The sequence below is a fragment of the Nicotiana tomentosiformis genome, chromosome 11 (assembly GCF_000390325.3).
Source record: "Nicotiana tomentosiformis chromosome 11, ASM39032v3, whole genome shotgun sequence".
NCBI lineage: Eukaryota > Viridiplantae > Streptophyta > Magnoliopsida > Solanales > Solanaceae > Nicotiana > Nicotiana tomentosiformis.
Genome location: NC_090822.1, coordinates 82,957,373 through 83,029,461, shown reverse-complemented (window position 1 = coordinate 83,029,461; position 72,089 = coordinate 82,957,373). Strand labels below are relative to the sequence as shown.

Below are 72,089 nucleotides of genomic sequence, written 5' to 3'. Positions count from 1 at the left end.
TTGGTTTCGACTTCAGCTGAATTCCGATATGGTTACTGTTTTGACAGGAAGCAGAAAATACCAAGGGTTCCAGAACACCAGATCATTGTCGCTACAACTTGGTGGGCATTTTCCATTTAATACTGACATCTGTTGAGTGAAAATTTATATAGCGCACACTTTGCACATCTTACTGGTCCAATAATGTTCTTCCGATTTGATGATGTTTCTATGCCATCCAATACCTGTTTCCCCTCTCCTTTAACGTTTTATCCAGTTGCTCATAAAACATGTGAAAAAGAGATTTAAATGAAACTGATAATACGGCTATGTTGTCTGATTAATTGTGCTTTCAATATCAACTATGCCCGTTTGAATTCTCTAAGCACCTGCGGGGCGGGGTGGATGGACGCGGGGCGGTGCGGGTTGAAATATTTTAGCTTTCCGTAAAAATATGGTTATATAATTCTTCCACTAAGCCGCTAAGCATGCTCAATCTACCTTATCCCTTTTCAGCTTTACCATATTATATTCGGTATTTATTCCCTCATCTTAAAATTGATATATTACAAAAAGAAGTTGCTATATTTTGTTGGGTGAAAATCATTTTCCATCCCGAAGTTTGCCTTAAAAACAACATTAGTCATCTCTCAATCTACCTTATCCTTTTTTCAGCTTTACCATATTATATTCGGTATTTATTCCCTCATCTTAAAATTGATATATTACAAAAAGAAGTTGCTATATTTTGTTGGGTGAAAATCATTTTCCATCCCGAAGTTTGCCTTAAAAACAACATTAGTCATCTCTCAATCTACCTTATCCCTTTTCAGCTTTACCATATTATATTCGGTATTTATTCCCTCATCTTAAAATTGATATATTACAAAAAGAAGTTGCTATATTTTGTTGGGTGAAAATCATTTTCCATCCCGAAGTTTGCCTTAAAAACAACATTAGTCATCTCTCAATCTACCTTATCCCTTTTCAGCTTTACCATATTATATTCGGTATTTATTCCCTCATCTTAAAATTGATATATTACAAAAAGAAGTTGCTATATTTTGTTGGGTGAAAATCATTTTCCATCCCGAAGTTTGCCTTAAAAACAACATTAGTCATCTCTCAATCTACCTTATCCTTTTTTCAGCTTTACCATATTATATTCGGTATTTATTCCCTCATCTTAAAATTGATATATTACAAAAAGAAGTTGCTATATTTTGTTGGGTGAAAATCATTTTCCATCCCGAAGTTTGCCTTAAAAACAACATTAGTCATCTCTCAATCTACCTTATCCCTTTTCAGCTTTACCATATTATATTCGGTATTTATTCCCTCATCTTAAAATTGATATATTACAAAAAGAAGTTGCTATATTTTGTTGGGTGAAAATCATTTTCCATCCCGAAGTTTGCCTTAAAAACAACATTAGTCATCTCTCAATCTACCTTATCCCTTTTCAGCTTTACCATATTATATTCGGTATTTATTCCCTCATCTTAAAATTGATATATTACAAAAAGAAGTTGCTATATTTTGTTGGGTGAAAATCATTTTCCATCCCGAAGTTTGCCTTAAAAACAACATTAGTCATCTCTCAATCTACCTTATCCTTTTTCAGCTTTACCATATTATATTCGGTATTTATTCCCTCATCTTAAAATTGATATATTACAAAAAGAAGTTGCTATATTTTGTTGGGTGAAAATCATTTTCCATCCCGAAGTTTGCCTTAAAAACAACATTAGTCATCTCTCAATCTACCTTATCCCTTTTCAGCTTTACCATATTATATTCGGTATTTATTCCCTCATCTTAAAATTGATATATTACAAAAAGAAGTTGCTATATTTTGTTGGGTGAAAATCATTTTCCATCCCGAAGTTTGCCTTAAAAACAACATTAGTCATCTCTCAATCTACCTTATCCCTTTTCAGCTTTACCATATTATATTCGGTATTTATTCCCTCATCTTAAAATTGATATATTACAAAAAGAAGTTGCTATATTTTGTTGGGTGAAAATCATTTTCCATCCCGAAGTTTGCCTTAAAAACAACATTAGTCATCTCTCAATCTACCTTATCCTTTTTTCAGCTTTACCATATTATATTCGGTATTTATTCACTCATCTTAAAATTGATATATTACAAAAAGAAGTTGCTATATTTTGTTGGGTGAAAATCATTTTCCATCCCGAAGTTTGCCTTAAAAACAACATTAGTCATCTCTCAATCTACCTTATCCCTTTTCAGCTTTACCATATTATATTCGGTATTTATTCCCTCATCTTAAAATTGATATATTACAAAAAGAAGTTGCTATATTTTGTTGGGTGAAAATCATTTTCCATCCCGAAGTTTGCCTTAAAAACAACATTAGTCATCTCTCAATCTACCTTATCCCTTTTCAGCTTTACCATATTATATTCGGTATTTATTCCCTCATCTTAAAATTGATATATTACAAAAAGAAGTTGCTATATTTTGTTGGGTGAAAATCATTTTCCATCCCGAAGTTTGCCTTAAAAACAACATTAGTCATCTCTCAATCTACCTTATCCTTTTTCAGCTTTACCATATTATATTCGGTATTTATTCCCTCATCTTAAAATTGATATATTACAAAAAGAAGTTGCTATATTTTGTTGGGTGAAAATCATTTTCCATCCCGAAGTTTGCCTTAAAAACAACATTAGTCATCTCTCAATCTACCTTATCCCTTTTCAGCTTTACCATATTATATTCGGTATTTATTCCCTCATCTTAAAATTGATATATTACAAAAAGAAGTTGCTATATTTTGTTGGGTGAAAATCATTTTCCATCCCGAAGTTTGCCTTAAAAACAACATTAGTCATCTCTCAATCTACCTTATCCCTTTTCAGCTTTACCATATTATATTCGGTATTTATTCCCTCATCTTAAAATTGATATATTACAAAAAGAAGTTGCTATATTTTGTTGGGTGAAAATCATTTTCCATCCCGAAGTTTGCCTTAAAAACAACATTAGTCATCTCTCAATCTACCTTATCCCTTTTCAGCTTTACCATATTATATTCGGTATTTATTCCCTCATCTTAAAATTGATATATTACAAAAAGAAGTTGCTATATTTTGTTGGGTGTAAATCATTTTCCATCCCGAAGTTTGCCTTAAAAACAACATTAGTCATCTCCCCCCCCCTAACATCAATATCCATGACCGGCAACTTTGAAATATTTGACCCCTTTCTCTAACATAAATTTATATATAAAAATTTATTAAAATCGCAATGTTAGTTGCATCATAAATTTATTAAGGTTCAGACCTACTATTTGTTGCGATTTTAATAAATTTTTATATATAAATTTATGTTATGCATTAAAAATATTGGATTGAAATGAACCCAATGATTAAACTCTACATTCGTCCTTGGTTATAAGACTAGAATAAAAAATAATAATAATAATAATAATAATAATGAAGATTATTGTAAAAAAGTTTCATCTATTCTGTTAGCTTTATAAAAGAGACAGAAATGGAGTAAAAAAATCAATAAAGATGAAGTATCACAAACGGCAGAGAACTCTCTTAATAACAAGGGAAGATGACTAATTTTTAAAGTTAGGGAGGAGGGAGGTTGATTTTTAAGGCAACTTCGGGAGGGAAAATGATTTTCACCCATATTTTATTTGCATTTTCAAAAAAGTTTATGCATTTAGAATTTTAGATCATCAGTATTAATACAAAACCAATATTCGCTTAATTGAGTTAGCTTTAATTATCCAGAAACTGATCCTAGGAAGATTTAAAATGGTCAGTAAAGGTAATAGCAAAACGTTTTACTCCTTTAATTTTTTTGAGTTTGCTTTCTTTCTAACAATGCTTTTGATTCTTGCTTTTAATAGCCTAAAATAAAGAAAACAACTAGCTCTATTAATACAAGTTAACAGAAAAACGTTGGAAAAAAAATACTACTCATTAAAGGTTTTTTTTTAAAAAAGAAATTTTTTTACTATGCGAGTGAGTTAATGCGGGCGGGGCGGGTTGAAAATATAAAAATTTGTTATGTGGTGCGGGTTGAAGCCTTTGCGGGTTAAGGCAAAACCCGCCCCGCCCCGCCCCATTGCCATTTCTACCCGAATACACATATCTCAAATGATATGAAAGTTGGTTCTCTTTAAACTCGAACATGTTCGTATTTAAATCCCATAGTCGTCAATCTGCTCATCAATAATACTCTCCTAATGAAGAAGCATATGACTTGTTCTATTGGCTCTATCCTTGAGATTTGGGTGTTCAATCTTGCTATATCTCTACCAAAGTCTGATATACTAGCAACATTGTAATTCCATATATTTACTCAACAATCCCAAGAAAGCTATGCTAGGGAAAAAACATTGTTTGATTATCCATTGCTGCATGGGGAATGTAGGAGTAGTATTTCCCCCAATCATCTATAGTAACATATATAGCAGCAGTAATATAAGACAAAAGGCCTCAAGTAGGAGTAATAATTAAATACTACAGTATAGTACTGGACATGGCTTTTGGATTTATTGAAAGCCTGCTCTCTTATTGACTTACCCTAACAGGTTTTTGCATCATTCCATTATGCAGGAATTTTCATCATTCCCTTCTTAAACACTCCCAATCCCAATCCCAAAGAAACTCTTCTCTTTGCTATGCATTTCAAACTTATTTTTAATACTTCAAACTTACAATGTAAAATATTTTTTACTATTTTAACATACATGCAAATTACAACGATCATAAGAATTTATAAGTAATTATCCTATAAGTGAATTGATTAATATTCTTTGCATATTTTGTACAAGCCAAATATAAAAACCTGTTTGGCCTTTATTACCCTTGAATATGGTCAATAAGATAGAGTTGAGATGAGCTTTATTACTCTCTCTTGCTTTGATCTCAGTGGTCCAGATTTTATGCATAGGAGTCTCTCTGCTTTTTGACCTATTTTCTTTGTACAGTTCTCTTTTTATCTAGCTTTACTTGCAAAATTGACATTTGTTTTTACTTTTGGCAGTTCACAGGGCAAAGTCAACTTAACATGAAACATTGGTTGATTTTTCTTTACCAATAACAGCCCTATAGTGGCATCATTTCAAGTCTTTCAAGTTCAACTTGACTTCATTATTAAAGCAAAAAATAAAAAAAAAATCGAAAAAGCTTCAATATATATAAAGTTAACACGGATATGCTCCGTTTTTTTCCCGAGAAAACATTACCTTTAAACTATGAAAGACATTTGTTGAGATGAGCGTAATTTGTTTTGACGATTAACAAATATTTTGGAAGAACCAGGTTATTTGACGTCTGTTGATCAGAAGTTAAAGACTGTTTTTTAGTGCAAGTTGATTTGAGCTAGAAAAAATGACTCTTGTTAATAAATAAATTTTCGTGGGAATTTGAGGGAATTTGTGTTCAAAATGAATTGATTAATTATGAAAATACTTGCATGGAAAGGAAGATGCCTAAAGGAGTCTTTAAAGGAAAAAAATAAAATCTTTTTAGGATTTATTTCCTTAAGAGGTGGCCAATTTGTTTTAGGTATCGAAGCTAAAATTAGAAAAGAATTCGGTCAGCCTCACTCCTATATAAAGCATCATATTGTTGTAGTTGAAGACACATGCTATTCGCACAGTTTCAAGAAACTACTCAAGGCAAATAGCAATTCAGAGCAAGAAATGCTTTCGAAGATTCAAGTTGTTCAATTGAAAAATATGTTCATGAAGATAAAGATGCTGAAGTTCTTTAGTTGGTTAGAGTTGTCAATTATTCTTTACTTTTAACACCTATTCTGTTTATTGAGAAGTATAACTCTAGGTAAATAATTTTTGAGAGTTTGCTTAATCGCTTTCTAAGCTAGAGTTAGTTTTGAAAAGGGTAGCCAAAGTTGAGTTGATTGTAGGGATTAAGATACTATAGTTAGTCCCTTTGGTTATTTAGTTGTAACCTAATCGCTCCTTGAAATTAGTGAAATTTGAGGCAAATCCTACAAGGATAGTGATGATTTTGTACTCCCTTGAGCAATAAGATTTTCCACATAGAATTGTTGTGTAGTTTAATTTTTACATTTCACTTTCTGCTTGAAATTACTTAGGTTAAAGAATCAAGTTCTTCAACAAGTGAAAATTAGGTAAGACACTATTCACCTCCTCTTCTGTGTCTAGGCGCATCCCAAAATAACAATATTCGAACTTAGTACATTTTAATTAACTCGTGATCATGAAAAAACATGGAGATTAGTGTATTATAAATAACAATGGATAAGATTAAGGTGACGGTAGCCATGAAACAAAAATAGGATCCTCCAAAATAACCACGTATTTTAAGCTAGCGTTTAGATATAAATTTAAAATTTGGAAAACTTTTTTTAAGTTGTGTTAAAAAATAATTTTTGAAAGTTAAAATTGTGTTTGGACATGTATTTAATTAGAAAAAAAGTTGAAGTTTTGTGAGTGGAAGAAAATTTTTTACCCAAAAACTGTCATAAACCAGATTTTGGGAACTTGAAAAAGAATTTCAATTTTTTTTTTCAAATTCTGATTATATTCCATGAGCAAACAATGTTTTTAAATTTTTTTGAAAAACAACTGCCAAAATCTGTGACCAAACGGGAGGTAAGCATTACCAAGTATTATCATTTTACTACAATGAGTCTAACTGAAGAACATATTGATTGTTTATGTCTTGCCAAATAAAGCTAGAGCAAATTAGGTACGTTTCAATAGCCAGTGACTTGTGAAGTTTCGTCCTAGTTTTGGTTTGAATAAATATATTTTCATCAATAGTGGGTGCAACTTCACAGAATGGACACAATTAAAACCAAAATAGAGACTTTTTGATTTTCTCTTAATACTTTTGGTGGATGCATTTTGACTAACTTTTCCAAATAGATATACTGTAGCCAACGTTTTTGGATACTCTGATCGAAGTGGGAAAGAACAAAAAGAACTTTCCTTTTCTGAATACATACACATCGAAGAAGTAAGAATAAAAGGTGCTCTTCGTCTCAACTTATTACATCTAGTATTTGTTCTATGCTACTATATGTGTTTTCAAATTAATTGTTCACTTCTTTAGTTAAGATTCAATTTGACTAAATAAATAAAACGATTACCATTTACCAACACTTTTCCCTTGTTCTTAAGAAACTATACATTTATTTGAATTTATTATTTTTATATACCAATAATATAAAAAAGTTTACACTATCGGGTAATTATAATATTGGTGGATATTACCAAAACTCCAACGAAAAATACACATACGTTGTGAGTAATTTTTGCACTCTCTTCCCCTACCTCCCCCACACTTCAAAAATCAAGACTTTTTCTTTCTACTTTTCTACAATTAATTGTTTATTGTTGTAATGCTTCTTCTATATTGATTATCTTATGTTTTGATATGCTCAATCAAGTTTTTTTGTTGTTTTGACTTGATATATATATATATATATATATATATATATATATATATAATTTAAAAATTATTTACACTTTCGTTAACTAATAGATTTTCACTTCTGCTTTAGTAAAATATTAAACGCATTTTTATTTCTTTCTAGAAAATATGCTAAAATAGAGAGTAGTTTGTCGGATGGAGATGATATTGTGGGTTGAGAAACAATAGTCCGAACAATATTTTAGAACTTTTGAAAATATTAAAACTTGTGTCAAAGTATAACTCAATTAAATATTTTAATGACCTAAACTTGTACTACCCTACGTATAATAATTAGATGTCAATTTACTTCCAAAAGATATTATTTCCTCCATTTCATTTTATATACTTCATTTGTCCTAATTTATGTAACATATTTTCCTTTTCAGTTGTAATATAAAGAAAAAAGTCATATTTGTTTCACTTTTTCTTTAGATATAATTTAACTTTAAATTTTTTATTTTACCATCAGAGATAATATATAATACTATATAACTTGTTTTAGACCATTATTTAAAAAATAATTCATTAAACTATATTTCCAATCAAACACTATCATATAAAAATAAAATTGAGATGATGGAATAATGATGTTTGACTGATACAAAATATAAATAAAAAGAAAGGCTTTTAACACATAACATAGATATAGCACAACATATTAAAAATACTCTTAATAGTTGTGGTGTTGATCATGTTAGGTCATCGTAATATTTATTGCCATATAAATTCTATTCGTGGGGTTTAGTGATGATGACGAAAATTGGCATATTAAGATTTTAGTGAGAGAAACAGTAAGAAAGTCAAAGTAGCAGTCGAGGAGTAGCTAGCTTAGCCCAGCAGTTGGTAGTATTTGTATATATGGTGTAATCATTTCAAGATAGAGAGAAGATAGTATCAGAAACGTACTTTCCCTTTGCAGAATTAGAGAGGAGAGACTGAATTTACAGAGGAATTTACCCTTTTCCTTTTCTCGTGATATCTCTGCCTCTACTCATAATTATACCTACACTACGTTGTTTCTTTAGACCTAGACACTGGAAACTAAAAGACAGCTCTTTCCAAAGGCCAAAGCAAATTATATTGAAGTTGCATAAGGAAAGAGTTTCTTTTTCTTTGCTTTAAGTTTTACAACTTCAGGTGAAAATTAAACTGTATGGTATGGATATATAGAGGAGTCTTATATATATAGAGGCGGTGGAAAGAATTAGCTAGGAATATATATATATATATAATGGGAAACTGTGAAAGGAATAATGGTGAAGTGAGGCAATATACGAGATCAAAAGTTCCTCGTTTGAGATGGACACCTCATCTTCATCAATGTTTTCTTCTTGCTATTCAAAAACTTGGAGGCCATGACAGTAAGCTCTTTCCTCTTCTTCTTCATCGAATATCCATGTAAAATTCTCAGATTTCTAGCAGGGTAATGTTTTTTTCTTCTTGTTAATTAATGCTTTTTTGATCTGTCTAATGTGTAGAAGCTACACCTAAGCTTCTTCTTCAGATGATGGATGTGAGAGGACTTACAATATCTCATGTCAAAAGTCATCTCCAGGTATTTATTCCAAGAATGAACATTCCTTTTTCCCCTTCTGTTTTCTAACTTATTAATTACTATGTGAATTCATCGTTTTTGTATATTTGTTCCCAACAGATGTACAGAAGCATGAAGAGTGATATCAACTGGCAAGGTATATATTCAAGACTCAGGACTTCTCTAATTATATATATACTATGTATTGTTTGTGGAGAAAAATTATTCCAGACTTGATGATCCCACATGCATTTATATATAGAAACTTGTATGTTTTTTTGTTGTTGACTATCAAGCAGGAGAAAGAAGCAAAAATCAACATGCAGGAAAATTACAGTCCCTAGAAGATGATCATTCTCATCATCAACAACAAGAAGTATGTGTTAAACAAGAAAAAGTTTTGACATATAATTCATGTTGTAGCCCCGCCATTAAAAGATCAGAATCTCCATTCCTTTACAATATTCCTTTTCTGCCCACTAAAAGGTGAGTTTTATTTGTAAGCTTTATTTATGCCTTCAGAGTTCTAGCTAATTAACAAACTCGCTCGATCTGTACGAATTTTTTATATATTTTTAACTAATACTACTACTTTTTATATAATTTCTATATATGTATTATTTCCAGTTTGACTCTGGAAATTCACGCTATGATATACATAAATTGAGATAAAGGAAGTAACAAAAAAGGATTTAAATTTCTGTGATAGACAACTCAACAAAATATTACTTAATAACCTGTTATAATAAATTAAACTACGTAAATATATTTATTCATATATCATTAAAATCCTTGTCTTTATATATGGAGTATTTGTTTAATGATGAACTACGAATGGAGACTACAAGTTGTAAATCAGAGAGTCTGCAATTATCCGTATAGTAGTGATGATTACATGCAGACTATTAATTATACTGAGAAAAGTGGGGTAAATAATGCTATTAAGAAAGGAATTACTGGTTTCAGATGGCAACAGATTTGTGATACACAAAGAGAAGCAGTAGTTCCCGTGTCACTCCATGTTTTTCAGAGTTCTAATCTTCTTACCAATGCTGTTCAAGAATCTGAAAATTTTAAGGTACATATTACCCTCCGCTCTCTCCCCCACTTTAACTGTATTTCAACCTATGTTTCTTGCCTTATATGTTTTAGCTTATTAATCTTTTTTGTTAGTACTATGAAGAATTATATTGTTCAAATGTCACCATCTCTTCTAAGAATTTAAGTTTTAAGAGAGAGCATACCTTTATATGTTTTATTGTATGCAAAATACATAAGTTACCCCTGAACTATAAATCAAATCTCTTCCAATCAAAAAAATTATCTTACACACTTAACCTTTTCAGAGTGTGTCTAATACATATTTTTGGCTACGTGGCTCGCGCTGCTTAACGAAAAGAAGTGCACGTAAAAGTTATAAATATTGTGTCAAAATAATATTTTTCTTTATTTTCCATTTTTATCAAATGAAAAACGCTGCCAAACTTAGCGTAAGTTGGTGATTATATATGGGTATATCCGGACAAATAAGATTACCAGGACAAATAAGATTAAGAATGAAGTTATTCAGGACAAGGTGAGTGTGACCCCCATAAAGGATAAGATGTGGGAAGCAAGACTTAGATGGTTTGCGCATGTGAAGTAGAGAGGCGTAGATGCACCAGCAAAAAGGTGTGAGAGGTTGGCCTTGGTGGTCTGAGAAAGGGTAGAGATAAACCAAAGAAGTATTGGGGACAGTCTATTAGACAATACATGACGATGCTTCAGTTCACCGAGAACATAACCATTGGTTGATAAGAGGGTGGGGAGGTCGAGAATTAAGGTAGAGGGTTAATAGATAGTCGACCGCTTTTCTTTTCAATACCAAAAGTATTAGGATAATCTTGTATTTTCTTATTTATAGATTTCTATTAATACTTTGTTGTTTCTTTTATTTTGATTTATTACTATGTTGTTGATGGGGAAAGCGAGGCTGGTTCGACCGCTTTGCTCTTTATTTTTTCTGTTGAAGTATGTACGTCGATATCATATTTATTAGTACTACTATGTGTTGGTCAGTTTTCGACATGAACAAACATGTTGAAGAGGAATTCAATGCTGCAGTCTAGTCTTTTTACCTAAACTTCTATATTTTATTTATAGCAAAAACTATGCTTTAATTTGATCATATTTTGGGTAAAGAAAATTTCTGATGTTGGACTTGAAATTCTCTCGACTAAAATCCCAAATGGATATTAATGCATTTTGGAGCATTGGAGTGGAAATTAATATGGAAATAAAATCAACAGTGACTTTATAACAGTGGGCCACCTCATTTAAGAAGAAATGAGTGAAACCTATATGGTACAACTGTACTTTTCTGCAAGGTTACATATCAAAATACAGATATTTTTGCCATTTAATGATACATAACCTAATTTTAGTAGAAACCTTTTGACTGTTAATTAATTACTATATCCTATCATAAGCTACACAAACACACTTTTATTTGCCCCTTTTATAGAAACTTAGGGTCCACCAAACTGTATAGAAAACCTGGATGTCTATCAGTTTCCACAGAATGCACACAATAAAAGATAACTAAATGACACAGCAGAGTTTTACGTGGAAAACTCCCAGCTCACGGGATTTAAAACTACGACCTACACTCGTAGGATTTAAACTTCACTAACCGAACAACTTTTAGATTACAACCTATTGTAACCTAGGAATTAAACTCTTATTCTCTCACTTACTTGTAATAACTCTATTACAAAGCTCACAACTCGACTAACTCTAGCCAAGATACAAACACAAGGTTTATGGTTTACAAATAGTTTCCTACACAATGCTTCTAGTTAAGCTAAGTAGGAATTACAAGTAAATCACTCTAACAAAGGTGCAACACAACTAAGGACATATAATAACACAATGCTGGAAACTGGTTCTTTGCCTGGAAGTCACTTGCAAGATGGCAACACACTTGAGAGGAAACTTGATTAATTCTCTGATATGCTTGTGTGTGTTTTTCCTTTGCTTCATGTTAATAATATCCAAGTGATGTCACTTGGACGATGCAAGCAAATATCCGGTACAAGGCATTCCCCATAAAGTGACTGCTGCACTATTCACATGGTTGCCTGTGTGCAGAGGAACAGTTGCATCGACTTTACAGCTGTGAGAAGTTGACTGGTACAGTCAGCTAGGGAACTAATATCAATTTGATCCCTTTGTCGTTTCTTTGACTCTAGCTGTTGGAACTTGTGCCCGATTTGAGATTTGTTGTGCTTTGCCACCTTGAGGATGTGTAACAGATTTCCGATCTGGTTCTTATCATAAAGTTTGTTAGATCATCAAAATATGAAAGGGCACACATAACTTATCACCCTTCTAACTCCATGAGCTAATATATATACTGTATAGGGGCATGAGATAAATCCTTCAGTTTTTCTTAGTACATTTCATTCTCATTTCATCATGATATCTACTCATTTTTAAGGGATTAATATTTAGAATTCAAAAGGTTACATATTTAATGAATTGCATTTTGAATATGTTGAACTCTTGAAAAGCTAAAATATTTCCTACAGAAAGTGTGGAAGAAAAAAAATAAGAAAAGAAAAGCCTAATCTTTAAATGTGGAAAACTAAAACCTCATAATATAATTTTTTAGGGTAATTTTTCGATGAAGGGTGTTCAATTGATCGCCCTTCACTCTATGTTAACATGTGCATTTTTCATAAATTTGATGGATAATTTTGTTACCGATCAGTTGTACATGCAAGAGGACGAGAACTGGAAATCATCAAAGAAGCGTAAATTTGAGAGGTTGAGAAAGATAAAGAATGGAGAAGAAGAAGAAGAAGATAGTTGTAGATTGTCATTGTCTCTCTCATTGCAACATCCTTGTGCTCAAAGAAGCAGTACTTCAGCTTCTACAAATGAGGCAATCTCAGACTGTAACCACTGGAATTCTTCCTCAGAAAAGCATAGTCTCAATCTTGACCTATCTATTGCCTTGTCGTGACTCGTGAGTAATACAAAATAAAATCTCTTAACTTGCAAATTGTACCCTTTTCATATTTTAGGTTCTTAATTATGCTCACTTTACTAGAATTATCTATTCTCTATGTTTGCTCTCCGCACAACAAGAAGATTGACCGGAGGCATATATAGGGAGTATTAGTAGTTTATAAGTATTAGCGACATCATTCTTTGATCTTAGTGTTGGTAATCTGTATTCAAAAATAGAAAATCATGTAAAATAAAAGAGAAATAGAAATGCATAGGAAGAATAAAATTAAATCTGAGCCCACTGAATTCACAGTGTGTCCTTAAGGAATTTAATCTTCTCACTGTTGCTCAAGGTATACGGATTAATTCCTCACAGGATAGAATGGAATAACTATTTTGTGATAGCGGCACTTCAAATCACAGAACTTCAGCGAACTCAACAAACGAAGCAAATCTTACTTGACACTTATGTTTATTGAGAAAATAATGCAACAATGTAGAAAAGAGGGGAGAAGATCCCATATTTTCCATATCTTAAAAATGATATCAAGCCTCTAAATTTATAGACAAAGGAAGGGTGAGATGGACAGATGCAATCCAAAAAATACCTTTTCCGTTTTTCATTCACACCCTTTAATGAAAAAACGCTAACACTTAGTTCATATTTTAGTAAAGTATCAAGTTATTCTTTATCTACTTCAAATTTCCGTACAAATTGAGCAGGATGATTCAATTTGAAACTCGAGTAGTATTTGGACAAAGGGGACTTATTTTGAAAAACTAGGAAGCCAACACATGGCCAAAAGGGGCAAGTACCATAGGAAAGGAAGAAAACATATGCACAAAGAAGTTTGGATATTAATTAATCTAAGAAAGAGAGAACGTTACCTCGAGAATAGAAAAGCTCTCATTAAAGCCTTTTAGGTAGATTTGCCCTCAAATACTTGCAATTAGTCAAAAACCAAAGATATATTTTCACATCAAACATCATTTCCAAATTATTGTCGAAGGCCCTACATGAATTATTAGACCTGGTTCTTGGGTATCCAATGGTCTTCTTTTCAAATTTCAACAATTTGGTGAATCATTTGGTCCATAGAATTCCCACAAGGTAGCAGTACTATCCCCACACTAGAAAGGGTTAATTTTATTTTTATAATCAATAAAGTACTCAAGTTTCAAAGATGGTGAAACTTTTGCAGTGTGAAATTAACCTACACTTTGGCCAAGTTAGACTTTTATCCTCATATAGACAAATCAACAACAATCCAGCTTAATCCCGTAAGTAGGATCCGGGAATGGTAGAATATACGTAGTTTTACTCCTACCCTGGAAGGATAGAAAGACTGTTTCCGATAGACCCTCGGCTAAAAAAATAATAGAAGAAGCATTGATAGCAAATAATATCAATACAAGGTATTAAAAAACAAAACCCAAGATAGCAAAAAGAAAGTATGAAAGAAGTACTAATAGTCGGTAATAACAATACAAGATATGAAATGATAGCAAACTAAGGGCGTTCGGAAGGCAAGTAACAACAGTACAAAATATGTGGTACTAGCAAACTAAGGATAAAAGGGATACCAAACCAACACTAATACTCTAGGACTAAGGAAGACATAAGGAAACACTCGACTACCTACTAACCTTCTACCCTAATTCTCAAGCTCCACACCCTCCTATCAAGGGTCATGTCCTCGATCGGATAGCTCCAGTTATGCCATGTCTCGCCTGACCACCTCTCCCCAAGACTTCTTTGGTCTATCTCTACCCTTCCTCTTACCCCCATTGTCAACCTCTCACACCTCATGACCGGGGCATTTGTACTTCTCCTTTTAACATGCCCAACCATCTTAGATAATAACTTTCTTTATGGAATAATTGCCCTTTATACACTTCTTTTTTTTCAACCCTTTATAAACTTCACATAAGCAAAAAAATGTACGTACTAGTTTGGTGTGAATTACACAAAAAGGGTGTAACTCGATGCAAATCACTAATTTCTACGTATGGTAACTTTCATCTAAACTTGTACTCTTAAGTAGAATGCTTTCTTTAGTGTTAATCAATTAGTTGCTAATATTGTATACAATTGCTATTTTATTGCTTTAATTCAATACCAAAATTTGGATTAACTGGAAGTATTGTCTCACATCAAGGTTGCGAGACAGCAAATTTTAATTAATTCTTTAAGTCCAATTACACTTATTAAACTTAATTCAGCCGACCGTTAGGCCGTTTTTTTTTTTTAGTTAATACCCTAAAATCCCCTTAAACTATCATATTTTTGTCGGTTTTCTATTTAAACTATTCGGTGTCCCCAAAATCTCCCTGAACTATATTGTCCTTTATATTAAAACATCCTCGTTGCTGACCTGGCATAACGCGTGCAAACACTCGCTTGAGAGCGCGTGGCAGCGGAAAAAAGCCATCAAAATGGCTCATGACATAAAAAATGCATAATTAGCCTAACCCTCACATTTATTTTTTTTACTAAAAATTCTCCTTATTTAAGTTATATCCACCTTTCTTCCTCATTTTTTCACCATTCTTCCTTTTTTTATTACCTTTCTTCCTCATTTTTTATCTTCTTCATTTTTTAACCTTTTTTCTTCAGTTTTCCATATGCCGTTTCCTCTAGAAAAAGTTCCCCCTCTTTTGTTTCCTCTGAAATGATTTATTCACTTTCTTGTTTTAGTCTTCTTTCATGTCTTACACATATTGTTGAAAAAATACCAATTTAAATCTTCATATTAAACTCAACACCTTGTAGAGAATAAAGTTGAATCTCTTGAACCTTCTTTATGTAATCTGGAATTAGAGAATGTAATTGTTGGCCAATTAATCTTTATTTGCGAAATTTTATTTTGTGTAATCTTTTTTATATAATATAAGATGATTTTTAAGAAATGCAACACTATATGCCTAAATTTATATTTTCATTGTGCTACAAAGTGAATATAAATAAGGACTAATTCAATTGGAGTTAATTAGCATAAAGCACAATCACAATTAAATCTAAAATTAACACAGTATATTAGATATTAATTTGGCCAAAACTCCTAAAATCAATCAATCACCCGAGAGTAATACATCATGAATAAACTATATAAAAGACTTTGTACAGATCATAAGTTAATATAGTTAGACAAGCACACCTTTAAAAGTCCAACATGTGATTTTAATATAGAGGAGAATATAGTTCGGGAGGAGATAATTTAAGTAGGTAACTAACAAAAAAATGATAGTTTAGGCTAGTTTTAGACTGAGTTAAATAGCCACATGTAGTGCTACATGTCACATTATTTTAGATAATTAGGAGCGTGTACTAGACGCACCTCTAAGAATGCAATGAAGGGTTTTTAATATGAATGACAACATAGTTCAGGGGAGTTTTGAGAGCACCAAATAGTTTAAGTAGGAAACTGACAAAAACATAATAGTTTAGGAGAATTTTAGGATATTAACTCTTTTTTTTCCCACCGGCCGTCAGGCCATTTAATATTGCCAAAATATGAGTCTAATTCATTGGTTTTAATTCCAAGTTCTATTTGGATATATGGAACACAACTTACTTTCCTAGTTACTGCAATTAACTATCTGCTCAGAATAAATTACTACATTGCAAGGTGTGGTCTTGAAGTGCGAGTCAATACAACACATCAAATATTTATATCTGAGAAAGACCAAATGTATCATGTACTGGTTCACAATAGTGCAGAATCAAGTAGCAGCTCCAATCTGGCCATACACTCAATAGTAGCAACATAACAGCAGGTAATCGACATAAAATTGAAGATATGCATCCTGTTCATGGAGATATTGTTATCTTTTCATCTCTTTTGTATCTGAGACTAAGGCCTTGACGCAGAGCCGAGGTTTTGTACTAACAAGCATTCGTGGAAGAACCGACACACCAACTATGGCCTTATCGGGTACTCTAGAAAGTGGAAGTACCTCAACAAGCACAGAAAGCTGCAAAAGAGAAGCTACATTCAGTACATTAAAAAGATACAGAGGAAGTGAAAGCTTATAACTTCTCACTGCAATAAATCATTTGACCTCTGGTTCTTTTAAATCCACTATCGAATCTGGGACAACTTCTTTCACTGCTGCTGCCACGACGCTAAAGCATTTGTTGCGGTCCAACAAAGCAAATACATCAGGATCGCTACAAGCTTTTCTCAGATTCTTCATCTCAGTCTCCTCAATCCCTCTCCTGTTATACCCAACTGCAAACTATAATGTCATTAGTTCTACAGATTATCCTATGTGGATCGACCCACAGAGAGAAGACAGCTCAAATTCACTGTAATGCAGCTACTGGAAATAATAGTCATGTAAGAGAACTTGGGTTTTTTTTTCCTTTTGACAAGGTAAGAAAATTTTCATTAATAAAGTACCACTAAGGTACTTCAAAAAGAAAAAGTTACAGCATTGCTTGTTAAAATTACACTCCCAAAAAGTCGAGATAAACAGAATATTGAGTCATATTACCATACTACTCCTACACCAAAAGTATAAATTCTGTAGGCACCTGTTCTTTACATAGGAAATATGATGCTTTTGATCTTCAAAGCATCTCCTATTCCTCTCCAACCAAATAGTTCAAATGATACACAGACCATCTATATCCAATATCCTGCCACCCTCCTCCACCCCCACCCCGTAAAAACCAAAGCTAAAAATAAAAGGAGAAAGAGATAAAACAGGGGACAACAAAAGCGAGACACTTGACGTGAACATATTTGACCAATATATTTTTAACTAATACTTTCAAATGAAAAAAGAAAATATTCAACTTGTCATTGGGTTTACTAAACTGATGGTAGTTTATATGAACCAAGATGACTTCTTAGGGCCGCCGACAAAAGAAGAAAAGGCAACGTAAAGCAGAAAAAGAAAGCAACACGAGTCTTTCAACCCTGAGTGAATGATATTTCTTAAGAAAGCCAAGGTTTACCTTAACAGTATTTCCAGTCTCCTTCTGCCTATTGGTCATAAACTGATCAACGAGCTGTGTCACAATCTTCTTAAGTTCCTTCTCCTCTAAAGGGCATGTACCTTGAATTGGTAATATCCGATTGCACCAACTGCATGACATGATTAAAGTTTTAAGCATATTAGTTTCTTTGGTATTAGAAATAATCTTCGAGAGAAGTGAAAAAGAAGAAAGGACATTTCTCCCCGGCTATAATTAAAAAGATTATGCCAAAGAAACATAATCACAAATCAACGGACCATCATGGAGAACTTATCTTCTAGCACAACAGTCAACATGGCCATAGAGGGAGCAAAATGGGTAAATGGATGAAGAAAGGCTAAGATATCAAGATAATACGTGCAAAATTCCCCAACTCATATTACATACTATTTGGCTACCTTTACTGCAAAGATCAGGTTAGAAATCCTAGCGTTATACTCGAAAAAATATACCATATCTAACATCTTCTTTCAGTAAATCAAATAGCAGTATAACTTGCCATCGCAACAAATATGCACGAATCATTTATAGCAATAGTGCAATGGATTAAAAGCGAACCATTACAAATGTTGCAACTGAGTAGGTCTCCAGTTGAGTTCTTATACTTAGGGTAGTTAATAAACATGCTTAATTCTCTCATCTGCCAGAACCAAGGACATGGTTCCTAACCTTTTTACTATTCCAATTTTATTTGGAGCTTTCATTTCCCTTGGCTCAGTTAAGTTCCACGGGTTTCCCTTGGCCAAATAAAGCAGTATTACATGTAGTAGATAAGAGCTAAAAAAATTACTTTGAACGCAACCCAAGAAAGAGAGCAACTCACAGAGGAGACTTCAATATTCCAGATTCTAGGGATTGAAAAATCTGCGAAACGATGTCAACAACTGCTGGGGACTTGCCGAATGGAAATGTAAAGAGAAGCAATCCGCTTCTTGTTAACTTAATAAGTGAGAGAATGTCACTTTTCTCTATAGAAGTGCCGGATTCTGCAAGGGGCAAACAAGAATTTTTTGACACTATTCCTTGTAAACCATTGTATCAGTAAGTCCACACATGCATCAAAATGTTGAAGATGTGTTCATACCAGAATTCACATGTTCATTAACTGCACCTTCTCCTGATCCATTGCATTCTTCATTAGCATCTTCCATGCATATTTTCCTTCTCTTAGCATCAGGATTTGAAACAATATACTGTAACGAAAACAAAAAACCCAACTACGTTTAGCAATCTTTCCAACACAGATAAATTTAAGGGAAAATGACACTATATAACCGCTCTCAAAATAATAGCCCAATTTTTTTTTTTTAATATATATACATTCTATATGTTATATACAAATTTTATACACTTTTTCGGCTACCAAATGTAAATAGTTTCTGGCACGTGCTAAAAGTGAAAAAGCCCTAAATTTAAAATCAAAATGATTTTTTTTAAAAAGAATAAGGTTTCCATAGCCAGCCTCAAGTCCCCAGAAAAGTGCATATTACAGCTCCAATGGACAAACAATAAAAGAGGTCATTTGTCCAGAACTACTTCGGAAAAAAATATTTTAAAATACCAAAGAGTAAACAAATAACCTTTTCAAGGAGAGCTATAGCTTCTTTTGTTGCACTTTTCTCCCTCTCTGTGGAAAAAGGAAAGAATTCTTAGGAAAATCCAATAGCGACTTAAGCTATCAGAACCATTAAACAAGAATTAGAAGCAAAAGATCTGATAGGCACTGCAGTGGGATTAAAGTTTACATGATACTATTCTTATATTAGGGACAAGTGTTCCTAGGAGTTTTCACTATGTTTAGAGATTTGTATGTCAATAAATGTAGAGAACCATTAGTGTTCCCGAATCCCAAGATATTGAATGTTGAAATGAAATGAGTCTAAATAGAGTGAAGTGGATAGTGAAGACTCATATGTTACCCCCCACCAAGCTTGGGATTGAGACCGTGTAGTAGTAGCAGTAGTAGTAGTAGTAGTAGTAGTAGTAGTAGTAGTAGTAAAAGGTTGTTGTAGGAGTAAGGGGAGAAAAAAGGAAAGCCTCCAGCATATCCAAATGCTCAATGTCAAAAGCAGGAGAAGCTTGAAAATGATAAAATTAAAAACAAAAATTGTTTTGCATTATGACAAACAATGCTATAAGCAAAGCAGTGGAGTTATTCGCGCTATCTATTACCAGAAAATTGTTCCACGTACTAGAATAGATTCTTACCTTCCACAAAAACCCTATCCTCAGCACAGATCTTGACTTTTTTAATTGAAGGGCACCAAAGACGCATTCCTTATCTAAATACAGTAAAGACTAAAACAACAAGTAACTGATATTATTAATAGAAACTGGAGAAAGAAAGCAGCAGAAGAATCTTGAAGCTTTAACATATTCTTTTCTACCCCAAAACAACTGGTATAAGGAGCAGAATAACTCCAAATTTTCAAAATAAGGGCCTTGAACATTCCTGACAATTCAAAAGTAGTTCTCTGCTTTTTTGCTAATAATAGTGCCGTCCTAGCTAACTTGCGCTCACCTTGACTATTCCACTAGGTACCTTCTATTTTCACCAAACACATGTACCGCGTGATTCTTCCCTTCAAGGATTAGGCAAATGGGAAGAGATCACCTACCATTTTTTTCTCTAATGGGACTTGAACCCTGGTCTCAAAAGTTTTCACCTACTTCATTGACCACTAGGCCACACCTTGAGTAAAGTAGTTCTATGATTTATTTTACATGATTTCCTGAGTTCGTAAAGTAAAGCCAAAAAACAAGCACTACTTGAATGCTGTACGTAATCCCAATATACTGTCCGTAAAACATCAAAATTAAGAAGGTATTTTTTTTTTACTTTCATCTTGTCCTGGTGGAGAACTTATAAATACATTTCTATCTAGTTGTTCTATTATACCTCTTACCCTCCTTCTATGCTGATATTTCCAACTCTCGGTTATCTACTTATCTTTTAGCTAAGCTCTTTTCTTTGTACGGTTCTGTTCTCTATAGCTCAAAACTCATTTCTAGCTCCTTCCTATTGATTAATAAAATTCTCAAGAATGAAATGTGCTATATTCTTGTAACACTCTTTTCCCCGCATAGTAGATTCTAGTCCTTCTGTCCTACTTTATTTATATTGAAGTTTAATCAATACATTTGGATCCAAACTTTCTTCCATTGTCCCAGACAGTTGCCCTTGGTGAATAAAATGCTTAGGCTCCAAATTCAAGTTAATTGTGTGAGGTTAAATATTTCAACTTAACAGATGAATTATGACATGCAGTAGCAAATATGAAACCCGCCCTGAAAATGTCTAATAGGAACGATGCATCAGATTACAAAGAATATTTTACAACTTTCTCCTTGAGTAGAGTAGCTGAATTTCAATGAACTTCGTACAAACTAGCAAAAGCACACCAATACTAACAAACCCTAGAAGTAGCTTAACTTCCTGAGTTTAAGATATTGTCACCTTCTTGTTTTTTCCATATACTGCCCAGAACAAAATCTTTGAGTTAACTTTGCACGAAACATTACCCAACTAACAACTGTTTCAGAAAGAAATATACATAATAACTAGCAGAAGAAGGTTCCCTAAAGGTATCCAAATTCCAACAGACAAATAATACCACATAATTCTTTTCAGAGTTTAAGCTTCTGCTAAAACCAATAAAAGAAAGAAAATTGCACACATTTTAGCTAGCAAGCTTACAACTTTTTTTTCGCAATTACACGAAGGAATCTAGTGAATCTTTATTCAAAAGAACACCATTTGCCACACAATATCCGTTCCCTAGCTTATATACTTGAAAAGCTAAATCAAGTTTCATTCAATTAACTATTCCTCAACCCTAAACTAATCCTATGTATCCAATCCACTCTATTCGAGCCCGTTTTCATTGCAATATTAGTACATAGGGACAAACACAGATGGGAAAGTGAGCAAAATAGGAGGTGAGCAAACTAACTGATGGGGCAAGTGATGAGAAAGGCAGAATGGGAATGGCGAAGGAGGGAAGAAGAAGCCTTGTAATCGAAACGAGGGATGCTTATCACTGCTGAGTGCTGCTCCCATGGCTTCATCGCTTCTCCTTCCTCTTTTTCTTCTTGTTCATCATCATCATCTTTGTCTCTTCCTTCTACAATTGTGGTTCCCACTTCCTCCTTGCGTTCATCTTCGGCCATGTTTTCTGTTTTGCTGAGAGAAGAGGAGGCGCTTCAATGGGGCTGTCTGCTAGGGGAAAGGTTAAACCCTTGGGCCTTTGCGAGCTAAGGAAATTCAGCAAAATTTTAATCTGCTCTTTGGGTTATAATCACTTTTCCCATTTGGTAAACAAAAGAGTAGTACTATTTGTTTATGCAAAATAGTGAAAGATCAATAAACTCGCAAAACCTCAACTTAATTATTTTGAGCTTAATAAGTGTTAAGTACCTTTTGATGTCAACTAGATTTCTACTACTGTGTTCCTATTATCGTTTCTAATTTTCAAAATACCTTTTCCATACAAACTCTATAGTCCTAGCTTCAGCAAAAGTGTTCTAAACATATTTGATTTATGTGGATATCCATGCATTTTATTCAATATACCATTTAGATACATGTACCTATTATTTACTCATAAAACGATACAGTTTAATTTATATGTAGTTTATAGACAAACGAATCGATTCGATCCCAAAATGATAAATAAATTAAATAAGAATGTAAGACTGCATTGAAATCGAGATAAGACAACAGAGATCTTGGTTCCGGGAGCAAAGCTTTTGAAGGCAGTAATAACGATATTAATAAGCAAGAAAATAAAATGTTATTGAGTTTTGAACAGTATATAGCATAAGTTTGTCAGAAAATTCTTCTTCCTACAATGGCTATTGTACTCACTATTTATAGCAGTGTTTTAAAAGGCATTTTCGGGGTAAGCCCTCGGGCGATGCGCACCAAAAACGCCCTGAGGCGATGGTGCACGGTAAAGTCTCAAGAGGCGTATGCCCAGCAATTCAGGGGGTACGCTCCGGTGTTTGAGGCGCATTTTTTTAGTGAGGTGTAAACCCCAGAGACTTTTTCAAATTAAAACAAAATTTGTTGAATAAGTCCTTCACATAATACTCAAAAGTTTTAAAAATGAACTAAAATGTATTAAATACGGGTGGAAGGCCAAAACTCATAGTAAGTTAATTATCGAACTTATCTTGTTTTCATCTCACATATAATAGAACCGGCTAACTTTTCCCTTTGTTGAATTCAGGTCTTCCACATGGCTTAGTTACCGTCCCCGAGGAGGACGTTTTGGCTGACTCCACAGATGCGGCGAGGTTGTTACAGGAGGCCTTCACTCGAACGGGTGTCGACGGACCTGCTTCCGGTGCAAATATTTTCTCTCGGAGTCCCCGGCCGGAGAACAAGCAACAAAAAAGGCGACGTTCCTCTACGACCGAGGGCAAAAATAAAATGGCAAAGAGCGTCGCGCCCGAGCCAGCCGTAGACACTATGGTGATCGATGATGATGGAGGAGCCAGTGATAAGGCGACTTCTCTACATAGAAGACAGCGACCTTCATTAGCTCAACAGAACGTCAATACGTTGAGCTAGTTACACCAACCGAGGACGATGTCTAGGCGCTCTGGGGGAATGTGATAGAGTGAAAGATGCCAACTCTCGCTTCCGAGTCCTAGTCAATGTTCCCAATACCGTGAGGCTGGGTACCGGTCTCTTCCGTCTTCGGTTGATGAGCAACCAATTACTAGCACTGCTTTTGCCACAGCTGCTTCTCAACCTACAACGACATCAACTTCTTCTCTTTCTTCGCCAACCTTTCTCTCTCTCCACCAACAACTGCTACATCATCTCCATCGATCGTAATCGTCCGAGAGGAGGATATCCCTCATCCATAGTCCCCAGTTCATGGGAATTTGGGATATAAATATTCGTCCCCTCCACAAATCCTCAAAAGAGGAGGAGCGTCTCCCTCTCGGTTTTTACCGAATGCCATTTGTTGTCCCGGACGGTGGAACTTGCCAATTATCTTAAGCCTCTGGCTTTAAAGAAGGATAGGAATAAAATACAGTCTCACTCGGGAGAGTTTATGGTGAACAATTCCATGCACAATGTAGCGACGGTATGATATTTATTCCCTCTGTTGTTCCTTCTAACTTTTAAATAGCAGGATTTTTAAATTGTACTTTTGTTTTGTAGGATAACTTCCTTGCTTCCGAGGGCCTTCAGAGGTTGATCCTTGATAAAGAAAATCTCACATCCGAGTGGGATCAACTGTTGGCCGAGCGAGATCAAATTGTTGCTCACCTTTCTGCATTGGAGGCACAAGATGCCAAGGCCATTGAGTTGGAGGCTCGATTGCAGCAAAGCGAGCAAAAGGTGGTGACCCTCATCCAAGAGGTCGCCCTGTTAAGGGTACAATTTGAAGAGGACAAGGCAAAGTGGGTCGAGGTCCAAAATGTTGTTCTTGTTGCTGTCGATCGCGAGGCTGCCTCCACTTAAAGAATAAATAATTTGGAGGCGGCCTTGAAGTCCAAAACTAAAGAAGTTTCCTCCGCGGAGGAGAAACATGCCTAGATGGAGGAGAAGTATAAGAAGGTCATAAAACATAATAAAGTTTATAACTCCACTATCAGTGACCTTGATGTTAGCCTTCAAGCTACTAAATCCGAGCGGAATAACCTTTCAACCATGGTTGACCAGCTTAAGGAAGAGCTTCAGCATCGAGATGCTTCCCTCTTTGGTGAAAAAACATATATATACATCATGAGGAGAAAAACCTTGGAGGAGGCCAAAGCGGGTGTCATTGACTTTGATGCCGAGATTGTCAAGGCCCGTGATCTAGAGTCAACTGCCCGAAGGGGCCTCCCGGTCCAACCTAATGCGACCGATTCCTTTGGTTTCGGTTCTAAGTTCTCGAGAACTGAAGAAGAACTTGAAGGGGATGATTATGAAGTTCAAGACCTCGAGACGGCAGCAGATCCACCTACTTCTCCCGAGGGCGCAAATGCTTCTCTTCCCCAAGATTCTGGGGATGCATTAGTTTAGCTTTTTGCTCTCTTTTTTATTTTTTACTTCATACTTTTGTACTTGTTTTGCTTAGCATGTTGTTATATAGAAGTGCTTTTTCATTTAAGTATTGATCAAGTTTTTCTCCTTGCATCGAATTATATGAGGCTTTGGGTGCATATTTCCCGATAGCATTTGGATTTCGGGCATAAGTTCTACCAGAATCAACCCTTTACTGTGAGGGTTTCATAAGAGAGGACCCTCTTATGTTTACGATACTCTTGAAGAGGACGTCTCCTGCTCATTCCGGCACTAGCATTTGAAGTACTTATTTAACTTTCAGATGATAAAATTAATTCATCGTTCGGACAAGAAACAAGATAAGAATAAAATAACTTTACTTTATTCCTTCAATTTTCAAAAGTACATAAGCATTCGTTGTGCTAAAAGAAATTTCCATTACTTGTGCCTAATCTTTACAACTTGTTTTTATGGAGCTGGCCGCGCAACCCCTGGTTCCGATGATACAACTTTGTTCCCGAATTTTGTAGTCCCGTTTCACGTGGCAGTTGTGTTGCCATATTATCATATCATCCCCCAGGGCTTGAATGCGAAGAATGTGAATTTGAACATTGGAAGTCTTGCTCCTTTGAAGATTCCACTAGTGAATGGTTGGATAATCTTTGGTTCGATAGCAAGCTTTGCTTCCCGTTACGAACTTTGCTACAGAGCCAAAGATTACTTAACCACCCCCCAGTGATTTGCACTCGTGAACGGTCGGGTAACCCTTGCCCCGATAGCAAGCTTTGTTTTCCGGTAGGAACTTTGCTATTGAGCAAAAGACTATCTAAGCGTCTCGTAGTGGCTCATTGCTTACATGCCTTGTAATTTAAAGGTCTTATTTTTGCTAACGAAGCTTCCTTCGTAGTATGCTTTCTGTTGCTGCCTCGTTAAAAACCTTGCTAGAAAAATCCAATTGAGACAAAAACTGGACGAAGGGAAAAAGAGTGCAGCACATACTTTCAGTATAGGCGGTGCTCATCAGAAATAATATCTTTTGAGGTGTGCTACATTCTAGTTTCTCGACAATTTTACTCCGTCTTGATTTTCCAATTCCTATGTCCCTTTCCTGGTGACTACTAAAACTCGGTAGGGGCCTTCCCACGTTGGACTTAGTTTTCCTACGTTGAGCTCCCGGGTGTTTTGAGTTACTTTCCTTAAAACAAAGTCTCCTATTTTTAAAAAATGGAGGTTGGCTTTTGAGTTACTGTTCATATCCCTCTGATTTCGATAACAATGGTGGGCTCGACAAATACCTTTTCAAATCTTTCAGATCATGCTGGCATTCTAGAGTCCATTTGAAGTTGTTCTTCTTTTTGAGAAGTGAAAAGAAGTGATGACATTTTTTCGAAGACAGGAAAATGAATCTTCTTAAAGCGGCCAGTCTTCCTGTCAACCTTTGAACCTTTTTCACTTTTGATAAATAGTCAGGGATGTCTTCGACGACTTTAATTTTATCAGGATTGACTTCGATCCCCCTTTGTGACACCATAATCCCCAAGAACTTACCGGATCTGACTCTGAATGCACACTTTTCGGGAGCTTCATGTTGTGCTTCCTTATGATGTCAAAGATTTCTTGCAGGTATTTAAGATGATCACATGCGTTCAAAGGCTTAACCAGCATATCATCTATGGAAACTTCCATGGTTTTACCTATTTATTTCTCAAACATTTTGTTTACAAGCCTCTGATAGGTGGCTACGACGTTCTTTAGCGTGAAATACATCACATTATAACAATATGTGCCTAAGTTTGTTATGAACGAAATTTTTTCCTGATCCTCCGGATTCATCTTGATTTGATTGTACCCGGAGTAAGCATCGAGGAAACACATTAACTTGTACCTGCCCGTTGCATCAATCATTTGATCAATGTTTGTCAATGGGAATGTGTCTTTGGGACACGCCTTATTTAGATCGTTATAGTCTACACACATGCGAAATTTATTATTCTTCTTTGGAACTACTACTACGTTAGCTAGACAGTCATGATACTTTACCTCCCAGATTGAACCGATGTCAAGCAAACGAGTTAACTCCACTTTGATGAATTTGTTTCTGACCTCGGCAATAGGGAATTTTTTCTGCCTCACTGTCACCCCCCGACCTCGGGGAGCATGACCGACGCTCAACCGGGATACCCCGGTCAAGCAAGCCTTTACAATACCTTATACCCGACTCACCCATGTATAAAGAGAAGGATACATTTCATTAATTAGACAATAAGAGGTCATGTGAATGACACCGGTTCATTTCTATTAGTTACGTCATTAACAAGTCTCCAAAATAGTACATTTTACAATCATAGTTAAAGTGGAACATATGACACAATTACAACATTTTTAGTTTACCCTTCCCAAAAATAGATACAACTCACACTATGTCTACGGAGCCTCTAACAGGAACAAAAGAGTGTTATGACAGTGCCAACAATAAGGAACCGACTATACCTTAAAACGCTATGTACAAAGGATAAGAGATACATGATCCCGAAATGAAGTGGGGCTCACCAAGTCAACTGAGAAGAGGTTGTGTTGCTATCACTGATCAATACCACCTGCTATGGAACTACCTGCATCCATTAAAGATGCACCGCCCCCGGCAAAATGGACTTTAGTACATATGAAAAGTACTAGTATGTAAAACTAAACACCCTCTCAATAGAACGGGTAACAATAAACGGACAATAAAACATGAAATCAATAAGAGACTCAAATAGTATCAAGGTGTCAAGTTAGGGGAAAGGTAAATTTCAAATAAGTTTCAGTAATTTAGGTTGGGATATATTTAGCACCGATATACCATCCTGTTTTAGCACGGAGTCCAATCTCAGCCCGACCGGCTAGGCCATCTCACCCCGAGACATACACTCACAATACCACTATGTGTACGATATGGCATCCGATCTCAGCCCGATCGGCTAAACCGTCTCACCACAATGTCGTGTGGGTCGACATCACATCACATCTCGCTAGCTATAATCTCATCCCATTTAAGGGGAAACATCTCACCACATTAGCACGGGGATTTACCCTTCAATCGCTCATACACCAGCACGTGTAGTTTCAGGGTTAGGTTGTTCCGACCTACCCTTCCTTGGTGGCTAAACGATACTCCCAAGACATTTATTATAAAAAGGATTTACCACTCATTTCGTTATCTTTTTCATATCATTCATTTCATTGGCACCAATGTCCATGACGCAATATCATTCTTGGCTTGATGACTGGACATCATATTTCATATTCTCTTCTTTCACTTTCAAATATCATAATGGATAATCAACAACAAGGCCTTTCTAATTATGATTTTAACCACACATTTGAGCAATTTATGGTCTTAAGCATATGTGATTTCTTACACAATTGACATGATAGTTTTCATTAGAAACGATCTTTTAAATCATAACGTAATAACACACAGCTCATACTTAAACCACATTCTCAACAATGACTCAACAGAACAAGAATCTTTGGAATGTATATTGAACGCATATTTATTTTGACACAAGGCTTATTTGGAATAATCAATTTATAATAAGCATCACGAGACTTTCAAGGATATTGTGGGGTTCAATTCTAAGAGAAGAGTTTATCCAACATACCTCGCTTTGAGCTTTTCTTAATTCACTACACAGTTCCAAAATCTTAGAAACTTTGATCTATTTAGAGATATAGCAAAATTAAAAACAAATTAGGAAGGAGTTCATAGTTCCAGCTCACTTGAGTATTTTATCAAACACTAGGTGTGCATTAAGGTTTCAAGGTCCTCCTAAAGTGGATTCTTTCATCGCACTACCTAAAGTTTATCCAAATGAGCTCAACAATCTTCCCACTACCCTTGATGATACATGCATGTAAAATAAATAACTCTCACACCCAAGAATTGCTTGGGTTATTGCCTATTTTCTGTAAAATCATGAAATTGAGGGCTAGGGAGTAGAGCCTTACCTCTAGGATGAAGACCTAGTGAATTTTCTTGTGAATTCTTCAACTTGGAGCAAGAGTTAATGATCAATAAGCTTATGAACTTCCCCTCTCACTCTATAGTAATCCCTCTCTAGAAATATCATATTTTTGCTTCAAAAGTGACCATTTGGCTCAATATATCGAAATAGGGCAGGGTAAAAAATTAGAAAAAATGAAGCCCCGATGCAGATCTGCGATCGCATATGCGGCCGCATAACGCTTCCACATACCTATTATGCGGTCGAATAAATGCGCCGCAAAAGTTTCTTCCGGAATGTTTTTGTGCTGGATCTACGAGGGGTTATGCGGCCTGTAAAATAATTACGCAGCTGCATAATGAACCGCATAATGGTCCAAAAATTTTGCCAAAATTTCTTCCTCGATCTGCGGCAGATATGCGATCCGCAGATCAGTTCTGCGACCGTATAATGGACTGCAGAAACGCCATGTATTTTCAAAAAATTTCTTCAACTCCCCAACGTACTGTTCAACCCAAAAAGTCTGAACCACCCTACAATCATCAACACATAAGACTACTTCGGCACCACGAAACCTCGGGTTTTAGGTAAAATTTTACGGGGCCTTACACTGAACTGAGGAATGTTAGGATCCAGATTTGACTTATGCACATCCACTTCTGGTGGGATACTTGTCATATCCTCATGCGACCACGCAAAATAGTCAGCATTAAATTTAAGAAATTCTATGAATCCTGACATGAGCTCGGGTTTAGTCCTATCCCCAAGTGGAACTTCCTTTCCAAGATATTTTTGAATAACGCCACTTGCTCGAGTTCTTCCGTTGTGGACTTTGTTGCGTCTGTTTTTTCTGGTACCTGGAAATATCTTGGTACCTAAAAAGGGTCTAATGACTCCTCTCCCCTGGTTGACTTTGTTTTACTCAGGAGAAGGCATCAGTTACTGTAATTGCTATGCCGCATGTTCTTTACCTTTGCTATTGGAAACTAAGATTGGGTTCATCTCCCTTGCCACCGGTTGTCTCCACTTATTTTTTTAATTCCCTTCGGAGTTGGTAATTTTAGTAGTTGATGATATGTCGATTACACATCTTTAATCTCATGTAGCCCATATTATTGTCTGCTACTTCAAAAGGGGTCGTCTTCATTACCCCTTCGGCATTCGTAGGCAACATAATCTCTCATCGGATTGTCGCTCTTGCCAAATTGAACCCTACGAGGAGCTTTGTGGTCGGAATGATACTTTCGGTCAGCTTGACTTGCTCCAGCACTCTCAATTAGATAATATTGGCTGAACTTCCTGGGTCCACTAAAACACGTTTGATTTTAAAATCTAAAACATTAAGAGAGATTACCAAGGAGTCTCTTGCTATGAGTCATCGATACCTTCGTCTTTTTCGCTGTCGAGAAACTTACACCATTAATATTGTCCCTCCATCCCCCCCCTAAAAAAAATCATGTTGATCGTTAGACGGGGGGATCTTCTCCCGCTTTTGAGGGTTCCGTATTATCCCGATTGCGGCCGTAGTTGTTCTTAGCCTAGTCGCTTAAGAGTTCTCTGATATGGCCATTTTTCAGCAATGTCGCCACCTCCTCGCGCAAATGTCAGTAGTACCTGGTCCGGTGGCCATTGATCTCATGGTACTCACACCATAAGTTAGGATCCCTCTAACTGGGATCAGATCTCATTGGCCTCGGGAACCATACTTTCTTAATGTTCCTCAAAGTCGATACTAGTTCCACTACGCTGACGTTGAAGTTATATCAAATAGTCTGGGATATGAGGAGTCTCGGGAGACTGATATGTCCTTGTCCTGCAATGATTTGTTACTCTGGTTGCACCGGAAACCTCTATCGCGTCCTTCGGCCCTTTCATAGGGCAAAAATTGACCTCTAGAAGACCATCGATATGTGTCGAAATCATCCTTCAATTCCTCCCTAATCTTCTTCCGGTCCCGACCCTTGGTTGACGTTGGGAAACCAAGCTGGTCATCCTAAATTATTATCTTTGACTCGTACCAGTTGTGAACATCCATCCATGTTATTTCCTGAAACTCGAGCAGACTTTCTTTCAACTTCCGATAAGTGTCAAAACTTCTCGGATTCATCGCTTTAGTAAATGCTTCAGCTGCCCATTCATCTGGTACAACCGATAGCAACATCCTTTCTTTCTGGAATCTGGTCATGAACTCTGCAACAATTCAGACTCTCCTTGTGCAATCTTGAATATGTCGGTCTTTCGGGCATGTACCTTCCTGGCTCAGGCATGGGCCTTGATAAAAGAATCTATGATCATCTCGAAGGAATCTATTAAGTGCTCGGGTAAAAGCGAATACCATGTCAGGCCCCTTTGGTGAGGGCCTCCCCAAATTTCTTCAGTAAGACTAACTCAATCTTATGCAGAGCTGAGTCGTTCCCCATCACTTCTGTTGTATAGGTGGTGATATGCTCCTGAGGATCCGAAGTCCCATCATATTTCGGCACGTCTGACATCTTGAACCGCTTCGGGATCAATTCTTGTGTCGCGCTTGGTTTGAACGACAACTATGTGTATTTCTTTGAATCGGGTCCTTTCAATATTGGCGGTAAACTTAGAAATTGATCCATTCAAGAGTTTATTTCCCTCATAAGCGGCATGAGTTCGGTTTTAAAGGGATCATTCTCATTATTGTTACCGGATTCGCTACCGTTCCCCCCGGCCCTATCGAAGCCGACTTTATCCCTCGGGTTGTTGATTTGGTTTGCGGGAGGAACTAGACCTCATCTATTCGTGTTGTTGGAAGCGCCTGACAACACCTGCCTTAACTCCGTCCGTCATGACCTGATCGTGTAGTGAGAGGTGGCCTATAATAGCCTTTTGTTGCTCCCTCAAAATTCTTACTCTTTCAGCGACGTGCTCGTCTTAAGCATTATCAGGAGTTCCATGTTGAACATGTCGTTCATATTGCCCGCCATGGACTGGCGTGGCCTCATCCCCTTTGTTGCAGGTATCACTGATCGAGTCTTCGTGCTGAGGCTGATTTCCTTGGGCCTCAATGTTGTGTGCAACGTTGACATCGTTATCTGTCATTTCTTATGATTTGTGCTAAGATCAAAGAATTAAACAGGTTAGTAATAGATGGAAGTATCAACTCAATTACGCAACTGTCTAAGTCCTACGGTGGGCGCCAAATTATTTACCCGTAAAACGGTATAGTTAAATTTATACGTGGTTTATAGACAAGCGAATCGATTCGATCCCAAAATAATAAATAAATTAAATAAGAATGTAAGACTTAGCGTTGAAATCAAGATAAGACAACAAAGATCTTGGTTCCGGGAGCAGAGCTTCCGAAGACAGTAATAACGATATTAATAAGCAAGAAAATAAAATATTATTGAGCTTTGAACAATATATTATAGGGTTGTCAAAAAATTCATGTCCATGCAATAACTGTTGAACTCACTATTTATAGTTGCACCTAGGGAACAAAGTCCTAGGATCAAGCCCCTCTTAAATGACAATTATGGAGGTCATTGAAGAATGTGTAACGACAAGCTATGAATGTCATATTCTCTGTAACGGCCTATGTACTTAATGCTATAGAATATTCTCCATTGAATGTTACCGGGTGTCAAGCACTTATTTGTCTTTATGAGCAACATTCCCTTCGGGGACAACCGAGATTGCTGCCTCCGGACTTGATTTCCACCTGTCTCGCTTTCCATCTGTTTCCGGTTCCACGTGTTCCTTAATTATGCAAGTATTTAATATGAACATATTCTGCCATATACATCTATATATGTTGTCACTTAATTGTTAGGATGTATCTTGTGAACTTTGAATGTACTTTGTATCTTATAAAAATGGAATTACCCTATGGAATATACACTTGAAGATAGAAGAAACTTCTCTCGGCCTCTTTACATTTTTTATCTTAATCTTTCAGTACTGCTGGGCTTTTATTATTAGTTTACAATACTTTTAAATAAATTATGTATGGTTTTTAAATGATTGGTATTTAATGCCTAATTATCAAGATAAGGATTGTCACAAAGAAACGTCCAGATGGTAGGGTTGAAGGGTGTTATGGAGATGATGTAAGCTCAAAAGAGTAAACTTTACCTAATATGAAATGGTGAGAACCTATTCCAAGCCTTCTTAGGTTGTATATAATAAGACCAAGGTCTATGGTACAGAGATCAAAAGGCAAATTAGCAAATGATCATACTTCTTTTGAACTAACACGGGATGGAACTTAAAAAAAAAAAAAAAAAAGAAACCCGAGTAACAAACATCATATTTTTTTCCGACAAGATTAAACCTTATTATACACCATTGACGGTGTACCAAGATTTTTATGTTATCAATGTATTTTAAGCTTATTGTATTTGCGAGTTTCAATGGTTCGGTTCGGTCAGTTATTTTATAAAATGTGTACCATATTAATTCTCTGTTTCTCTTCGGTATCAGTACGGTTCAATTAATTTTCGGTATTTTTCTTAAAATATAATGTAAGAGTCACTAATTATAGAAGTTAAAATGTGATAAAATAGGAACTTACTTAAAACTTCAACAAAACTCTCTAGACATTCTTACAGTTTAAAAGATTGAATCAAGGGAATATGAAAGATAACCATAATAGAGATTTTCCCCACTATTCAACTACAGCGTAAGAGAAATTGAGCAAAGCCAAAAACAATTATAGATCACACGAGTTGGAATATACAATAAAAAAAATATAAATCATACGAGAGTACTCAAGATCGATGGAATACATGTGGTTTGCCACTCAAGATGATAGCTAGAACTAATATAAGAGTAGCATAATAAGTTTGAGAGTTGAGACTTTGGACTTTAATTACTTGTTGGCTTGTAAACCTTTTCATTTTTCATAATCACAAGGCCCAAGGAAAAAATTAATGTTTTATTATTTTTAAACTTAATATATAAAATATACTTTTATTACATAAAATTATTCGGGACAGTATTTTTTTGATTTATTTTTAAAAAATTAAAGACATACCCTAATCATCGGTTCGGTTATAGTTTTATATAAAAATTTACGGTTTTATAAGAGAAATCTAATAATCGGTTCGGTCCACTTCGATTGATTTAGTCGGTTTTTAAAAATCCATTGACACCCCTAATTGTACTTATTAAATTATGTATTTAGATCTATTAGTATTAGTTGAAATTTTAATGAATATTCACGTAAATATATTCAGAGGCGGACCTAACTTGGAGGTAGGGAGGTCACCGGAACCCGTTAGCCTCGGCAAAAATACTGAAAAAATATATTATGCACATTTTGTATATACACTAGGGACCCCTCAAATAATTTACCTGGCCCCCTTAAGTAATAAAAGCCGGACATAAGCGCTGGTTTTGTAGCATGCTCAAGTGCTTCAGTTAGTTGATGGACTCAAGTTCGAAACTTCACTCCTTCCCTTTATCTTTTTAATTCAACGATTGTTACTTAGTATACTAATCTACTATTTTTTTTATTTTATCTTTTTTGATTTCTTTAATGCTTGTACCAATACTCAACCTAAATTTTTAACCTTTATAAAAACCCCTCGCTCACCCCTTCCTCAGTCCTTCCCTTTATCTTTTTTAATTCAACGATTGTTTACTTAGTACTAATCTACTACTTTTTTTATTTTATCTTTTCTGATTTCTTTAATGCTTATACCAATACTCAATCTAAATTTTTAACCTTTTTAAAAATCCCTCGCTCACCCCTTTTGCTTAAAAACAAATATTCTTTTTCAATTGATTGTTTTAACCTTTTTTTGTATTTGCTGAACTCTGACTGTGCGAATCAGCGACGATGACTCAGTTTGAGACTCATCTCAGCTGAAACATACCCTTAGTAAGTTTTTTTTTTCTTTTGAAGATATTAAATTAGAAAAATAATCTGCTATCGAACTTTTGCTTTTTGCAAAGAGTCGAGTTAAAAGATAACGCCAAATTAATGTCGTAGCTAGTAGGCATTTGAAAATTGAGTGCTAATGTTAATTTGAAATATTCTTTCGGTGAAGTGTTTGTCTTCAAACAAAATTGTGAAATTAATATAAAAGCAGAACTTCGAATTGGGATATCTTTTATAGGACTAAGGTGAAATTTTGAACTTGTTTAATTTAATTAATACTTGTTCCCATAGTAGTTAGGTTAGGTAGTAAGCCTTAAAATCTTATTATAACTTGAATATTAGAACTGTTTTTATTAACAAAGTAATAAGCATTAAAATCTTATTATAACTTGAACATTGGAACTGTTTTTATTAATAAAGTGTGTAGTATAATAATATTCATTTCGTACAAATGAATTTTGGTCATGGGATAACTTTGTTGTCCACTTGGTAACAGTATGGTATTTACGTATATAAGTAATGATATTTAATAAAATTAAAGTTTGTATTGTTGATAATTTATCATAATTATATGTATTTATACTATGTATTGACTCCCCTTAATTTTCTGATATATTATTTTTATATATTTAAAAATTCCTTAACGAAAATTATGAATCCGTCATTGGCGAGTAATTGGTACGCTTAATATAATAGTGCCCCATAATGCTCAAATTCTGGGTCCGCGCTCCTGCGCGACTAGCTAGGAGTAGTTACTGAATGATTCTTATACTCTAATTATTTGACATAAGTACTACTATATCATCCACGCTAGAAGTTTACTTGTGAATACATATAATACCTCGCGTCTAATCTGGCGGATTTAGTTTTTTTTTGCGGGTGGACGTGAACCCAGGATATTTTTAAAAAACTAGTTATTTTATAAAATTGACATAATATTATATGTATAATAAACATGTTTGAATGGGCCACCAAATTGAATATTAAATTATTTATCCAAAAAAATATAGATTGATAATTTCCGGTTAGTACTTTTTTTTTTTTGGGTTTTTAATAGTGCAACTATGCTCTAGAAATTCTGTACGTGCAACACTGTATAATAGTAGTACTAATAGTAACTGAAAATGTTGGCAATTAAAAGTTGCCAGGAACAGTAATAGCAACCATTAACTCCCAGATGGTGATTCTTATTTCATGACAAGCACAAGAAGAAACGAGAAGATGTTGGTACACATAACAGAAACTCCAGTAAAGTTAATTAACAGTGTCTGGTGCAGAAGCAACGGCGACGGAATCCACGGCAGTGGCCACCGTAAAAGCCCTCTGTATGGCAAACAGAAGCACAGTTGCTCTTACTGAAACACAGTCCTTTGAATCGGTGACTCTGCGACTCACAGGTCCTCGCCTCAGCCACCATCGGTCCCATCTCTGTACATTAACATAACTCACTAAGTTTAGATAAAACTAATATATGCACTTTATATGATACTATTATTTACTCACTAAGTTTAAAACTAATATATGCACTTTATATGATATTATTGTATGTACTTTTTTTAAGTTTTTTCGAAAGCAAGAAGTTTGTTAAACTTAAAACTTATGGTCTGGTTCTGCACCTACAAATGGTACGGTAAGAAAAATTCTGCGAGATCAACCAGAATAGCTTTGTTGCATATCAAGACCAAATAAGAAAGAAAAGAAATTAATTACCAGTAGCAAAAACCAGCATCAGCATAAGGAAAACAGTTGCAACAACTTTGGGATAGCCAGCCATTTCTTTTTTCTTATTTTCTTAAATTTCTTTAGTACTGTATTTCTTTTCTGTGGTGAGTGAAGAGACCACTACTAAATAGGTCTATTTATAGTAGCATAAGCTAAGCCACGGTGTAAGAGGATGAACTTGAACTGTGGGGTGTGTTACTTTGACTAATCTTGAAAGAAAAAGTAAAAGAAAAAACACACATATTATATAAACTGATTTTGATCTTCTATTGAAGATTGCTTCCCATTTTTTACGGTTAAGGCCAATTAATGTTAATATAAAGAATTATTTGCTATCGCCATCAAATAATCAGACGATATAAATTATTTTTACATCGTCAGCATATGAAATTTATAATTATTATTTCTTTGGCGATTGAGCTGTATAATTCTCACATTCTTCCTCAAAGCCTAAAGAAGTAAAAAGAAAATAAAAGTACTAAAAGAAAGAAAAAAATATACTTACTAAAAAGAAAAACATGAAGGTGTGAACATTCACTTTAGATACCTTTGTAAAGGGGCCTCGATTGCTTATGAGTTTGGGAAGTTCTTGTTGGAAAGGTCAGATCATTTGTATGAACGGAGGTGAGTATATCCATCTTTCAATTTGTTTCCTAGCCTAAATTAAGACATACTTTACAAGGGATATCATTTACTTTGAATTGATCATATCATGGATATAATATTTAGATGGTATCATCAATAAAGTTTCAAATAAAAAACTAAAAATCAGTCTATCAATTTCATTGAATTTTATACGTGTTTGATTAGGCACAAAATCTAAGATTTTTTAAAAAGAAATTATGGTTTTAAAAATATAATGACATTCATGGGACTATAAAATTATGTCATTGTGCAGAAATAAGAAGTTTAAAGACAATTATTTCCAAATATGGCAAAATATAATTCTTTTATAAACATGCTAAAAGGAAATAAATATCATATGAAATGGAACACAAAGGGTAATTCTTTTATTATAGAGAAAAATGGTTTAGCATAGAACTATATACAATCCCTTCAATTTGTCTATTTCTTTTGTATTTTTCAAATCAAATATAAATTAATGTTTTAAATATTTTTCTGTTCATTTCCTTTCCTGCTCGTAGTTTCAAAAAAGCAAAACAAAATCACTTCTCATATTTTTTCTTGGTACAAACAAGAACAATCGAGATAAAACTGGAATTCAATACCAGTTTTTACTTATAACTTTCAAGGTGGGTAAAAGGGAGAATCAAATTTGTCAATAGTGTGAATAGCTACTTTGGAGAAATGCTTTTTGACGTTCACCACTGTTCAAGATCTGCGTGCCACAAATACTAACGAAAAAAGAAGCCTCTATTATTGCATTCTTCTTTTCTTAATTTGTAGATATTTACAAAAGAAGTTTTGCCGACGCATGGAGAGGGAATAGAATAAATGTCATGACCTTTGTTCATAATAGTGACTCTATTGAAGAATTTAGACACATCTCTCTTTTGAATTGTGTTTAACCTGATTCTTTAAAATTACTTGAAGCTATCTTTAAAAAATGCTTATGACTAAACAGATTATCCTATCCCTAATCTAATTTGCCGACAGTAGGCAAACATTCGTGGGCCTACAAGGAGCTAGGCTGAGGTATACACGTTCTAATGAACTCTTTTGTCTTATTGTTCCACACTACTTACTTTAAGTTATTTGGATTAAGGGGAATGTTCGTTGGTGTTTTTGTTACATCTATCTTAAACACGGTTAGATGTGATAACAATTGTTTTACCAAAAAATATAATTTTCGGCTAAAACAATTGAGTTTATATAATAATGGGTTAAACTTAGTTAAAAATAATATCTCTAGATGTGAGTTCCAGAAACGTGAATAACATTAGACAGATCTAGTAGTGGGTTGACTACAACAAACATTAATTGTTCTAAAAATTGTGAGCAGTAATGGAGGAAGAACTAATAATGAATAACATTAAATGACATTTTAGTAAATGGGAGAAGTGGTTCATCCAATAAAGGATGAACTAGATGATTGTCCCTCCTAACAATGATGAGTGACAGATAAATCCTAGAATGTTCGAATTATTTTCATATCTGATAGAAAAGTGTGGATTAATATGAACAAGAATTTTGATGAAAGGGTAGTGTTTGTATCTTTATAAAAGAGAGAGAATCTTTTCTCAAAAGTCTATTCTTATCAAATGAATGTTACATGCCTTATATCACTTACTCTTTTTCTATATATATATATATATATATATATATATATATATATATATATATATATATATGAGACATACTCCTAACACACCCTAATAGTACAAGTGCAGAGAATATCCACTAGAATATTCTCTTTAATATTCCACTTTAAAAATGAGTCGTTACAACTCTGCTAATGGTGCTCGATCTCGCCCGTTGTTGACATCTCGACCACAAACCTCGCTGCTTCCTGGTCGACCTCGATTGACCCATTCCTTAGTGTTATATTGCCCTAAATATTTTAGGACAGATTTTGACCTATACAGTTAGTCCCTTCGCTTATTGAGGCCGGCCTCAAACGGCCTTGATGAGCGGATTCTGTTTGTCGTGGTCGAGAAGATTGGACGAGATGGCGACATGGACTTTCATGAGCCGCAACTTTTGGGGTTGCGTCGTTTCTGGATCAAAGTGATGTCATGACATCATGCGTCATTATGGTACGTTTTTTTGATGCTTTGCGTTATTTCGCGTGCGTCTGGTGATTGGATCTACAGCTTCAATATCTGTGGTAGGTAATGATGGCATAATTTCTTGGTTTCGATGTCCGAATTCTTATAAATAGGGATGTGAGGGCACAAACTCGTGTTTTACATATTTCCCATATTGAAACCTTGTGCCTCTTTCTTCTTATTCTATTGTTGTGTATCTTTCCCTACTTTAGAGATCTTCTTTGCGTTTAACTTTTTGTTATTCGAATTTCCTCTATTTCTTTAAAACTATGGTTAAAGTATCTTCTGGTCCTGGTGAGGGAAATGACCCGGCTCCCTTGGCGATGGTCTTGCCTCCTCACGTGGAAGGCGTCTCTGTGGCCGTGTAGGATGAGAACTTTCCCATGGTAGAGGAGATAATTCTTTGTGGTAATAAAGTCAGGTCTGACTTTACAAATGCGCCTGAGGCTGTGCCCGAGATCTTTGAGTCGGCGATGAAAGAGGCCAATTTATTAGAGCTTAGGGCTAAATATGGCATTCCCGCTCATATCGGGTTGGTCCCTGCAGGGCAGGATGTGGCACAAGTCCACCTCCCCTAGGTATTATGCGTTCTACGCCTACCCCTTTCATGTTGGCTACACTCTTCCCCTTCTCCCCTTGGCGAAGAAATTCTGTCGTTTCTATGGCGTTTGTCCGGCTCAACTTGCGCCATATATATACAAGCTCATTAAGATGTTTACTAAGTTCGTAGAATTGGCCGGGGTCGAGATCACCCTTCGACATTTGATGCATCTCTTCGCCCCTAGTTTCTATAGGGGATAATGTTGAACCTTCACCATCGAGGGGGCAAGTTCCTGGTGGTGAAGATGGACGATAAGGCGAGCCGGTAGTTCTGGCACAATATTTTCTTTTTCAGAGCTGAGGACGTGGTGGCCAACGTAGACGGCTTTCCCGAGATGTGGAATTATATTCGTAAGCGTCTAACCCTTCTTCGTTGAAACATTTGATTGGCTTGTTCTAGTCGTGGGTTTTGAACTTTTGTTCCCTTCTTATGCAGCCAAGACTATGCCCCCTCATTTGGTCGGGGATATTTCTGATTGGGTTGGTCGGGTTCTCCCTCACATCGTGGTGATTCACGAGTGGCCGGGTTTCTTTAAGAAGTTTGGGCTTGCTTCTTCCTTGACCAGTGAGCTCGCCTATTTTTGTTCATTTTGTTTTGGCCTATTAAACACCTATTTCTTATAGTTTGCTTTTGCTGATAGTGATAACCTTTTTCGATTCTTTCTTTTCCAGGCCGAGGATCTTCGAGGAGGCCGAAAGCTCCCCCTCCTGCATTCAGTAAGAGGAAAGTTGCCTCCTCTTCGCCGTATATCCCCCATACGACCGCGACTAGGCCTAATTGCTCTTCTGTTTCTGTTGCCTCCTCGACCGTGACTAGGTCTACTCCGTCTTCAGCTCCGTCTACCGCTGCCTCAGCTCTCAGCCTGCAAATATTTCGACAGTTGAGCTTCCGACTTTACCTTTTATTCTGTCTTGTGGACGGGGAGTAGGAATCATCGCCAAGCGATGGGAGTTTGGTACCCTGCAAGAGAAGGTTAGTGGATGTTGGTGACAGGGTTGCCCAGGCTGTAGATTCTGTGATAGATGATTTTACCATCCACGGGACGACGACCATAATACTTGAAGATGACGTCGAGCTGGAATATGAGGTCCCGATATCGGCTGAGGCTGTAGAGGACGTCTCCCTGATTTCTGTGACAACGAAAGCCGAAGGGCCGTCTGCAAGGGTTTCTGATTATTCGCGGCAAGAGGGGACATCGACCTCGCGACTGGCTGACGGTGCTTCTTCGCCGGCTAATAGAAGGGATAAAGGCGTGGTCGAGGATGGATATGAGACGAGCTCAGACCTTGATGCTACAGAGCTGAGGATGGTAGAAAAGGGATTTACTCAGCTCGAAGTGAAACTGGAAGGGTCTACACGGACTATCGTGATCCCCATGGACTGTGACCTGTTAAAAACACAGAGAATGTGGTCCCTGCCCTCGGTCCCCTTTGTTCCGAGGTGGAGAGTGAAACCCTTGATGAGTTGGACGATGCCACCTTATCGAGGAGCATAGGCAGTCTCGCTCTCAGGGTAAATTTTTCAAGGCTTCTTTTTCTTGTCTGCTTTGTTTAGATTTTTGGTCTTCGTTTTAGTGCTTTATTCTCGTCAGCATATGTGTTATCGTGTTTGACTCTCTTTCTTTTTGTGATTGCAGACCGTGATCTTGGAAATCTAAAGCGCCCGAAGGGAGGAGAGGCGTAAGGCTATCTTTAGGAAACTTCAGTGCAAATACTTTGAGTACCGGGGCAAGTATCAGGAAATCCACAGGCGTTTTTTCGAAGGCGGCAATTTGTAGACACTTCTGGACGAGTTGAAGCAAAAAGATGACGAGCTGGTGAAGGTCATCGAGAAATTCAGTGTCCTTGAGGGGACGTTGAGAATTAAAGAACAAGAAGAGCTCGAGGTCAGTAGGGCTGTGGAGGTTCAGTGCAACGACCTCCAGACGTAGGTGATCGAGTTACACAGGCAATTGGATGAGTGTCTCTTGCAGATGGAGGTTCTTCATAGCGAGATCATCGAAAAGGCAAAACGAGCTGGATAAGGGCTTCGAGGAAGACAGAGGCCCTTGAGATGGTGATCCAGACCCTCAGTTCTGAGCGGGAGAATGACTTGGAAATGACAATGTTGAAAGAGGAGCGGCTTGATGAGAGGATCGGAAAGTTGTAGAAAGAGAATTCTGACCTCTACGACCGAGTTGCTACCATTGAGGCCGAGAAGGCCCAATTACTAGTGCGACCGTACTCTTCTCATACTTTGGACTTTCCTAATATTCCTAGGGAATTATACGAGGAGTGGATTCATGCTGAGGCCCAGTTGGATGTGATCCGAGATTTGCGTACGACGGGATCTGTTTCTGGGGTCGCCCTTGAAGATGCTTTTGTCAAGGCTCGTGAAGCTCGAGTCGCTTTCTGGTATGATCCTGCTACGCCAGAGGCCGACGAGGGCGAGGGGACGAAGATGCAAACCGTCTTGAGCAAAATGCTTGGTATGATGATGCATATCTTGAGGGTGAAGGCGGCGATGTCGAGGGTGTTGAAGGTCTATAAAGTGACGTAGTTGAGGGCCAGGTCAGCGAGGATGATGCAGGCGATGAAGGTGGTGGCCAGTAGTTTTCTTTTTTGTCTTTTTTGTATATCTTTGTATGTAGTTGGTGGAGTTTTTATGAGCTTTTGTAAAGATGTTCCAAGTATGAAATGTCAAATTTGTTATTTGCAAATGATTTTCTTCCTGTTGTTCGTACTTGTATTTTTTTTGTTGATTTCGTCGCTTGGTTGCCTTGATTTTCTTGCCGTAATCACTTAGTTCGAATAAGGTCGAACATATCCTAAGTTTAATTATCGCCAAGGATCAGTGGGTGTTAGTTCAAACAAGGTCGAACATAACACATGTTTAACTATGGCCTAGGGCCAATGGGTGTTAGTTCGAACAAGGTCGAACATAACCTACATTTAATTATGGTCGAGGGCCGGTGAGGTCGAACATATCCTAGATTTAATTGTGGTCGAGGTCCAGTAAGTGTTAGTTCGAACAAGGTTGAACGTAACCTACGTTTAATTATGGACGAGGGCCAGTAGGTGTTAGTTCGAACAAGGTTGAACGTAACCTGTGTTTAATTGTGGCCGAGGGCCGGTAAATATTAGTTCGAACAAGGTCGAACATAACCTACATTTAATTATGGCCGAGGGCCAGTAGGTGTTAGTTCTAACAAGGTTGAACATAACCTACATTTAATTATGGCCGAGGTCCAGTAGGTGTTAGTTCGAACAAGGTTGAACGTAACCTACGTTTAATTATGGCCGAGGGCCGGTAGGTGTTAGTTCGAACAAGGCTGAACATAACCTACGTTTAATTATGGTCGAGGGCCAGCAGGTGTTAGTTCGAACAAGGTTAAAAATAACCTACGTTTAATTGTGGTCGAGGGCCGGTATGTGTTAATTCAAACAAGGTAGAACATAACCTACGTTTAATTATGGCCGAGGGCCGGTTGGTGTTAGTTCGAACAAGGTCGAACATAACCTACGTTTAATTGTGGCCGAGGTCCGGTAGGTGTTAGTTTGTACAAGGTCGAACATAACCTACGTTTAGAAAGATATGCTTCTAGGTGTGGAGTTTGTCGACATCATAAACTTTAAGCATTGTTGATTTGGTTGTGTATTTGGAGAAATAGAAATAAACTTCATGAATTGTTGCTTTGTTCATACACTTGGAGAGATTTACAAATTTTGGGGCGTTGGCTGTTGTTCCAGTCCTAGTATCGGTCTATCTAGTCCCTTCATTGGTCGACCTGGAGAAGGCTTGAGAGGTCGAGCAATGAACTGACCGCCATGTGCCTCCGTCCTTGTGTACTTCGACTTGAAGTGTCCCCTTTATCTCCTCGTTAAAAACCTCCTTGAGAAAACTCAATTGGAATAAAACTCAAGTGAGGGAAAAAAGAGTACGACTTGGGGGACGCTTTATCTCTAAGAAGTTGAAGTACTTGAGTTAGGTAATATTCCAGTTGTTTGGTTGTAGTTTTTCTTCCATTATTTCTAGTTGGAATGACCCTTTATTCGTTGTTGCTGTGATTTTGTACGGACCGTCCCAATTTGTTCCTAGTTTGCCTTCCCGTGGGTCTTTGCTTGCTTGTGTTTTAGCTTTAGGCACGTAGTCCCCGACTTTGAGAGGACTGGCCTTTGCCTTCTTGTTGTAATAGTGTTCTGCTTGTTGTTTTCGGGCAATCATTCTTATTTAGGCCATGTCTCTTCGTTCTTTGACTTTGTTGAGTTCCTGCCTTCTACTTTCATCGTTTATAGGTCCGCTCTCGTGAGAGTATCTTAGACTGGATTCCCCGACCTTGACAGGTATTACTGCATCAGTCCCATAGACTAAAGAGTAGGGTGTCTCTCTTGTGCTTGTCTTCGACGTTGTTCAGTAGGCCCACAAAACTTCTGGTAATATTTCTGACCATAGTCCCTTGGCGTCTTCGAGTTTCTTCTTCATAATGTTCAGTATCGACTTGTTGGAGGACTCCGCTTGCCCGTTGACCGCGGGGTGGTATGGCATCGAAAGTATTCTTTTGATATGCCACTTCTCAAAAAATTCAGCGACCTTCTCCCCCGTGAATTGTGGTCCGTTATCGCAGCTGAACTCCTTGGGGAGGTCGAACCGACATATGATATTTTTCCATATAAAGGCGATTACTTCATGTTCATGTATTTGAGTGAACGCTCCTGCTTCCACCTACTTAGAGAAATAGGCAGTTAAAACCAGAAGGAAGCGTACGTTACCTCGCCCTACTGGGAGGGGGCCCACCATGTCCATCCCCCATTTGATGAACGACCAAGGTAAGGTAACCGAGTGGAGGTGTTCTCCTGCTTGGTGAATCATTGGGGCGTTTTAGCATTGCTCGTATTTTTTCACGAAGTCCGCGACTTCATTTTTCATGGTGGGCCAGCAATACCCTGCTCGTATGAGGCATCCAACCAAAGCCCTATTGCCGGAATGAGCTCCACAATGGCCTTCGTGGACCTCCTCAAAGACGCGCCACGTCTGATTTGGGCCCAAGCATTTCGCTAGAGGGCCGCCGTATGTTCTCTTATGCAGGTAGTTGCGGATGTTGTTGTACCTAGCCGCTTGCATTCTCAGTTTCTTGGCCTTTTATCATTTGGTAGTACGCCATCATGCAAGTAGGTAACAATACGATTGCGCCAATCCTAAGTCAAGTTTATGGTTCTTACCTCGATCTGGTCTATCGAGGAATTGAGAATGAGAACTATACTTCTTATCACGCCTAAACCCGAAGAGGCGTGACCGGCACCCGGTACCATACTCGGCCCGAGCGTACCACTCTATAACTGTGAACTCTAGAGTGGTAACCCTTAACCTAGGCTGATGATGCCATATTCTGAATCATCTGAAAATATCATCTCTCTCATCTGAGGGTAAACATACCCAAAAACTCTATATATATATATATATATATATATATATATATATATATATATATATATATATATATATATATATATATGTAGGGCTGACGAGGTTGCTATGAACATCTACTGATATACAAACTATACAAGACTTGTCTACAAGCCTCTAGAGATAGTTGAACTGTATCATGGCCGGGACAGGGCCTCGAGCTACCCATCAAACCTGTATATATAAAATAGACTCCAAGGTCTAGACCTGGTAACTCCGGGGAAGTGGAGCTTACTAACCAAGCTGATATTTGGCTCTGTCTACTGGGAAAGTCTATCCAGCTGTCTATCAGGATGTGCAGATATGAAATGCAGCATCTCCAACAAAGGGACGTTAGTACAAAATAATGTACTGAGTATGTAAGGCAACAAAATAACTGAAAGTTGAAACTGAACTGATGATAGAATAACTGAATGTAACTAGGAGTCAAAAATAATCTGAAGATATGCTTACATGCAGATACTGGCTCAACTCTCTCCATATAGTATGTAAAATAGTTGTTCGGCCCTATAAGGCTCGGTATGTGTAATTGCCCTGCCGTAGTAGGCTTGCTCATAGGCGCTCGGCCATACTAGGCTCTGTATCTCAGCCATTCTGGGCTCGGTATATGCACTCTCTGCTCTCTTGGCTGAAAGAAGACAATACTAAACTGAATATGAAGTCCCGATAAGGGAGAATACTATAACTTCTGAGACTAGGATAATGTGAATAAATTCAGGAATACGAACTTCTTTTTATGCCTCGTTATCTAACTCATGTAGTTACAAAATCATGCCAAAATGAAGAAAGGTTTAGCCTTAACATACCTTATCACAATCTTTCCAATCACCAAGTTGAACTCGCCTCTTCGTGCCTTAATCTACAACAATGATAGTATACTATCATTAAGTTACGAAAGGTACAACTATCGCACAACGAACGACAAGCTTATTTTGTATTAAAATGGACAGCATCTCCCCTATAATACTTACTTCCTCCAAATTCAAGATAACACCAACAACACAAGAATACAACAATATAAACATGTATACATTATTTTTCAACCTTATATACACCATAAAATACTACAAAATAGCCCAACACACCCTAATCTCTTCATACACAAAACGACCATCGTAGTAGTGTCAAATAGCCCAAAAATGTTATGACGATCGACCAACCCACCACCCAGTATTTATATGGTGTTTCTCCATACCCTTACTCCTCCAAAACTCCACAAAATAGTAGTAAAACACTCAGCCCAACAGCACCACAAAACAGTCCACAAAATAGTCCACTACAAGTGAATAACTCTAACTCACGACTTCCAATCACCGTCCCGTGAGTTCTTACAAATATAGAACGACTTACTATGAATCTACAGCATAAAAAATGAATGAAAGAGAGCAGTAAACTTACCTTATTTGGTGAATAACTCAGCTCCTATCTTGGTTCTTCAAACTCTAGGCTTTACCTCCAATTAGAACTTGAAAGGGAAAGAAAATCAATTGGGGTTTGTGGGCAATTTTTGGGAGGATTTTTGCAGAGATTATGTGTGGTTATTTTTCCCTATTATCAGTCTAATATATGAAGGGGATAAGCCTTTAAAAATGCCTCTTTGGATGACCCGAACTGGCCCATTTTGGACGACACAAACTGGCCCATTTTTGGATGACCCGAATGGCCCATTTTGGGATTTTCGTTTAAACAAGTAGGTGACAGTATGCGCAGTCTCGCAAAAACGCCCATATCTATCTACTCTGATATCGTATTGACAAACAGTTTAATAAGTTAGAAAATAGACTCACATATATTTAATTTAATGGGTGTAACACCCCATAACTCTAAGTATATTGGGAGCAAATGGCAGTTACATTTGACCCAAAGTTTCAGTAAAACTTATGAACTTAACTTGTGATGACTTTCATCGACTTTTGTTCCACCACTCGCTTGACTTCAAAAAATAACACACGACTATCATATGACTAATATAACTCATAACATAACCTTCTTATCATGTTAAACACCCTGGTCTCACCCCAAAAGTACATTCTATAACATTCCCAAATTGTCGACTTTCGACGAAACATTATTTCTTCAATTCCTTTAGCTTCTGAACCTTCCAACCCTTTTTGTACTTGTTGTTTATGATCTTCAATATTTGTAACCTCTGATGTAACATGATTAACTTACTTTGTAAACTTTTCAAATATAATTTCATTTCTAAGCTTACATCAAATGACTTATGACGTACTCGTACGTACGAAAACATGAGTTGTAACACTTCTGTCTCCGGTTGCAATATTTTTGGTGGCTGTGGCTAGTTTGGCGAGGTTGTCCGCCTCGACATTCTATGCTCGTGGGATCTGGTCGAGTTGACATTCGTCGAACTCGAGAAGCAGATTACAGATTTCGGTATGTTATTTTTGTAACCTTTGTTACTTGATTTGGAAATTCCTTGTAACTTGGTTGACAACGAGTTGAGAATCGCAGCGTATTCTTAACCATTTTGCCCCAAATTTGAGTGCTAGAATTAACCCTATAATTACGGTCTCATACTCTGCTGCGTTGTTAGTCATGTCCGGGTACCTTATGGACTGGCGAATCACTTCGCCGGTTGAGACTTCGAGTGCGAGTCCCAGTCTGAAACCTTACGCGTTAGACGCGCCGTCATTGTACAGGACCAAGAGGTCCTGTGTTTGGGGAGAAATATGGACGACTTCTCTTTCAACTTCGGGCATTATTTTTGCACTGAAGTCGGCGACGAAGTCAGCAAGAACTTGTGACTTTATCGATGTTCGTGGCTGATATGCGATATTGTGCTCGCTTAGTTCGATGGCCCATTTGGACAACCTTCCCGATAGCTTGGGCTTATGCAAAATGCTTCTTATCGAGGAAGTTGTGACGATCGAGATTGGGTGGCACTGGAAATACGGACTAAGCTTTTATGAAGCTACGACTAAGGCCATGGCCCATTTTTCGAGGTGAGGGTATCCTATCTCGATGTCGACCAGTTTTTTCTAATGTAATAGATGGGAGACTACGTACATTTATTTTCTCGGACCAGGACTACGCTCACAGCTACTTCAGATACAGCGAGGTAGATGAGGGGACGTTCCCTCGGCTCTGGTTTCGAAAGCAATGATGGCGACGACAAATATGCTTTTAATTCCTTCAGGACTTGGACAGACTCAGAAGTCCGGAGGTCATTATCCTTCTTGAGTACGTCAAAGAATCTGTGACACCTATTTGATGATCGTGAAATGAACCTTGAAAGGGCAGTGATACGGCTAGTCAACCTCTAAACTTTTTTTTTGGTGGTCAAGTGTTCTGGTATCCCGTCGATGGCTTTAATTTGATCGGGATTGACCTCGATTCCTCGTTGTGATACCGGAAATACTAAATGTTTTCAAGAGGACACGCCGAACGTACACTTTTCGGGGTTCAGTTTCATTCTATATTGTTTGAGTATGTCAAAGGTTTCTCTTAGGTGGTCGATGTGATCTTCTTTCCTTTTGGACTTGACTAGCATGTCGTCTATGTAGACTTCCATCGTTTTTCCAAGCTGGTCTTTGAACATCCTTGTCACCAACCTTTGGTAAGTTGCCCCTGTGTTTTTCAGCCCGAAGGGTATGACCCTATAATAGTACGTCCCCCTGATGGGTGATGAAAGTGGTTTTCTACTGATGCTCAGTAATTCATGTACGACCATTGCGTCGATGAGTTGGTCGATATGGGATAACAGAAACTTATCCTTGGTGCATGCTTTGTTCAAATATGTGAAATCTACGCGCATCCGCCATTTCCGATTCTTCTTTTTCACCATGACCACGTTGGCGACCCACTGAGGGTATTTTGACTCCATGACGGAGCCATTTTTCAATAGCTTTTCCACCTCTTCGCGTACTGCGTCATTGATCGATGAGTTGAACTTACGCCTGACCTACCTCACTGGGGGGTAGAATGGGTCGACGTTCAGCTCGTGCGTGACTATTTCCTTCAGGATACCCGGCATATCTGCATGGCTGAAAGCAAACAAGTCCGCATTAGTGGTTAAGAATTAGCGGTATTTACCTGGTTCCTGAAGTTTACATCCATTGTAAGCTTTCTTGCTGTGATCGTTGGTGTCTAATTAAACAGGATCGAGGTTTTCTATGGTCGATTCTACAGTTTTGACCATATCAGGGTCTTTGATGACGTCTTCGCTATCATCACATATCGATATCGACCCTATTGATTGGTATGCCTCTTTTTCTTAGTCCTTCGCTTGTTGAGTGGCCATGCAATCTAGGGAGATGTGGTTGCATTCTTAGGATATGCGTTTTTCCCCTTGTATCTTGAATATCCCCCATGGAGGCAGGAATTTGATGACCTGGTATAAGCTGGAGGGGATGGCCCTCATAGTGTGTATCCATTGTCGCTCTATTATGGCGTTGTATGTTGTGTCTTGGTCCATGATGTGGAACGTGGTCTCCAAAGTGACACCAGCGGCCAGAATGGGGAGTGTGATTTTGCCTGATGTTCGTTCAACTGCATTGTTAAAACCAGTTAGCGTGATGCAATGTGACACTATCTTATCTTCGAGTTTCATTTATACAAGTACTCGATGATGGATTATGCACGTTCCACTCCCATCGTCTACCATAATGTGTCTCACATCAGTATCTAAAATTTGTAAAGTAATAACAAGGGCATTATAGTGAGGGAAAACCCAACCATTAGTATATGACTTATCGAAGATGATACTTGCGGGTGATCGATCGTTTGAGCTTGTGGGTAGTGGTGAACTTTACGTTGTTGATGGAAGCATCTTCGCGTGGACAGTGCAGGTTGGTGAGGGCGGTTTCGGCGGCCCTTGATGTTGTTCGCGTCCTCTGGCAAAGTTGGTCTTTCCTCAGTCACTCAACAACTCTTTGAGGTGTCCCTGTCGTAACATGTTTACGACCTCCTGCCTTAGGGCGATGCAATCTTCAGTTTTGTGCCCTCGTTCTTGATGGAACTCGCAAAGGGCATCCGATTTTCTGGTACTCGGAACTGACCTCATCTTTTGTGGCCACTGCACCTTTGGTCCGAGCTTTTCTAAGGCGTAGACTATTTCTGTAGGTGACACACAAAAGTTGTGAGCGGATAATAAAGAAGGCTTACCTCTTTCGTTCCGGTGAGTCCCTATCCTTGATCTGGGTGGGCCTTCTTCGTGGTGGGAGGATGTGGGTGCAACGGTCGCTCTAACATATGGTTGATGTCGTTCCCTATTGGGTTGTAAAGCAGTGAGGTCCCTTCGGGTATCATTTCTTCAATCTTTTCTGGATTTGGCCTGTACCGAGGTCAGTCGATGAGTTGGTCCATTGAGGTCGTCGTCGTTTGCTCGAACCTCGGCACAATATGCGTTGTGTATTTCATCCCAAGTGGTTGGGGGATACTTCATCAGTCGACTCAATAGCTTTCTAGTCTCCCTCGAACCGTACCGTCCCTGCTCAGCTCATTCTGGAAGGCTGCGGCTGCCATCCCTTCTGACATGTTCGGTAGGGTCATCCTTACTCGGTTGAAACAGGCGAGGAATTCCCTCAGTCCCTCTCTTGGAGATTGATTAATAGTAAATATGTCGTTCACTCTTGCCTCGTCTTTCTTGTCCCCAGCATGGGCCGTTACGAACTTGTCGTCTATCTCTTCGAAAGTTTCAATGAAACGCGCAGGTAGTTGTGTATACCATGTCAACGCTCCTCTTGTGAGGGTTTTACCAAATTTCTTCAACAAAATGGAGGATACTTGTTCTTTGGTGAGATCATTGCCTTTCACGCCAGTGATGTAGTGAGTCACATGATCTTCAGGGTTAGTCGTGCCATCATATATTTTTAGGTAGGGCGGCATTTTGAAGGTCTTCGGTATGGCATGCGGGGCTGCATCGTCATTGTATAGTTGTTTGAAAAATCAGTCGGCGTCTCTCTTCGGCAACAGTTTGGGGCTCTCGGTATTTTATCGACCCTTTTCTGGTGTTCTTTCATTTGATCTCGGAGTTCCTTGTTCTAGTTCTCCATTTCCTCCATCCTTTTCAAGATGGTTGCAAGAGCGTTATCACCCGCATTATTAATGATGTTGTGAGTAATTCCTGTTGTTGGAGGTGGTGGGAGTTGATCGCAATGTTCGTTCGCCTGTTGCACGGTGCAAATCCTTGCATTTTCCATAGTCGCGCCTCGGGCACACTTGTTGAGGACGCTGACTAGCGTATCGGTTAGCCCTGCTTCGAGGAGCTTTTTTACAACTGGGGGCGTTTCTTCCCCAACTGATGCGGAGGCTCCCATATTAAGGGATTTTGTGATGCTGCAGTGAGGAGGGGGTGACCCATTTCGCCTAGGAGAGGTATTGGGCGCTGCGTCCTCGTTCGCTATTTCATAGTTCTCATTGATGACGTTCATGAGGTTGGTTGGGAGGTCACTTATTATTCTCGTCCTTTCTTCTCTGTTATCCGCCATATTGGATTTGTGCATATAAAGAAAGGAGATCTTGTTCCTTTTTTTTACGTTAGCGATCCATGTTAGTTATAGATCTAGAAGAAACTAAAAATTTAACTAGAAAATCCCCACAGACGGCGCCAAATTGTTTGACCAAAAAATATAACTTTCGGCTAAAACTGTTGAGTTTATATAATAATGGGTTAAACTTAGTTAAAAATAATATCTCTAGATGTGAGTTCCGAAAACGTGAATAACATTAGACAGATCTGGTAGTGGGTGACTACAACATACATTAATTGTTCTAAAAAGTGTGAGCAGTAATGGAGGAAGAACTAATAATAAATAACATTAAATGATATTTAAGTAAATAAGATAAGTAGTTCACCCAATAAATGATGAACTAGATGATTGTCCCTCCCGACAATGATGAGTGACACGTAAATACTAGAATGGTCGAATTATTCTCGGATCTGATGGAAAAATGTGGAATAATATGAATAAGCATATTGATGAAAATGTAGTGTTCGTATTTTATAAAAGAGAGAGAATCTTTTCTCAAAAGTCTGATCTTATCAAACGAATGTTACATGCCTTACATCACTTACTTTTTTTCAATATATATGAGACATACTCCTAACATACCTTAATAGTACAAGTGTAGAGAATATTCACTAAAATATTTTCTTTAATATCCCACTTTAAAAACTAGCCGTTACAACTCTGCTAATGGTGCTCGATCTCGCTCGTTGTTACATCTCTACCACAAATCTCGATGCTTCCCGATCGACCTCGATTGACCCAATCCTTAGTGCTATATGGACCTAAATATTTTAGGACAGATTTTGAGCTATACAACCATATAAATTAGATATAATTGCAAGGGTTGGGTTAAAATAGACTATATCTTAACAGTTGATGCGAGCCGTGACTATTTATTCGTTCAACTTTTTAAAAGTCGATACCATGCACTTAAAAAATGTTATGAACATCACTTAATATATTAATTTTTCGTCTTTATTTTTGACTCAAATATCTTAATCCAACAACAATGTCGACGTGGACCTTACGTCCTCACGTAGGTCGTACGCACGGCAGGTCTATGATTAGGAAAAGACACAACAAGCTTATTGGTGGTGGTCCATTTCTTATGACCTCCTAGCTCGTGAAGTTACAGCTGACAAGTCACAAGAGCTTGTTGGCATCCATGATTAACACATGCAATTGGAGCGGAAATGTTTTCCTCACCATCTATCCCTACGATCAACTTTCAAAAAGAAGATACAAAACTTTTTAAATTGGGAAAATACACCTCCTACCTGTCCCGAAAAATCAATTTCACGCAACGTACTAGTACTACCTTGTGAAATTAATACCTCTTTCAAGGTAAGATGACACAGAAACTAATTTCACTTTTAAAAAAATATAAAAAACTACTTAAATTTTATGCGTGTTCATTTTCTCATTGGTTATTACATTTAATTACACTTAATTAGTTGTATTTAAATGTAACAACCAATGGGAAAATGAACGAACTTAAGTAGCTTTTTATGTTTGCTACTTAAATTTTACGGACGTTCATTTTTTCATTGGTTGTTACATTTAAATACAACTAATTAAGTGTAATTAAATGTAACAACCAATGAGAAAATGAATATCTGTAAAATTTAAGTAGCTTTTTATTAGTTTAATTAGTTGTATTTAGACAAGAATGTGTTACTTTAGTGGTGCACACCCTTCGCTTCCAACCAAAAAATTGTGAGTTCGAGTCATCCCAAGAGCAAGGTGGGGAGTTTTCGAAGGGAGGGAGCCGATGGTCTATCGAAAACAGCATCTCTACCCCATGGTAGGGGTAAGGTTTGTGTACACACTACCCTCTCCAGATCCACTAATAAAATTATACTGGATTGTTGTTGTAATTAGTTGCATTTAGTGTAATATTAACCCTTTTTATTTTTATTTTCCTTGTTCTTTTTCATATTCCCGTTTTTTTTTTCTTCTCTTTCCTCCATTGTCACGAGACAGCAACACCGTACAATCATAAATCATATCAGAACAAAAATTAAAGATTGATAGTTCTTTCTCCGCCTATTTTATCACCTCCTCTGCCCTCCAATTGTTCTTCACAGCTTGGCTGGAGCAAACAATTACCAAGGTGAAAACGAAAACCCACCACTTTATTGGATCTTTCTTAGCTTCCTCTTACTTTGCGGTTGTGCTCTATATATTAACTTCGCTTTACATTTTTATATTTTGATCAAGATGGAAAGAAGAAAAAGGAAAAGTTGAGCGTGAAATTAACTTTTCGGGACAGAAAGCAACTTATGTATTTTCTCAAAATTAATGTGAAGTTTGGAAAAAGGAGAAAGGGAGGAATGACAATGCGTTGCAATTAATTTTCCCAGTTGAAATGACTCAAAATGTCCAAGCCGTGACTAGCACCTAATAATATCTATCTCGAGTTAATCATAACAAAAAAGTTCATAGTCTCAATTCAAAATGATAAGAAGCCTAATAATAAGATATGAATATCGTTAAGTAAACTCTGAATTTTTTATTACAATGCGGAAGCAAAATTTACAATTCAAGATCAAGTGATACAAGTCATGAGTTTCCATGAATGAGTTCATACAATGATAGGAACTATATAAACGGAATAACTAATAGTAAAGAAAACTCCAAGCCACCATTGAACTAGAAAGTTGACTCACACATCAGTGGCGGCTCAACGAATTTGGTGGCCTAAAGTCAAAATGTTACGACCCAAATCTCATAATAGGTCGCTATGGTGCCCAACGATGTGGTAATTAGACAAGCCAACGGTGATCCTCCAATTTAATTATTCATTTTAACCTTTAAACTTAGAAATATCATTAGATAAATAGAAATCAAATCTAGAACTCAAGAAAACATACGCACTGTTTTACCAAAATAACGAGTACGAATAGTACATAAAGCAAAGTGATAGTATCAATAAGTACAACTACGAAAGTCCACTAGAAACCTCCAAAACCTTGTGTCACAAGTGAATGAGCAATCTAGGGAATATATAAAACTACTACATCTACTGTCTGAAATGGAATAGACAGAAACAGTAAATAAGACAGAGGGAGACTCTGGGTGCTGCAGATTGAGGCTGGGAAGGCATCTCACCACTAAGTCTCCGCGAAATGCGACTACGCGCTCGTGTGACCATTGGAAGTACTCGTTTCAGTACTTGCATAATCAGTGCAGAAGTGTAGTATGAGTACGTAAATCAACGTGTACCTAGTAAATATCCAGTCTAACCTCGAAGAAGTAATGACGAGGAGTCGACTTGACATTTACTAGTGGTCAAAATAATAAAATACATAAAGTAGACAGGTAAGAAACACAACAAGTAACAATGAACAAATAACTTTAATAATAAATTTTCAAACATAGATCGTTACAAAATCACTAAGATGTCATAATCGTCCTCGAAGGCACAAAATCAACTAATATTAATACCAAATCAAATCCCAAGTGTTACACACGAGTCTACCGAGGCGAACAACCCGATCTCATAAGAATAGTGTTACATGATTCTGCCGAGGTGAACGACTCGATCCCATAAAAATAACTCACAATACTGCCGATGTGAATGGACTGATCCCACAAGAATAGAGAAACTCTCTCACTCGCGAAAATACATGTGAGTCAAGAAGACACGGAACTACCATTCATTAATATTTCATTATTTTCAAAGTAAGAGGCTCGATCATTATTTTTATTCCAGTCTCAATCTGAGTCATAAATTAATGAAATCAAACAAACAAGATTAATCTAAATAACACATTTAAATCTAGCTACGTACGGACTCTCGTCACCTCGTACGTACGTAGCTCCCACAACAAGTAGCACACAATAAGTAATACACCTACATGGATAATTTCCTCTTACAAGATTAGGCAAGAGACCTACCTCGCTACCAAGTTCTCTACTCGGCTCTTAAACCTCGCTAGAAATCCCCAAACGATGTCGAGCAATCCAAAACTAGTCAAAAGTCGTACAAATCAATCAATATATGTTCAAAAGTTCATAGTTCATCTATTAGAGTAATTTTCCAACCCAATCCGGAAAGTCCTTAAAAATCACCTCCGGGCCCACGTGCATGGTTTTCGAAAATGTTTGAAGATATTTGTTACCTATGATCGCACGAACTCAAATATATAATTTATTTCCAATTCCATAATCAATTTCGTGGTCAAATTTCATTTTTACCAAAACCTAGATTTTCAACAAAATCCCATAATTTTTACTACTTTCCATATTAAATCTACTCATAATCCATGTATTAAAATCATAGTTGGTAAAAACCACTTACCTTGTGATGTTGATAAAAATTCCACACAAAAGGGCTTTCAATTTCGTCCAAGACCAAGTGAAAATGAGAGAAAAGAGAGATAAGTCCCGCATTAAAATCAAGTCTACCCAGGTCTCCCTTCTTCGCGATTGCAAAAACCAACTTCCCAGCTAACTAATTTTACCCTTCACGTTTACGACCTCGTGGTTGCGTTCGTGATGGACCATCTCTCATTCTTCCGCATTCGCGAAGGCCAGATGCCTTCTAGCCCAGCCCAGCTTCTAACCCTTCTTCGCGTTCGCGAAGAAGGACTAGATTCTCCCTTGCATTCGCGAAGAGTAAAATCCCAGACTTCCCTCCACGCTTCTTCGCGATTGCGAAGCACACCAGCAAAATTTCAGCCAACTCAACTTTGCTCTGGATAGTCAGAAAAATACCCGAGCCATCCGGGACCCCGTTGAAATGTACTAACAAGTCCATGAATATACTACGGACCTACTCGAAGCACCGGAACACATTAATAAATACGGGACCCAAGAATCGCACTTCAAAACCAAATTAATCAACTTTGAAGCTTTAAACTCATTTCAACTAACTTCGAAGGCGACAAAACATACTTAGACAACTCGAAACGACGCCGAATTTTATGTAGAAGTCACAAATCACAATATGAACCTATTCCAAGGCTCGAAATCCCGAATGGACAACAATAACATCAAAATCCACTTCAAATCAAACATAAAAAATTCTAAAACCTTCAAAATGTCAACTTTCAACATTAAGCGCAGAAATGCTCCCGGTCCACCTGTATATATATCCAAGTTTAAAATCAACAAATGAACCTATTCAAACCTTCAGATCTCGATTCTGAGGTCGTTTAGGAAAAATGTTGACTCAAGTCAAACTTGGCTACCTTAGGCCACCATTATGGAACTAAGTATTCCGAATTCAACCCGAACCCTTCCAAAACCAAATCAACCATCTCCGCAAGTCATAAAATAGTAAAAGCACATACAAAAAAAATTAAATAGGGGAACAGGAATCTAGAAAGCAAAACGATAGATTGGATCGTTACACAAAATATATCAAAAGACCCTTGAAACTTCTTTATAAAAAATAACGAGTCACAAATAAAACATCCCACATGGCGTGCTAAGAGTGGTACGCGTGATGTATATCTTAGGCACACTCATAATATCGAACTATCCCATGTATAAAAATATAGTATTTAAGTGGAAAAGTATAGATAGATAAGACCATTATCTATCGAGTATCGAACCTTGCAACGCTTGTCTCAAGAATTTCTTAGTTCAAGAAGATGGAACACAAAAACACTTACTTTCTAATGTATGGATCAACCAAATATATATATGACAAAAACAAATAGCTAATTCAGAGAAATTGAATTGAAATTAGAAAGTGAAATTGTCAGAAATATTTAAACTAATATATACGTAAAGGAAGAAGAAATAAAATTATTAAAAAGGTATACACGTTATTTAATTTAATGAGAAAGAAAATTTATCATTATTTTCTCAGTCAATCATACAACCTCTACCAAATTAGAAAAATGTTAAAATTTATTTATTTTTAACTAATAATTACATAAAATATCTCTCTCTCTCTCTCTCTCTCTCTCTCTCTCTATATATATATATATATATATATATATATATATATATATATATATTCATATTTTTCGGGCCTTTAATATTTGGGACCTAAGTCAAGGGTTCCACTTTTTTTTCTTCTTCAATTGCCTTACCATGGAATCACTCTTGCACTGGAAGAACAACAACCATAAAATGTTGACTCACAAACTTCGCTAAAGCTCGTATATGAATCTGCACATGGAGTGTAGGAAGGGATCAACTGTTTGATATAATTTTTGTGCTTAATAGTGTCAGGCAGTTCGAAGGACCCGTATTAATTAAGGTCGAGAGAATTTGGTTTGCCAAAGAAGCCATAGTTCCAACTTTTCGACTACATGTTTCACATAGAAATAGAGAATATAACGTTATATATTGTCAGGCATCATCTAACCTGTAAAGATTCAACACTACTTCAAATGTCAGAATAACAAAGAAAAATGAGCAAATACTAACTGCTTCTTCATTCTTATAAGACTACAAAGTAGATATAGATTCAAATGGAGTTCAAACACCAAGGTCATATGCAAGAACTGCTTGGATATAATAAAAGCTTGGAATTGAAATAAACTAATCTTGAACTGAAACATATTAAAATAGCTCCATGTATCAGACTATTGCATCAAATACTTAGCATATTACAAAAGCATGGAACTGAAACAGACTACAAATGCCAAGAACATACAAGAACAAAAATTGTTCGAAAGAAGGCAATAAAGTTCAAAATACAAATAAAAATGAGAAGTTCCTTCTTCAATCATCAGCCTCCATCCAATCCCAATCAGTATCATCAAAATCATCCTCATTTTCTGATATATCCATAATTGTATCTTGTGAATGTTGTACAACAGCTGGCATATCAATGACATCCAGAGGTAAATCTTCTCTCAACCATCTAACATCAATATCGGCTACTCTAGATGATGGACCGACTTCATCATTAGGCTCCCTCCAAAAAGTCTCCCCAACATTAGGAATATTCTCTTCCTCCAAATCATACAAATCAACATGGGCTTTATTCCTTGCATAATAAACATCTTTCTCAATTGGATCCTCCACATAAAAAACTTGATTTACTTGAGTTGCCAATACAAAAAGGGTCATCAGTACTACATAGTCGGTTAAAGTATACCCAAGATAACCCATATTCATTTACTTCATTACGAAACCAATCACATCTAAACAGTACAACACTAAAAGTGACTCCAATAATCAATCTCAATGATATACTGAATAGCTCTATAGTAGAGAACCTCTCCATCGATGGGATTTTGGTCCCGAGCACTAGTAAAACTATCAGTTGTTGCTGACAAAGTCACTCCACTATTCTGAGTCTTTAACGGGTATCCCGCGTCATTGTATGAAATAATTAACTATTAATAAAATATCAAGTATATCATTTTTCCAATGTATTAGGCCCCTTAGCTAGCCCGTCACAAATGATTGGGCACTTCACTACTTTTAACTTTCTCTTTAAACCAATCGGCGAAGTTCCGACTATAATTTCTTGCTCTTACCCCATGCATTTGATCTAGTACGATTATCAATTAAATTTTTATGTTCCTTGCAAGCCATATATTTCAAATTTAATCATTAGTCCTATATGAATTTAGTTTAGAAATTATAAGATATAAATAAATAAAGAATATAATACAAGTGATGGTAATATATTTTATCTTACATGATAAATGCCTCCACTTATTCATCTCCAGCATTGAATAGAGCATATCTATGCGCCTCGGAACATAACTGCAAATCCATGGAAAAAATCTTTCTTTTTCTCTTATTCTTACTTCCAATTGGATGGCCTATTTTAGGAAATATAGGTGACAAATTTGCTCCCTCAATGTCCCCATAATCCTCAGTTTGGTACCTACTGAATCTTGTCTTCATCCCATCATGTAGATATCTCGAACAAAAAGTCAAGCACTCTTCAGCCAGAAACCCCTCTGCAATTGACGCTTCTGGGTGAGTTCGATTAAGAACAAGCGCCTTATACTTGCATAAGTTTCTTTCAGTGGAATACATCCCGCGATAATGAGTTGGACCCCCAAGCTTAAATTCATTTATTAAATGGATAGGCAAATAAGGCATTATATCAAAATAGGTTGGAGTGAAAAATATTTCAAGTTCATATGTAATATCATTGATTTCAGTCTGCAATCTATCAAGATCCCCTCGCCTTATAACCTTAGCACATATGGATCTAAAGAATTTTCCCAACCTAATCAATGCCAAAGAAACATTCTTGGGTAACAATTTTCTAACAGCAATTTGGAGCAAGTAGTGCATTATAAAATGAGCATCATGACTCTAGTACCCGGATATTTTCATCTCTTTCTCATGCACACAACGTAAAATATTTGAGGCACACCCTTTTGGTTATTTAGCATTTTTAAAGACGGAGCAAAATTGCCTCTTCTCTTCTAGATTCATGTAGAAACAAGCTTTAGCCAAAGAAATTGTTCCACTTGCAACATCTTTTATTGGTTGAAACTGTTTTCGTATTCCCGTTTCTTGCAAATCATAGCGAGAATTTACATGATCTTTTGACTTTCCATCTATCTCCAATAATGCCCCAAGAATACTATCATATATATTCTTTTCAATGTGCATAGAATCAAGATTGTGCCTTAATTTATTAGTTTTCCAATATGGTAATTCAAAGAAGATGGATCTTTTCTTCCATGGACCCTTCCCAAGACCTTTTCTTTTGGCCCTTTTCCAAAGACATTCTTGAATTCACTCAGCTCTTTGAGCTCTTCTGTACCCGACAAGTGATGGTAGGCTATAATTACATATTTTGGTCGCTTATTGCATCCTAAACCACTGTACTTTATTTATGTTTGAGCTTTAATTGGTAGTGTTTTGCACTTATTGTGTGTTTTATTCCTTGCATGAGTGATTCCGAGCTATGTAGATGTTATGAAATGAATTCGAGCTATTTGGAGCTTTGAAGTCTAAGTAAAAGCCCAAGGGATAAAGCCGGGATCGTATTCGGGGGTCGAGTACTAAGTCCGAATATCAAAACATAAGCAAAATTCGTACTCTGAGAAAAATGGCTTGCTGCAGCACGTGGGGAGGCACGTGGGGAGCTACACTAGTGCAAATCTCTGTTGTCTGTCAGAAATCAATTCTCTGGATTTCCCCACTAATGCCCCGTATGGCGTGTTACCCCATGTGGCGTGCCTGTGCAAATTTTGCACAGTAAATGTCCTATTTCGGCTAAGAAAAGGTGATTTCATCTAGGCCCGACCCTACTTGGTATAAATACATGTAAAACATTATTTTCTGGACTTTTGACACATATTCGACCTAAGGAGGCTAAGGAGGAGTTGGAAGAACACGAGCAAAAGGATTTCATCAGTCCTTCCTCACTCAAGACACGAGTTTGGATTGAATTTATATTTTCCTATAGTTTAACTTTATTTACGATGAATTGCTCCATATCTATGGAGTAGTTCTCTTTAGGGTTTGATGGATCTGGTGTTTTAATGATTGTTTGTGGATCATAACTCTAATTTTATGTATTGAAGCATTTTTGGATGATTTAACTGTTGCATCTATATTCACTTTTTCATGTAATTGAGGGAGGCATAACTTGTGATATCCTTGCATTACATTGTTGGTTGAGTTCAGAAATTCTTCTTAGGAATCGAAAGAGGCTAGTTGAATCATTGATTAAACTTAGTTAGGAGGATAATCGAGAGAGGTTCTCCTAAAGACCAATCCACTACGCATTCTTGCATATCTTCACGTGCTTAAATTGATTCATCTTGTAAGGTTAAGACTAAATCGAGAGAGAAATTTTTGCTAAACGCTTGAACTAATAATAGAGTGAATTCGAGAGACTCACGCGAACATTAAAAGTGAATTATCTAGAGTTAGATCCCAAACAATTATCTTGCACCTATCCTATCAACCCCTATTTCCTTCCACTGATATCTTCCTTTCTTATCTTTATTTTGATTGTCATTAGCCAATAATTTTAGATTCTTTATTAATTTTAGTTAGACATCTTATAAATCTCAACTGTTGATCATCTTGGATAGCAACCAAGCTAGAAACTACGAGAATACTGTTTAAATCCAATCCTTGTTGATACGATATTATACTATACTATATTTGACTAGCGAGTAGAACTTAAGTGTATGTTTTACGCTTGTCAAATTTTGGCGCTGTTGCTGGGGATTTTTAATCAATAGTGTTTGAAATAGTTTGTAGTGCTAATTCTGCAATTTTTCTTTTTTTCCTTTTTACGTTTGGTGATCTTTGACTGAGCGCAGGTTACAGATTGAGGTTGGTGTATGACTAGAGATTCTGCAAAAGAAGTGTTACCATACGAGCCGGAAATTGAAAAACAACTGTGACAACTGAGGAAGGAAAGAAATCTCACCGAGATGTTAGAAAAAGTTGGGCAATACTCAACCAAAGATACTATGGCTAGAAACGTCGATGACAATGTGGATTTGGCTGCAAGAGAGGCAGCCTAACCATGAGAACAAGCTGCATTAGATGCTGAAGCAGCAGCTATTAGAGATGCACAGATTATCATGAAGAAAAGGGGGATCGTAGAATTGCTCAAAATCAACCCTTGGCTGCAGACCAGTTCGGAAATATAGTTCCCGGGCATGTGAGACCCACTTGGTGATTATGCTAGACCGGTATACAATCAAGGTTTATCAAGTGTTAGACCACCTCCAATTGCAGCAAACAATTTCTAGGCAATGGTTGCTTCAAACCCTTTAGAATTGTTGTGTCTTTAGAGGGAAGCCAAACTAAGATCCAAATACACATCTAATAGACTCTGAGTAGATTATGAAAACCTTTCAATACAATGGTGTCACAAAACGCAGTGTATTTAAGGGCATTCCTCTTTTCTCCTAAAGATAATGCAAAACAGTGGCTTCGAAGCTTACCCACTGGATTAATTAGAACTTGGGAGGAGATGACCAGAATTGTTTTTGATAAATACTTCTCCTCAGCTAAGACAGGCAAGTTTAGAAGAGAAATCCATAACTTCTACTAGAATGATACTGAAATTGTTTTTGAAGCATGTGAGAGGTTTCAAGAGATTGTTCAAAAGCGTGAACATAGCGGAATTGAACTCTGGATGCAATTCCAGGACTTTCGGGATGGATTGACACCGGTCTCACGTAGAACATTGAGCAATGCAGCCGAAGGCCCGTTGATGAAGAAGACTCCAGAGGAGATAGTTACAATTATTGATGAGTTATCTAAAGATGCTAATCAATGGCCCTTTGAAAGTGCTGAAAAAAGAAGATCAACTGGTGTTCACCAGGTTGATGCTAATATATCAGTGCAGGTACAACTTGATGCGATGGCCAAAGAGATAAAGAGCTAACCTTTGCCTCGATACAAAGTGAGCCTCACACAACTTGTGATATATGTGGAAGAGGACACCCTACTCATGATTGTCAAGCCTCAATTAAGGAAGTAAATGTTGTGGGAAACTACAATTTCAATGCAATGGGTCAGAAGCACCCTAGTATTTTATGGAGTTCACCTGGAGGTACTGCGAATGCTTGGCAACAAAACAACTCTAGACCCAGGAACAAGGAGCTCCAGCATACCAAAATTAGCAGAGGCAACAATTTTAGCCTCAACAGCCCAATCAACCTAGTCTAGAAGATCTCATGAAGGCCTTCAGTGTGAAAACTGATGAAGATTTGAAGTACAAGGGGAAGCAATTCGAAATTTAGAGAAGCCGGTGGGACAAATTGCAACAATATTATCTGATAGACTTCCATGCACTCTCCCTGCTGATACTGAGAGAAATCCCAAAGAAACGGCGAATGTTGTGACCTTGAAAAGTGGGTCAGTGTTGAAAGACCCCACCCCGATCCAAAATGATGTGAAACTTGAAAAAGAAATTGGGAGCAACTGAAGAATGAAGGTGATAAAAAGAAGAAGGGCCAGATAAAAGCTGAGAAAAGGAAGAAGGGAGAAACTTCGATAGGGGAGGAACATGATGAGAGTGAGCATATGCATGATCTACCTTTCCCTCAAAAGCTATGTAGAGAAAAGATGGAGTGGCAGTTTGCGAGATTTTTGGATGTACTAAAACAGGTTCATATAAATTTTGCATTCACAGAAGGGCTCTCACAAATGCTTACTTATGCAAATGTTTTGAAGTGGATCCTTACAAAGAAAAGGAAAATCCAGGAGACCTCAGTGCTGAAGCTCACGGAGCATTGCAACACGATATTGCAAAATAAACTCCCACAAAAGTGTGGAGATCCAGTGAGTTTTACTATACTTTGCATTGTAGGAACTATTCATTTTGATAAATCATTATGTGATTCTGGTGCCTCAATTAATTTAATGCCTCTATATATTTACAAGAAAGTAAGAAACTAGAGAAGGATATAAGAGAGATAAGGTCGGTGTCAATTTCTTTGCAACTGGCAGACCAAACGACTTTAATACCCGAGGAGATAGTGGAAGATGTGTTAGTTCGGGTGAATAAGTTTGTATTTTCTGTGGATTTTATAGTGGTGAATATGGATGAGAACAAGGAGATCTCCATCATCCTAGGATGACTATTCTTAGCAACGGGTAGAGCAATATTGGATATACACGAGAGAAAACTCATGCTTAGAGTGGGCGAGGAGATTGTGACATTCAAGATTGGACTAGAAAAGGGGGCACAAAAAGAAAAATCAGTTGATAGTGTTAAGTGGAAAGTGAAGGGCTCAAAAGAGAAGGATGCGACGAGTGAGAAAGATAAGTGTGGGGTGTACCCCAAAAAGGCTGAGAAAAAGTTGTCTGCATGGATGTGTGCATTAGTTCGAAGGCGAGGAATAAAGCCAGACTTCGACTCAAACCCCGACTAGATGTTCAGGGAAGTTTCCTTTATCTTATGCTTTTTTATTGTGTGTCATGAGGACATGCCACAACTAAAAGTGTGGGGTGGGGGATATGTTGTATATATGTATGTATATTGGTTTTAGTCTTTGTTGTTTTTGTAGTTAGAAATTGAAAAACAATCATAAAAACTTTAAATTTTTTGATTTTGTCCCTACTATGGATATCATTCGACAGGTTTCTTGAGGGATTAAAGTCAAAAGAAAAGACAAAAAGATTTTATTTTGTTAGGTAGTGTAACAAGTCTCCCTTGGTTTTTCTTTGTGCCACGGTTCTTTCCCAAGGGTTTTGATTGAACCGGGTGTAGTTAGTTTTTTATTTTTTAGGAGTAGGAACTATGGGTTGAATGGAAGGCAATATTTCATGACTTTATTATACCTTGAGAATAGTGAGTGCTTTAGTTGTGACGCTTAGGCTCAATATTTTACTCTTGTATAAGTACCTTAAATTGTACGATCTTAACTTTACTTAACTGCTTTTCCTAGAGTGTCTTGATAATCTGATCTTGAGTGAGTTATGTGCCATGTGTGTGTGAGGTTTTGTGTTATTCTGTGCATTGCATGTGATGTCTAGAACTTGCCACATGTGTTTGCAAAGCAAAATAGTAGTTTATTCAGTCTTGGAAGTGATATAGGCGATTCTTTGTTGAGCCAATTATATTCTTTTACCCACCTAATTGTTATGTATCTTAGTTAACCCCTTTGAGCCTGTAATCTTGTTTCTTTGACAACCACATTACAAGCCTTACCCATTTGTTCGAATTGACCATATATTTGAACCATTTACCTCTCGTGAGCACTTGAATTGTTATGAACTTTATAAAAGTTGAAGTGTGGGGTGGTTGGTTTGGCTTTTGAGTGGAACTAATAAAATACGGAGAAAGGTGCACCGTATTGAAAAAGTAAGAGCCACTTAAATTAAACAAGAAAATATAAAAAATAGTTGTATTGTTGTGCAAAATTTCTATGATAGTTGCGACTCTTGATTTGATTGTGCTTAAAGAAGTAAGGAGCTAATGTATATTGATTTGAAAGTGGAGTTATGGTTTGACATAAGTGTATTGTTTTGAACAATGAAATCTATGTATTAAAGTGCTTAGGGAGGTGTAGTCACTCTTATATCCAAATGTATCCTACCCATCCCGCAACCTACATTACAACCAATTAAAGTCCTATTTGATCCTTGACCGAATGACCTCATTTAGTGGAGTAGTAAACTACGGGCAAGATTATGGTACGTCTTTTTGTGGCATATGAATGTTACTTATGAGAGTGAGTGAATTCTTTCTATCTTGAATTCCTGATTGTTCTTAAATTTCATTATGTGTGGAACTACTCTCTGTTGTGTGAGGGCACTTAATTCATGAAGGAAAGGTAATGTCATTGACCTATATGTTACATTAAGTGAGCGGGTTATAAATAATGCGTGGTGGTTTTGAGTCAAAATTTATGGCTAGGATGTTACAATATTGTAGTTAATCTGTTTTAAATATTCTTGGTGTGATGAGTTTTGAGAGTTGTTGAAACAGATAGTGTCTATAGGAAGTGTAGTTTGATTGTTCGAGGACGAGCAATGGTTTAAGTATGGGGTGTTGATGGTAGGCTATAATTACGTATTTTAGTCACTTATTGCACTCTAATTCACTGCACTTTATTTGTGTTTGAGCTTTTATTGGTAGTGTTTTGCACTTATTGTGTGTTTTATGCCTTATAAGAGTGATTCCGAGCTATGTAGATGTTATGGAATGAATTCTAACTATTTGGATCTTTGAAGTTTGAGTAAAATCCAAAGGGATTAAGCAGGGATCGTGTTCGGGGGTCGAGGACCAAGTCTGGACGTCAAAACGCAAGCAAAATCCGTACTCTGAGAAAAATGGCTTGCCGTGCCGCGTGGGGCACCGCGCTAGTGCAAATCTCTGTTGTCTGTCAGAAATCAACTCTCTAGATTTCCCCACTAATGCCCCGCATGGAGCGTTTCCTCATGCGGCGCGCCTGTGCAATATTTACAGAGTAAATGTCCTATTTCGGCTAGGAAAAGGTGATTTCGTCTCGGCCCGACCCTACTTGGTATAAATACATGGAAACATGTAATTTTCTGGACTTTTGACACATATTCGACCTAAGGAGGCTAAGGAGGAGTTGGAAGAACACGAGCACAAGGATTTCATCATTCCTTCCTAACTCAAGATACGAGTTTGGATCGAATTTATGTTTTCCTATACTTTAACTTTATTTGCGATGAATTGCTCCATATCTATGGAGTACTTCTCTTTAGGATTTGATGGATTTGGTATTTTGATGATTGTTTGTGGATCATAACTCTAATTTTATGTATTAAAGCGTTTTTGGATGATTTAACCGTTGCATCTATATTCACTTGTTCATGTAATTGAGAGAGGCATAACTTGTGATATCCTTGCATTATATTGTTGGTTGAGTTCAGAAATTCTTCTTAGTAATCGAAAGAGGCTAGTTTAATCATTGATTAAACTTAGTTAGGAGGATAATCGAGAGAGGTTCTCCTAAAGATCAATCCATTACACATTCTTGCATATCTTCACGTGCTTAAATTGGTTCAGCTTGTGATGTTAAGACTTAATCGAGAGAGGAGTTTTTGCTGAACGTTTGAACTAATAATTGAGTGAATTCGAGAGACTCACTTGAACATTAGAAGTGAATTATTTAGAGTTAGATCTCAAATAATTATCTTGCACCTATCCTATCAACCCTTGACAAGAGGGGTTGCTCTAGTGGTGAGCACCCTCCACTTCCAACCAAGAGGTTGTGAGTTCGAGTCACCCCAAGAGCAAGGTGGGGAGTTCTTGGAGGGAGGGAGCCAAGGGTCTATCAGAAACAGCCTCTCTACCCCAGGGCAGGAGTAAGGTCTGCGTACACATTATTCTCCCCAGATCCCACTAGTGGGATTATACTCGGTTGTTGTTGTTGTTGTTGTTGTTGTTGTTGTTGTTGTTGCTATCCTATCAACCCTTATTTCCGCCCACTGATATCTTCCTTGCTTATCTTTGTTTCGATTGTCATTAGTCAATAGTTTTAGATTCTTAGTTAATTTTAGTTAGAAATCTTATAAATCTCAACTGTTGATCATCTTGGATAGCAACCAAGCTAGAAACTACGAGAATACTATTTAAGTACAATCCTTGTAGATACGATAGTATAATATACTATATTTTACTAGTGAGCAGAATTTAAGTATGTGTTTTGCGCTCGTCATCAAGGGAGTGGGCGCAAGGTCTATGATCCTCCTTACCATCAAATGATTTTTTATCTCTTCGAAATGGATGTTTAGGAGGCAAAAATGCCCGATGACCCATGTAGCACATCTTACGACTATGCTTGAGATATTGAGTGCATGTGCCATAATTACAAGTGGGGCATGCAAATTTCCCCTTTGTGCTCCATCTAGAAAGCATTGCTAGTGTAGGAAAATCACTAATTGTCCACATTAAGACTGCACACAGTTGAAACGTCTGGTTAGATTCAACATCAAATGTTTCGACACCGAATTCCCATAGTTCCTTCAATTCAGCAATTAATGGTTGTAGGTACATATCAATATCATTTTTCGGAGATGATGGACCTGGGATGATCATTGACAACATTATATACTCTGGCTTCATGCAAATCTAAGGCGATAGATTATAGGTCATTAACATAACATGTCACATGCTATAAGATATGCTCATTGTTCGAAATGGGTTGAAATCATCACTTGAAAGACCCAATCTAACATTACGAGGGTCGCTAGAAAATTTAGGGTGCAAGGAGTCGAAATCCTTCCAAGCATCACCATCAACAAGATGTCTTATATTTTCATCATTCGGTCGTTGAGGACACAAATATTCTTTGAAGCCTAGGATTCAATGGAAAGTACCTTAAAACCTTTGCAGGGGTTTTGGGCTTTTTATTAGTCAAGACATTAACAACATTCTTCAATCTAGAATACCCACACTCAGAATAAGTATCTGCATTTACATTGTCATTCCAAAATAACATGCAATCATTAGGACATGCATGTATTTTTTCATAATCAAGACCCAAATCTTTTATCATGTTTGTTGCCTTGTAGAAAGACTCGGGTGGCTGAGAAAATAGAAATGCCTCTTTTATCAACTCATGAACAAGGGCGGCCCAACCTCATCGTGTGTGTGTGTATATATATATATATATATATATATATATATATATATATAATATTAGATAATATAAATATTTATATATATATTATTTATATATATATTTTAGATAATATATATTTTACGATTCGGTTGTACTTGTTTAAATGCATTCATGGGCAGGGGGCCCCAAAAATTTAAGGGCCCCAAAATTACTAGTATTCTCTATATATAGTAGTATATTATTTATATAATAAAAGATTTATATAATTACTAGATAATTATATAAATAATATACTACTATATATATATAGAGAATACTAGTAATTTTGGGGCCCTTAAATTTTTGGGGCCTAAAGCAAGCGTTTCACTTGCTTTAGGGTTGGGCCGCCCCTGCCCATGAATGCATTTAAGCAAGTACAACCGAATCGTAAAATCCAGTTTGGAGAAATTCTCACACACTGGATATAAATCTTGTTTCCCTTCTTCCATTAATTTAAAGAATCTTTTTGCATCTTCAGATGGTCCCTCCCTCACTCCTTCATGTCCCAAATCATCATCAACATTTCGAAATGTATCATGAAGTAGTCCATCAATATCGTCATGTATGTCGGAACCTTCATCGTTATTGCTTGGACATCGAGTCTTTCTCTAGGAAAACCCTTCCCCGTGAAAAACCAATTTGGTGTATCCATGAACAAACCCATGAACAATCAAGTGATCCTCCATCACATTTCTGTAATGCCAAAAATAATTAGTGCATTCTTTGCAAGGGCATAATATTTCATTTCCTTGGGAAGCTCGTTCAAACACCTTATCTAGAAATTCATTCACCCCTCATATGTACTCGTTAGTTGACCTTAGAAGGCCCATCCACCTTTTATCTCCATTATCCATTAAATTAGTTTTATCCTACATTGCACCAAAACAACCAGTATAAAATTGGGTTTTATACTTTTAATATGAAAAATCAGAAAAAAAGAAAGAATAGGAAAAAGAGCCAGCTATTCTCAAAATTATATGAATTTCATTGTTGCGAAATTTCCTTAGAATATTAGAAACAATTTAAACTACCACTTCTCTCTTCCTTGGTTCACAAAAGAATTCAGTATTTGAAAGAGAAGCATATTTGCACTTCTATTTTATTTATCACGTGAGAGGATTATTATAAAGGGTGCGTAGATCTTTTAGAAGTCAAGAGTAATTCTACTTTTAACACTCTAAGGAGAAGACTGGCCAACAATCATGTACAACATGATGCTTCTACAATCTGCAGTGTTAAACCGATTTTCATAGAGAAAAACCACTGACAGCAGAAATATAAGTTTGAAACAAAGTTCTTAGTCACTCAGTACACCTGAGTACGTCTTCCAGGAAACATAAGGTAATAAAAGCTATGATGTCTAATACAAGCATACTCCAGTAAGATGTCTAATTCAATATGTGTATTCTTTCACATTAAGAAGTGATACGAATTCAAGTTTAGATTCATTACCTGGAAAGCAGTATCACAACCTAGCAGTAGTTAATGACCAAAAAAGAAAACAAATGCACAGACTGCTTGAACAAATCAGTTTAACCGTGGTCTCATGGAAAGTTGAAATAGAAAAGGGAGTAATGATGGTTGGCCAATACATCTCAAATCAGTAACAGAGACAGAAGATTTAGGTGACATATGACACTCCCATGTTAAGGAGAATTAAGGATTAGATAGCATCATTTTTACCAAGCAAGAAGATATAGAAGGGCAAGCAATTTGCGTGAGAACAATAATCCCAATATCTAATAGACGTGAAGGCAAGCAGTTACCAGTTAGATTAAAGTACAGACATGAATGAATCTCACAATTTTAAGTGAAAGTAGAACAAGCATAACTGAACAGAAGTAAAAGAATGTGTTTATCAAAAATATTACTAGAGAAAGAAAATAGGAGCAGTGAAACAATTTTTCAGAATAACCAAGACATCGAACATCCAAAGCAAACATCGAACAAGGAAAATCTCATGGTTTCTAACACAAAATCAAAACCTAACAAATAAATCCTCCAATTTTACAAACTAGAAATCACAAAATGTATCATGTAATACAGGCAAAGCAGAAGCAAAATAATGGGTTTATCAAAAGTATTACCAGAGAAAGAAAGCAGAAGGAGCAACAAAATAATTTTTCAGACTAGAGAAGAAGAAAGCGAAAATCGTACAGTGATAGAAAACATCGAACAGGGGAAACATTGATAGCCTACCTTGGAGATTGCTCGTATGTTAGCGGAAACTGGTCGTCCTTCGCCGGAGCTAGCCGATTGGGTTCGTTGATGGTGAGGTTAAGGCTTATTGAGAGACGATGTGTTTTATGGTTTTGAGAGGGTGATAGAAAGACGGAAGTTTCATAATATGTTTTCGCTTAAAATATATTAAAAAGTTAATAAAATATTAGTGGATCATTTTTTTTAATAAATATGTAAGAGGAAAAATAAGGAGTTAAAAAGTGTAAACTTCGGAATGTGTCAATTAAAGATGGAAGCTATCCTAATTCAGGATAGCTTAGATTTGGCACTGCAAGGAAAGGAGAAGATGCCGGATAAAATGACGGACGAAGAGTTTGCCGTCATAGACAAAAAGGCAAAAGCAGGTATTATTTTAAATCTTTCAAATGAGGTTTTGCGTGAAGTTGCAGCAGAAAACTCAGCCAAAGGCATATGGGAAAAGCTTAAAACCTTATATATGAAAAGAAAAGTAGAAAACATGTTTTACCTAAAGCAAAAACTCTACACTTTTCGTATGGCTGAAGGTACCTCTATACTTACTCATCTTGATACTTTTGATTCTCTTCTTATGGATTTAAGTAACATAGATGCTGAAATCAAAGATGAGGATCAAGCTGTGTTATTGCTTGTTTCCTTACCCCAGTCGTTTAAATATATAAGAGATACTATGCTTTATGGAAAGAATAATATCTCTTATAAAGATATCAAATCTATTTTAAAATCAAAAGAATAAATAGATAGAGATATTACTGGAGAAACTAGTGGGAACCAAGGGGAAGGCTTATTCATAAGAGGTAGATCCAATAAGAAAGATTCAAGTAGTGAGAAACCTAAATCAAGGTCAAAATCCAGTTACAGAAATGTCATGTGCAAATATTGTCATAAGAAATGTCACATTATTTCTGAATGCTTTAAATTGAAAAACAAATAAAAGCATACAGAAAAGAAAAATGAGCACAAAAATACTGACACTGCCGAAGCAAGTGTAGCTGCTGAGGGAACTATTTTTTTAGCAACTAATAATAGTTTCAAATCTAACAATGAGTGGATTTTAGATCCGGGTTTGTTCAGATCATATGTGTCTCAGTCGGAATTTATTTACCACATATGAATC

At 36.7% G+C, this 72,089-nt stretch overlaps 4 protein-coding genes and 3 long non-coding RNA genes across 9 annotated transcripts in view; 3 read left to right on the top strand and 4 right to left on the bottom strand.

Moving 5' to 3' along the window:
• Positions 1 to 318, top strand: part of LOC104103940 (NADH dehydrogenase [ubiquinone] 1 beta subcomplex subunit 7) — a 6,959-nt gene extending 6,641 nt beyond the window's left edge. The window contains exon 2 of the mRNA XM_009611912.4: positions 48 to 318. The gene's annotated coding sequence lies outside the window, so the exon portion shown is untranslated. The remainder of the gene's footprint in view (positions 1 to 47) is intronic.
• A 7,733-nt stretch (positions 319 to 8,051) lies between these two features.
• LOC104103941 (putative Myb family transcription factor At1g14600) lies at positions 8,052 to 13,021 on the top strand. Of its 2 annotated transcripts, none has more exons than XM_070188605.1 (6): positions 8,052 to 8,798; positions 8,916 to 8,992; positions 9,092 to 9,128; positions 9,274 to 9,457; positions 9,938 to 10,049; positions 12,723 to 13,021. In XM_070188605.1, exons 1-6 carry the CDS (start codon positions 8,669 to 8,671, stop codon positions 12,975 to 12,977), a joined length of 795 nt encoding a protein of 264 aa, XP_070044706.1. In that variant the 5' UTR covers positions 8,052 to 8,668; the 3' UTR covers positions 12,978 to 13,021. The 2 variants fall into 2 exon arrangements, with proteins under 2 accessions (XP_070044706.1, XP_009610208.1); XM_009611913.4 differs by having other exon boundaries at positions 8,053 to 8,798; positions 9,271 to 9,457.
• A 3,503-nt stretch (positions 13,022 to 16,524) lies between these two features.
• LOC104103942 (uncharacterized) lies at positions 16,525 to 22,276 on the bottom strand. Of its 2 annotated transcripts, XM_009611915.4 has the most exons (8): positions 21,902 to 22,042; positions 20,157 to 20,246; positions 19,529 to 19,575; positions 19,033 to 19,141; positions 18,772 to 18,934; positions 17,928 to 18,057; positions 17,027 to 17,203; positions 16,525 to 16,939 (listed from the first exon to the last, which is right to left on the bottom strand). In XM_009611915.4, the coding sequence occupies exons 2-8, from the start codon at positions 20,221 to 20,223 to the stop codon at positions 16,790 to 16,792; spliced, it is 843 nt and encodes a 280-aa protein (XP_009610210.1). In that variant the 5' UTR covers positions 20,224 to 20,246; positions 21,902 to 22,042; the 3' UTR covers positions 16,525 to 16,789. The 2 variants fall into 2 exon arrangements, with proteins under 2 accessions (XP_009610210.1, XP_009610209.1); XM_009611914.4 differs by lacking the exon at positions 20,157 to 20,246 and having other exon boundaries at positions 21,902 to 22,276.
• Positions 19,760 to 20,078, top strand: LOC138900680 (uncharacterized). Its single transcript, XR_011411806.1, has 2 exons — positions 19,760 to 19,893; positions 19,930 to 20,078. It is a non-coding gene; the product is annotated as an uncharacterized lncRNA (long non-coding RNA).
• Positions 22,277 to 35,890: 13,614 nt separating the features above from the next.
• Positions 35,891 to 36,667, bottom strand: LOC104103943 (defensin J1-2). Its single transcript, XM_009611916.4, has 2 exons — positions 36,508 to 36,667; positions 35,891 to 36,225 (listed from the first exon to the last, which is right to left on the bottom strand). The coding sequence occupies exons 1-2, from the start codon at positions 36,569 to 36,571 to the stop codon at positions 36,056 to 36,058; spliced, it is 234 nt and encodes a 77-aa protein (XP_009610211.1). The 5' UTR covers positions 36,572 to 36,667; the 3' UTR covers positions 35,891 to 36,055.
• Positions 36,668 to 58,229: 21,562 nt separating this feature from the next.
• LOC104090661 (uncharacterized) lies at positions 58,230 to 68,763 on the bottom strand. Its single transcript, XR_011412281.1, has 2 exons — positions 59,374 to 68,763; positions 58,230 to 58,768 (listed from the first exon to the last, which is right to left on the bottom strand). It is a non-coding gene; the product is annotated as an uncharacterized lncRNA (long non-coding RNA).
• A 411-nt stretch (positions 68,764 to 69,174) lies between these two features.
• Positions 69,175 to 71,103, bottom strand: LOC138900928 (uncharacterized). The gene is made up of 2 exons (XR_011412282.1): positions 70,955 to 71,103; positions 69,175 to 69,624 (listed from the first exon to the last, which is right to left on the bottom strand). It is a non-coding gene; the product is annotated as an uncharacterized lncRNA (long non-coding RNA).
• Positions 71,104 to 72,089: the final 986 nt, after the last annotated feature.

Bases quoted from the DNA above. Each gene is read 5' to 3' on its own strand.
- LOC104103941 (XM_009611913.4), top strand. From the start codon at position 8,669: ATGGGAAACTGTGAAAGGAATAATGGTGAAGTGAGGCAATATACGAGA. The intron at 9,129-9,270 runs GTATATATTCAA...ACTATCAAGCAG, and splicing joins GAGTGATATCAACTGGCAAG to GAGAAAGAAGCAAAAATCAA. The intron at 9,458-9,937 runs GTGAGTTTTATT...TACTGGTTTCAG, and splicing joins CCTTTTCTGCCCACTAAAAG to ATGGCAACAGATTTGTGATA.
- LOC104103943 (XM_009611916.4), bottom strand. From the start codon at position 36,571: ATGGCTGGCTATCCCAAAGTTGTTGCAACTGTTTTCCTTATGCTGATG. The intron at 36,226-36,507 runs GTAATTAATTTC...GTTAATGTACAG, and splicing joins GATGCTGGTTTTTGCTACTG to AGATGGGACCGATGGTGGCT.
- LOC104103942 (XM_009611914.4), bottom strand. From the start codon at position 22,118: ATGGCCGAAGATGAACGCAAGGAGGAAGTGGGAACCACAATTGTAGAA. The intron at 18,058-18,771 runs GTGAGTTGCTCT...CATGTCATGCAG, and splicing joins GGAATATTGAAGTCTCCTCT to TTGGTGCAATCGGATATTAC. The intron at 17,204-17,927 runs GTAAACCTTGGC...ATGACATTATAG, and splicing joins AGACTGGAAATACTGTTAAG to TTTGCAGTTGGGTATAACAG.